The sequence below is a fragment of the Manduca sexta genome, chromosome 28, assembly GCF_014839805.1.
Source record: "Manduca sexta isolate Smith_Timp_Sample1 chromosome 28, JHU_Msex_v1.0, whole genome shotgun sequence".
NCBI lineage: Eukaryota > Metazoa > Arthropoda > Insecta > Lepidoptera > Sphingidae > Manduca > Manduca sexta.
In genome coordinates, this window is record NC_051142.1 from 15,422,789 (window position 1) to 15,483,736 (window position 60,948).

Here is a 60,948-nt window from a genome sequence, read left to right on the forward strand (position 1 = left end):
GGTGATATTTTTGGCAAGCTATGTATTCAGGTCTCTCATAAACAGACTTTAAAACACAATAAATTTTATAGATATAACATATTTTGCTACGCAGTGGGTGCGTTCGTGCCTCGTTAAAATATATTTTATATGATCCTATTATGATTGCATAAATTATAAATTTGGACCTATGTTCGATACCATCAGCTTGGTGGAAATCAGACATTGCTGCGGTATCTATAGAAGTATTATCGCATAATATATTATATTTTGTTAAAGAATATGTGAATCCAATTAGCTGGTTGATATTACATCTGTCATAGTGGTTTCCATATCGATGGAAAATAGCAAAAACAATAAAAATTGTGTTACTGTTATATATTTTATGTAGTGTAACCTCTACTGATAGTAAGTAAGTTGTCCAGTTTCTAAAATCTAAAGGCATTATTTACTCTACTACATATGCAATTAAAAATATTTCGATATACATAACAGTAAACATCATTACATTCTTTAACTCTTTAAAAACCAGAAAATTGATTCTCGACATTATCGCTTAAAATATAATTGATCAAAATATTTTTAGGTCAAATTTATTTAAATATTATTCTAACGCATGTAACAGCTTTTTAATTAGTTAATTGTGTGATTAATATTTATGATTACAGCTGTGGACAGCACCCACCAGAGGAAAACACAAATTTATTTTAAGAAGACTCACATATCCTCAGTTGATTTATATTCATTGTATTTTTTCAATCGCAACTAACTGTCTCGGTGTCGTAGTTGTACTGCTTACGTGGTACAGCAGTGCTCTGAGGTCCTGGGTTCGACTCTCGGGTCGGGCAAAATGATATTGGGGTTTTTGCCCAATATCGGCCCGGAGTGGAATTGGTGCCCGATATGGTAATAGGCACCCTAACGCATAATTCGTAAAAATTTACGTTTCGCTGCTGCTATCATTTATTATATCGTTTAACCAGTCAGCAGCTCAAAGTAAAACCTCCTAGATTGACTATTCCCTCACATTCTTACTATCAGCTGCAATAGGTTCACTATACTGTGTCTGTATTAGAACTACGAGGGCCTGTCAGTGTCACAAAACCCAGACCAAAAATTATATTTGCGGATTACCTTAACATAGTCTGTGTGTAGATATCGTATAGCCTCCCCATTTAAATTTACGTAGACTGATAACGGATACTAAATTCTATTGCCATACTTATATTAAAATGTAGTTCAAAACCGATGGAATAGATGGCGCTATATTTAAGTTAGCAATTGGATTTGATTTGGATTTTCTCAATGCCCCTCACAAAGAAGAAACTATAAATATGTAGTTAAAAAATGGTGTCATAAAGGCAGGATGAGATTGTGTAAATATTTGCTGTGTTATGCAATAAATTCAGGTTATACTTATGCAATTAAAATCATTGCTTTGTTCATAAAACACTATTTCCAAAAATTCAGGAGTTTTATTCTAATACATTACAATTAGATACTATTCCTTATTTATAATATCTATACATATCCTCATAACTCAAAGCCCAAATACTTGAGTAGGTCGATATAAAAATGCAACACGTCACATAGTTTCCCACACCGCTAACACTCGTAAGTATGCCGCGTCGACCGAGAGCGAACTCGAGTACTGTTACTGACGCGGACGCCATGACTTTTACTTTTCTGCCGCCCCTCCCCCCTGCACGGGGAGGGGGCCCCCGCCGCCGCACGTGCGCTGCCTCACGGCTATGATGTCCTGGTAGTGATGTTTTGCGAAAATTCAAAAGTTACGGTATTACTTTGAGAGGAAATGTGCTTATTGTTATTTGGCATATGGAATTTTCCCTTACGAGTAAATATAATTTGCGTGTGGGTTAAAATGAACCTCAATAAGACTGGAGTTATCGCTGTCACATAATAGGATGGCAGTAGGCAATAAAACCAACGACACAACATATTGTGGCATTTATACTTGTGCCTCTACCTACCCCTGCAGAAATAAATAACACTATATGATGTTTCTCATTTCTTTATTTTCATTTATATTGCCGGCAAACGAAAAAGCTTGTCTGCCGATGGTGAAAGATAACTACCCGAGTGCTGGAGGCGGATGAGGTCCTGACCTTTACGTATAAAGCTTTTTACTTTTAGGTCCTCCGACAATCTGACTAACCATGCGATAATGTAGTATGTACACTAACTAGCTGAAGCCAGTGATTTTTTTCCGGCAGTAATGACTTAGTGACTTTTTTCCCCGTACTAAATCCATGATATGGATGCCATTCTTGAACCTGAGAAACAGAAGAAAAGTCATGTCGGACTTACCGACCTCCAACCCAGATGTTATCTAAATCTCTGGGTCGGGTCTCTACCAATTTTATGCCTTCCTACCGACTAACACCTGCGGTGGCCTGCTTCTGCGCACGTGAGACGGTTCTGAGGGGTCGAGAGTGCTTCTGAATTCGCCAGACCTACTTACTGACTTAGTCTTAGCTTCGACTATATTGGTTGATTGTAACAGTGGCTCTCTAGTTGAGACTTGGCTCTATGGTTCATAAAACGTTGTTTTAGATTAGCATTGTATGCTTATGCTTATTTTAGTAACGTTAAAAAACTAAATAGATCGCCATAAATTGAGATATAAGCTTTATAATATGTTTCTTGGTTCAGTGTGTAAAGCGTTAAATTTATAAATGAAATGATAGGTCTTTGTGATTGGATATTTGCATACTATGAGCTTCACATAAAATAAATTTACACTTGTTTGTAACTTATCAAAAAATCTTATGGACTTTAACTGTTGAACAGCTGCCGTCAGTGAAAGCTCGTGTAGAAAAATCATAATGTTATTATTTTCAATCAAATATTTAATGTCAATCTCGGGCAGGTGACGGGAAAAAACATAAAACCTTATTTAAAAACAAAGCAAAACAAATACAGTCGTAAAAATTGTTGGCCGAGAAAACTTAACAAAACGACATCTATCTTTAACTGGTTGAACTACTTTTCTTGAATCTGGTTCAATTACATTCTAGATTTCAGAACACGGTATAAAAATACTTAAAAAACAGTTAAGTAAATAAATAAATTTAAGCTTTATTTGTAACCTTATCTTTATTCATGATTAACTACGACGTAGCCCTGTTTGCTACAAGTCTACGAAAGCGCACTGACTTAATTGATTTTTTCTTAACTTTATTAGTGTGCTGTAGCTCTTGCTCCATAATTCAATGTTCAAAGATTTTAAGCTGTTTAAATAGTCTACAAGTTTATAACATAGAGAATGTCTAGTATTATAGTATTTTCATGATTATACAGTGTAATAAAGTAAAAACTTCATTTCACTATAAACATCTATATATAAAAATTTACATGTTAAGGAAATTGAAAATGGCAAACGTTTTCATACAAATAGTATATATTTTCATACGCTTACTGTAACTACGGAAGGAGACAAAAAAAGCGTGTTAATAACGGTAAATTAAATACAAAGCTAATAACTTTTAATAGGGAAAACATCATTCACATTATGTGACGAAACGCACACGTAAAAAGTGAGTACCCTAGTTGCACCATTACCTACCCCAGAGAGCATCCTTCACATCAAGGTACTGGTGCTCTGGTTGCACCCCTGTCCACCCCTTCGAGATAAAGGCGTGATGTGTTTTGTCGTTATGATAATATGAAAAAATGCCACTGGGTTATCTAACTTCTAAATTACCCGATACGATTACATTTGAATCCTATAGGACGATGCATATGACTACATCCTAACGGTGTTTAACAAGCAAACAAAAGGACGTCATTTCCCAGCCGGAGCAAAACCTGTGTTTACGGATGTGGCGCGCACTCGGTAACTGTGCCGCGACACACTTTCTGTCTCCGCTCTCGCTCGCACGCAAGCGTAGCGCATCTCCCCTCCCGCTCGCACGCGTCGCGCGTCCCCTCTCTTTCGGCGCACTCGCAGCTTCCAACGGAAACGTCGCCATGGTCAAGGTTAGCGATTTTTAAACAACTCTATTTGGTGTTACACTTTTACTGATGCCAGCTAATTAGCGATAGAGAACTAAATCGGAAACTTTTTGATTTGTAAAACTTTTGGTAAAATGTTTTACTTTAACTAAGACCTAATTGTGGTAAGAGTACATGATTATAATTATTGAATACATTCTTAAAATAATTGTAGATATGTTGCCGACCTTTCAGGAGTGTTAAATGAAAAGCAAAAGAAAAAACATTTATTTAGCTTCCGGTAAATACACTAATCACATTAAAGTACAACCTCACGCCAAATTCTGAAACAGTAATCACTGGTTGTGTGGTTTCGGTCATAAAAATGATACCATGTACCGTGGCCCTAACAAATACAATGGTTAAAGGTTGACACTTTTCTATGTGCTTGACATTATCTTCAAATTGTCTAAAGTTCAACATTAGGTGTACAGGCAGCTATAAAAGTAGTTGAACAATTTCAAGACTTCAAGGTGTGTCGCGTTCCGGGATCAGCCTGTGTGCAACAGGCTGGCATAATTGGATCGACTGTCAAGGAGTAATCATCTCTCGTCAGTCGACATTATATTGGACCCCTCTCTACTTACCATCAGGTGCAGTGGAGCCACTTTTTAGAGCCCACATAAAAAAGAAACAATAAGTTATTTTGTGTAGAGCGATTAACACTATCAAGTACATATATAGCTTTAATTTTCCTAGTAGGTGTAGTTCGTGGCTTCACTTTTCTGCTACTAAAGTCCCTAAAATTTTATAGCGATTAGCTGTACGATACCAGCGCAATCTATTTAAAACTCAGACTTAAAAAGTCTAATATTTCCTGTGGAAGCAAATTATTGAGATAAAAACTATATGTTAATCCAGAAAGTGGTCTATCCGTATGCCGAATTTCAGCCAAATTAGTTCAGCTGTGTCCGTGTTTACTTCTAACAAACATTCAAACATTTCCACAATCTCTTATAGTTTTAATATAAGATTTTAATACTCCTATAACGGATACATGAGATATATTATACAGAACGAAAAAACATTTTATTTAAATCGCAAGAATTCATGCAATCCAAAAACACTTTCTCTTTTTTAACAACACACTTTTTCACAAACTTGGCAACCCTACTCAAAAGTTAATAGTGAAAAATTGGGGGGAATTAGTGCAAAGCCATCTATACCGTACGTCGCGACCTGGTGACCTGGTTAAATAATTAAAAAACGCTTTGGCGATGTTGTGCGGGGAACGGCCCGCCTCGCAACAGCACACGATACACAAATCTGGGTAATTAATCATCTTAACCTCAAATCTCGCTCGTTAGCGGTGTCTGGTACAAGTTGAAGTTGTTAGCGGATTACAAAAATGCTTGATCACGTAATTACATTATAATTATAGGTTAGAAGAGTCCAGTATACCACATATTAGAATTAAATAATTGATGAAGTACGACTTTGTAGCACGTTGTGCCTGTCAATCGCTCCTATGTGAAGTTTGATTGGGACTATCAAAAAGTACAAAACTACAAAAGAGGCATGTCCTTTTAACCGTACATAGAACTGCCTAAATTTTAATTAATAGATATGGAAGAGCAGTGTCTTCTAATACAAGTATTGCTATATTTAAAAGGAGACGCCAAAACCTGTAACTGTATTTACGTGGTGCCAAATAAAAATATTTAAATTTAATTTTTTAACTATCATTTCATACCGATACTTATATATTAGATGTAATATTTTTTGTCGACTAATATAGGCACCTCGTAGGCAAAAGTCTGTCCGCCTAGGTATTTACTGTCCATTTATGCTGCTAATTCGTAATATAGGGAGTCAAGCACTGTTTGGCTCCGGTTTCAAGGACACGGAAGCCAGTATAATTACTAATATTGTGGGACTTCATATTTCGTTAAATATAATGTCTTATAGATAAGAGCGCTGTGTATTATTCTACCGGATACCTTTCATAACACTTAAATAGCTTATAAATGAAAAATAATACCAACAGTCGCTTTAGCCCATACTGTGGACCCTAAACCTCCACCTCTTATACCGTGCGGCACACAAAGGTCAGCCAGGAGTTCAAGTATGAAGGGCAAAGCGGGGCGCGTGCGCAGCGACTCCTTATATTTGACTGCCTGCATTTCACTTGATCTTTGCGCCGAATTGCAAGTGTGACCTTTAACCTGTCGGGTTGTTGACGTAAAGCCATTTTATTTTGTCCAGTTTTAATAAATGTATTCAAATGCTATTATCTTGTGTATACAATAAAATGTTACGTATCTAATCTTTACCGAGATGTTTGTTTAAGGTTTTTCGATACAAGATTTTTGAAGGCTCAGACTCCTTACCTTTCCTGTATTGTCGGCATCTATCTTTATAAACAATCGTAGATACTCGCATATTTTCTTTATATGCCGATATCTACGATTCGGACAGGGTATAATATTGTGGCATTTAAGGGTGGTAGATTCTTATTATATGGTATATCTTTTAGTCTTAAGCCAGTCTATAGTCTAATTTATTATACCACCTAAAAAAATCATTTAAAAAAGCCTCCTCCAGAGTATATCTGTCGATAGCGAATTCTTGTAGACTTTGCCGCTTACATCTGTCGCTATCGCATTCTAGTAGACTTTGCCGGTTACATGTGGAAGTCGATGTAGGTCTTCAGCATGCTAACGCCTTCTCAGTCTCTGGTGAAACAGTAGTAGGCCATGTGGTGGTAAGTGGTCACCATCGCCCATGGCTATTAGCAATACCAGGGAAGCGCATAGACGTTATGCTGGTAAGATTTATTTTATATCCGCTCGGATAGCGACCACCGTGCACAAGGTATTAAAACTTGCCGGAATCAGCCTGTTATCCGGTTTCAACAGGCCGGCATAATTGAGTCGACTGCCACGGGGTAATCATCTCTCGTCAGTCGACATACTATTAGACCGCACTCCACTTACCATCAGGTGCAGTGGGGCTGGGCCGGGCACATATAATAAAAAAATACAGCTAGCTACCGCGACAAACTTTCTTTTGTCAAAAAACGGACTATTATTAAGTTATTGCATTTCACTGCAACACAGACAAAATTAAACCCTAAACACGCACCATAAACATTATGCAATAGTTTCCAAGATGTATCTCCAATACTAGGATATGCCCAGATATTTCCACGAAGTCGTCCTACTTAGATGTCTGTCGGTGCCTCAAAAGTATGTCCATTCAGCGCGCGTTCACAGTACGTGCGCCCCAAAATGTGCATCGGAATGAATATCCGTGATAGTTTAATCTGTTTTAGTTTAAAAAAAAACACACACACACACACACACATCATGCATTTATCCCCGAAGGGGTCTGGACAGGCGCAACCAGGGCACCCAATTTTCGCCAAGTATTATGTGATAGAGGGCGAGCCTATCGCCATATCGGGCACAAATTCCAGACCCCGGACTGATACTGAGCAGAAACACCCAAATATCACTTTGCTTGACCCGGGATTCGAACCCAGGACCTCAGAATACCGCCGTACCACGCATGTAGTACAACTCCGACACCATAGTAATCTGAGTGTTACTTCATCTGGAATAGTATACTATCAAGAACAGAAGGTCGAATATCATGTGACCCAGCACAATATTGCGTTTGAAAATGGTCCACAGAATATATGTTCGTATGTATTTTGGTTGCGTGGCCATATATCCACTGAGCCTGGGTCGAGCGACCAATTTGCCATGAATAAACATTTCAAGACAATATAGGTAGAGTTTGTAGTTTATCGTCCTCCAGGTTCTGCCATGAATCAGATTTTAAGATATTTTTTGTAGTTTCTTGTCTTCTAGTTTCTAGTGACATCACACAGACTGTGAGCTGAAGAGTCTTTGTTTAGAGTTGAGTTGAAGTTTCATCACTGAGATTTTTCGAGAATTTAGATTAAGGGCAGAAGGCTGGTCGTATATACTAAGCCGATTGTCTGCTTGCAGAGATGTGTTGCGCCTTAAGTATATTTGACAAAAAGACGATGATGTGGCGATAACATTATGTTAGATCAATATTTATTGATAACACATTGCATAGATACCATACTTACCTCGGCTTTCTCGTATGACATTATTTGGTTCAAAATTACATTTAAGTTGCCCCACCAACGACATTGAATTAAAGACTTAATGTATCCAAGAATCCTATGCAAATAAATTATGAAAATTTCCTCTACAGTCTAAACTGCGTAAATATTTTTAACACAATATGATATTTAAGTATCAAAAAAATCGCTCACTAACCTTTCGGTATCCAGCATGTTTGAAGTGCAATGTGTCAAGCCAGTGCGTAGTGGCGGGGCGCGGCGGGGCGCGGGCGGAGCGGGGAGGGTAGAGGAGAAATCATACCTCACTATGTAAGTGGGTTGGTGAAAGAATCTCTCCGGCGCGACTTGCGCGCTCAGCCGCACCGTCGGCAAAAACAACCGGCGTTTTTTATGATTAGAATAGTTTAGGGCTGTGTCAGCAATGAGGATTCGTGTAATGTTTTTTATTACGGTTCACAAAATAATTCAAGTACAATATGGTTATGTAGGTTTTCAGGACATATTATATTAGGATTGTAATTTGTATAATCTCTCACGTAATTTTGTGTTGTAATTTTCAGTTATAACGTAACCGTTCCTAGGCTAAAGGCTTGTCACATCTCACCATCAAAATATTATAAAGTACTGGCCCCAATACCGTCAACCTAAATTATCGTAACGAAATTAAACTTATTGAAGCGCTGATTTAAAGGGTGTAATCAATTAACATCATCCTACTTTGAAAGTATCAATAGAAAATAGTCGTAATTTTAATTTTTACCTGATATTTTGTCTCGATATAAGCCTAATCTCCATCACTACCATATACTAAAAACATATAAAATACTACGTTAGCATTTTTATTCCAACTGTACCGTTAGCATGTGTATGACAGTGAGTTGACATTTAGCTTGTGTGTGTGTTCGATTTATTATTGTGTGCGTTGATCACAGGGTTGCCGCTACTTCCGATGCATTTCCTAATAGACGGTGTTCCTGAAAGAGATTGTTTGGTACTGGGTCGCACACATTTTTGTATGACACCATTCATGTGAGCATTGACATAGTTTAAATTTAAATGACTCGTAACGTGTTTTCTAAACATTTTTTCTCCAATTTATACAAGTATAATTTTATGTTTTCTACATTTTAAATGAAATTAAAAATGATACAGAAAACAATGCGTAACCCTATTTAAGTAGACGTAAAAAGCCAATTTGTCGCGCGGCATTATGACAATTTTCACATGAAACTTTCTTCTGCGGCATGGTAGGGGTTCCAACCTTGGCGGATCTTTCACTCAGCATTTCACACCTTTGTTTGTGGTTGACCCGCTTGTCTATTATATAGAGATCTCTATTTGTTTTGTTAATGACGGGTTAACAATGAGGAAATTAAGAGAGTTGTATATAGTAGTATTGGATGGATACGCTTTAGAAGTAATTATTGTATGGACTTTAGAATTTGATCTGGTATTTGGAACAATAGTTAAAGACGTTCGTTGTTTGTATATAAATACTTACCAATTAAATTAAATATTACTGAAGGTCTGTCGTAAAATCACTAAAAACAACGAACAGGCGAATAACAAATACATTCAAATACAAATAATGGAAAAAACAAAACAACAGAATATCATTAACAAAAAAAATCTCCGTTTATTTTACATTAATTTACAAAAATTCATATCATAGAAAAAAAACCTTTTGAAATATATTCTTTACCGTCCTATAACTACACTATACACTACATAAGTTGGAAGGCTTTTTAAATACAAAAATAATTACAAAATAATATTTCTTACTGTAATCATATTTTACCAATAAATACTTATTATCTAAACGCTTAACTAGCAAAAGGTACTTTTATTAAGATCCATTCATACACGCTTAAAAACGCTGCGTTTGAAACGTCTAAATCTAAATGGATTCATCCTTTACAAGTCTTAACATGTATTTTTATTCTTAATTCGTTTTTATAAGTGCTTTTGGAAAGTTAACTCTATTGGCCTCTTAACATGGTTTGCAATCATTTTGTGGCTTAGATTTACGACCAATTTCACATTTCAATCGATTCGTAATATTTATCAAAACCGTATTGTACCACTAACCTTTGCCAATTTTAAGAGAAAGTAAATAAAACAATTTTGCATTAGTAATTTACCAGATATAAGCAAAAGTAACCTAAAATATTAATTAATATACAAGTGGTTGTTATATATGGAATTATAAGAACGTATACGATCGCTAAATTCATATTTCCTATGTGTTTTTAATGAACATAACATTTTACCTGTAACCTTGTCAAACCCAGGCTACCTTTTATTTTTGGAAAAATATACTCAATGTTATATTTGTTATATTAATATTGAATTAAATATATTAGCGAATTTCATTCACAAAATGTATTTGTATTTTTCATGCAATAATGACTTCGTGGAATATGTTTACGGTATTTTTACGAAAAATATCCTCAAAAACGCGTTTCAAACGCGCGTTTATCGAGCGTGTAACGCGGTCGGTACAAACCGCCCGCTGTACAATCGCTATCGAAAGCGTTTGAACGATGCACGTTTTTAACTTAAAATGTTAACTTAATGGAATGTTTAAGTCGAGTTTAGAAATACTTTTATGAGTTTAGTCATGGTATCAATGCGTCAAATGTGACCATGGGCGCCGCCAAGACTACTTTTAGGGAGCTGCATCTGTTTAAGTAGGTACAACATAATTATTTTTTTTTTAAATAAAAATCGCACGCGTTTTTGTGTATGCAATACCATAATAAAACCTCTATTGCCGATAGTTTCCATTGGCTATCAGTTTTATTGTGATTTGTTTCGGACAGGGGGTTATGCGTGCACCCCTTGCACCCCCTCTCGGCGCCCATGAATGACACTAAAGATTTATTTACTCAGTTGGTAATATTATTTTATAATTACGGGCCTTAATTTGTGATATAGTTTATATTTGTTCAATATTTTGTATCTGATAACAAAATGTTATAAAAATAATTGTGATGAATTGATAAATAAAATAAAATGAGCGAATGAATAAGTGCGATAATACTTAGTAATGAAGACGAGTGAAATGAGGTATGTGATGAAAATACTAGAATAGGATGAAAATAGTGACAATTAGCCACGTGGAAAACAAAGTTATCGTCTCGTTTTTATTTTGTTATAAGATTAAATCAAATATTGTGGATAAAATATTCTATATAGTCCCATGTATGTTTTGATTACGCATAGTCGTAGTGACATATTTTCATCTTCCAAGTTGCGAAGTTCACAAATCAAATAAATTTCAAACTCACGATAGCCCTTCAAATGTCGATAAGGTTCAATTTTATTTTCATAAAAGTACCAACAGTAACATAGTCTACAATGTAATTTCTTTAATTACCAAATCAAATCATTAGCTATCCTTGGATACTAGAAACAGCTCACAGAGTCCTTAACCCGAGATCAACGACCTAAATTTCGGTGCGGTAACATTAATTAAGCCGATTCGCGATGTTGCACAACTCCGGATCGATATTATTAGTGGTGTGTGGATTTTTTAAAGTTTTTTTGTCCGTCCGCTTCCCGGACGTGGTCGGTTCCGCCGGTTCGCGTGCGCGTGCGGCTGGGCACGGTGCGTACTTTGTTAGTTCGTTTTTATGACGGTAGATGGCGTTGATAGTTTATAATGCTCTAAAATTTGTTTGATACGAGTTTAGTGGTTGAAATGGTTTGTTAATTCTAATTTATTTTATCTGAACAGCACATACGTTTTCATACAAGATATATTGTATGAAACAAGAACATCGATGTCTTGGTATGTGCTATTAAAAAAACAACAAAGATATCTGAAACGGACCATCATATTTTAAATTCTACGTATTGGATTTAAAGTTTTGTATTCCCTATATTTTAAGATCAGCCGGTTATATTTTTGCCCTAATGATAGTATAGTAACATTTTAATTAAATAAATAATTTGATGAATTTGAAATTCAAATGATTCCTGATTATGTTATGCAGAAACATGTGAATTTGTGTATGATTGATGACGATGAAATAAAATGCTCTCAAATGTTAGTAAAATGATTGCGATTAATGCAATTAAAAATAATTTTGATATCATCTAATTAAAATCAAACACAAGTAAGTCCTTACACAAGAAAGGATACGAAATAAATATTCAGTTCTTCGTGCAATGTTTTTGTTTGCACTATTATGTTTACTTATTGTCAGTACCAGTCAAAAAGTGACTATTTACATGGTGGGATTTACCTGGGTTTAATTTGGAAGTATCTAAATTTAGTATAAGGCTTAAGGTACCTTATGAAACCTAATTTGATATATACCAATTGTCTTGTGCGTTAAATTGAGCACATAAGAATGAAAGATAATTAAGTAGCTATATATACATAATATAATTTAATTATATAAATTCTTGAGATTCTTTGATAAATGTGTTTAAGTTACTAAAAAGTAATGGAAAATACTTTATTATTAGCATCTGTAACATATTAAGGTATTGAGTATGGGCATCAAAATTTATGAAGTTATTTTTGACACTGGCCATGTAAAAGAATGCTTTCCTTTTTAATTTTAAATTTCTTTATTTGTGACATTTTTGTTAATTAATTTCGGGCTGTATTGCATCGCAGTACACATTTTGCCCACCTTTTTCACATGTTACAGATGCTAATTCCTCTAACATTTTAAATTAAGAAAAGATATTTGTTAGCCTCGTGAGCTTTGTCATTTCTTTGTTACTTACAATAATTAAGTACCCTAATATTATACAATTAAAACTAAGCAATAATTTGACTAAAAGTATAGGTAATCGGAGTAATCATTCACATAAAAGAATCATAAAATATATCGTGATAAATATATACGTATATTCGAGAGGAGCGCACGACAATTGAGCGAACGCTGTGTCGCGTGTCCAAGCAACAGTGAACTAACGAAGGCATCGACACCGAAAATGGAATGAAATTGTCCTAACAATAATATATAACAAGATATCTACATAAAAATCTGAAGGATCGCTTAAAACTAGTTAACATTGCACTTTTCCTTAGGAATGTTAGACTAACGTTATTATAATACGCGTATATAAATCTACCTTGTTAGTAAGTAACAAAAGGGAATGTACATCAGGCTAAAACGAGGCACTCTACCACGCACACAACCATGCACACACTAAATGCTTTATGTTGAGCCACAACGTCTGTCAGTCCCTGCCGATCCTCTTGTGTATCTGTTGGTGCTTGATGAGGTGCGCCTTCTGCCGGAACGCCTTGGCGCACACGTCGCAGCGGAATGGCTTCTCTCCCGTGTGTGTGCGGAGATGCACCTTTATGTTGGACTTGTTTAGGAAGCCCCGGTTGCAGATGCCGCACCGGTGCACCGGCTTCTCCTTCCCGAGCAGCCCGCTCAGCTCGGCCGCCGCTGCCGAAGGGAATGCCAGCGACGTGCCGTGGAGATTGGCCCCGTTGCCACCTTGTTTCGCCTTCGCGCGACTCCTTTTGTTCTTGCTGACTGGTGTGGAAGTCGTTGTGTGCGCATGCGGGTATCCTAGCAGCCTCTCAGGACTGCAAAGTCCATCTGGCTTCAAACCCAGCGCGTAGTGTGACGCGTACCTGCCGTTGAGAAGGCTGCCGACGCCATCCGTCGTTGACACCGCATTGCCAGGCGGGGAAGACGTCGATATTACGTCCATGCCATAACTAGTGGAGCTCGGCGTCTCTTGCTTCACGGGCGGCCCGTTTTGTAACCGATTGTGCAGCAATGGCATGTACCCATGCGTCAGAAGCGACTGTAACGCTGAACCAGTCTGCGACAAATTTTTTTGCAGGAACTCTGTGCTTTTGGAGTAGTCCTGATTCTTGCACGGGAAGTCTATGCTATGGTTTTGCGGCGGAGGAGGGGTGCTTGGTAACCCAAACTCTGTGAGGTCTTGTTGAACTATCTTTTCTCTATGCTGGCCGCATTCCCCGCTGATCCATGCATCAATATCCATCCAGCTGTCTCTCGAGTCGTTCCGCTCGGGGTCCTCAGGCTGGGATGGCGTCGTCGTAGTGTCCGCGATGGCCGAGCCGATGATCGCGGCGATGTCCTCTATGGAACTAATGTTGATGTCGTACATGTCTTGCTTGTGGTTATCGTCGAACAACTTAGCTGGCGGCGAACACGAGGTTGCGCACGAGTCTGCCGCTCCAGGACCCGATGTCTCCGCAAAAGGCTTAGTTTCTGGCGGTTCTAAAAACGGCTTTACATCCTCCAGGTCGGGAGGCTCCGCGTCAGCAGCGCACGTCGACGACGACACAACGTCGTGGTCAGCTCCGTAGCCACTCTGCGTGGGGTAGTTGTTGTTCTCCTCGGGAAGACGCTGTGCGATCGCGTGGTAGTGATGGCCGGAGATGCCGTTGATGGAGAGATGTCCGGTGTAGCCGGTGAAAGGGGGGAGTGGTTTGAGCTCCGCGAGAGGTGGGGGGGCAAGTAGAGAGTCGATGAGCTCGTGACAGGTAGAGGGCGAGGAGGCAGGGTCGAGCTTGTTGTCTAGCCAGCAGGCGCCAAGCAGGAGCTCGTCGGGAGCGCCGCCGCCCCCCACGCCTGCGACGCCTGCACACTTCATGCCGCGCCTCACCGCGACACCAGAGCCGAGGGACACCCCGCCACCACCATACTTGGATGCCGCCACCCTGCCGTACTATCTGTAACAAACGAAACGTAGATCGTTAAAAATATGATCTGAAATTGTACATTAAAGCGATTTTTTTATATTTTGTGGAAAGGTTTGCCTACTTATGTCAATTTCCTTAAAGAATGACAACGTCGCACTAGGATTATGGATTAAATCACAGCCCCAATATCGACAAACCTGAAATACTAATGATATCTCATATTGTTATACATGCAAGTTTTTCTTACCAAAAATTATTTTTTGCGAACATATTAGTATTAACTCTACTCCTAATATTTATGATAAATTTGAGAAAATAATTTGACCGACCGGCATAATAACTGCGACTATTGAACCACGTCTTACACACTCGGAATGCCAAGTGCAGTATTATTTTACCGGGATAAAACTTAATCGCATGTAAATAAGTGCACGTCATATACAAAGCGGTATGAAACTGCGGTACGTCGGGGCGCGTTTTCCGTCACGCCTCAGCGGCTATCCGTGTTGCAGCCGCGCCGCATTTTACGTTCAGTTGCCAACTTCAGTTGTACTGAAAATATTTGCAAAATATTATGCAAAGTTTATTTCCAATCAGGTTTGATTGTACTGTACAATCACTAGAATTACTTGTGACAATTCTTCCATAAGAACCAGTAGATACTTAAGACCTGACCTGATTCGTAGCCTAGTCAGCGTACAGTTTTAATATCTATTTTTGCCCGCAAGCAGCATTATAGATTTGATTTTTTTTCTAGCTAGTACCAGTATTAATATCAGAGGAATGTGCGCAGAACAATGTCACGCAGCGTGTTCTAGAAAATTCTGGATCTTGTTGCTATTATTAATGGTAGTCTAGACGTAACGTTTATGTTGAAGAGAGCTGCTTGCTCGTCTTGACATAAAAAAACAAGCTGCGAAGTGCTTGTTAAGCTGTAATGCAAACGAAATTGTCATTACGGTAATTACCGTTTCTTAAGTCACTAGTTCATTTCTTATCATTACTAGTGAATTGTGCTTCCTGATTTAGCGGAAGAGTATATTAGAGAAGGCAAATGGATACGGCAAATTGACCCCACTGTACTGGAGGTATGTGGAGAGAGGTCCAATAGAATGTCGCCTGATTACACCTCAGCAGTGGGCACAATCATGCTGGCCTATTGGAACCGGATATACATGTACTAATCACGGAATATATATTTCCAAATCGATAAAAAACAGACTATAATTTGATTTTATGATCTTTTATTTTCTGTTGTGATCCTTAACCTAGTAGAATATGACGATATCGCGGTATAGCGTTCTTGTGCTGCCCTGTTTACTAACAATTAGCCGAGTTAACCAGACCGCCTGACCGCCTCGCAACTGTATTGTAAATGTTCAAACTTTGTTACGATACTGTCTATAGTCGAATTTCTGAGGGCGATGAGTTCTGTTTTGCATATTGTATGAGTTTTATGATTTATTATTTATACATATAACACTATAACAGTTAGAATACTAATGTGATGTTATACAGACAAAGAAGTTAATTATTAATCTGATAAAATAGCAGTTGGTTGCAATACATCTTTGAGTCATTTCTGTGAATTCCCGCAGGTTGCATATAAATATATCCAAGCTCTAAGATATAATATTGAGCAATCGTATGGCCCGTGACAAGGGTGCAAACAGTTAATGATGAGAAATGATAAGAAGAAATAAGTCTTCATTGTGATAATATGAAAAAAGTCAAAATCGGTTCATCCGTTTAGACGCTACAATGGGGCATACAGATAAACAAAGACGTGAAACTAAAGATAGACATGTCATTTCGTCAACGGTTCAAAATGTAGGAAGATATAATTGAAACATAACGCACAGTGAAATTCGTACAGCATGAATGAAATGAATGACCAGGATCGCAGAATGCTGGAGGGAGCCGAGTTTGTTGATTCTAAGATTGCCGGTGGCCATAAATTCCTATAAATTTATTTCGTTAAATATGGTAAAGCATCACACTCTCACGGTCACGATGATTACTGACCTAATAGGTTATTTGCCTTTCATAAATTTGTAAGAAGTTATTTTGTCCCACACCGCCTTAATTATTCCAATAAAATGTGAACTTATCAAAGTGAAAATAAGTTCAACGTCCACGTTACAGTTTTCATAACCAGGCCGGGAGATATTTGGCAAAAAACTGATATCCTAAGTGCCCGTGACTGCACGCACTCCGTTGGCCAATGACACGCAACACCTAACAAAAAGTAGCATGCTATTAAAATATAGATTTGTCTCGGCTGCCAAGAGCGTGGCCTTGGTGGTTTTCGCAAATGCAGTGGAAGGTTGATTGCGCGGGTCGACGGCCCGCGGCGCTCAGGGTTTAGCGGTTACCGGAAAAGATCCGCATTTTTTCATCTGTGTGCGGGTCTGTATAATAGTGGGTGCTTTTTTTTTTAATTTTGTAATGTTATTGACCTGTTAATATTTTGTAAACAATTGAATTACTAGTGACGTGATTAGACAATTAGATTGTGTGATTAATAATCGTATGTAATAACGATGGTGTTATACGCGATTTTTTTACACTATATTACCGGACAAGTAGGTTTTAAAGATTTATTATCCAAACCCCTAATCTAAGTCGAAGAAGTTCATTGCCCAACATTGAGCAAAATAATTACTATAAATTCTTCGAGAATTCCACAACACAACTGTCAAGTGACAACCCTGAAAATATGACGCAACATCGGTCAGTCGTACAGAAAAAATAAATTTCAACCAAGATTGCAAAGTAAACGTGACAACGGAGTGAGACAGATCCGAAAAAAATACATAATGGTATACAATACCGATGCATTAACCAACAATTAACAAGAAATGTGCAATGGAAATTAGTTTTCACAATATTACGATATTATAAATGCTTTGTTGTTATATATTTTCGTTATTTAGTCATGTGGCGTAAATGTCATGTTGAATAGCGAAACATTGTCCTTCGGTAAGAGTCAGTGTTTTGTTGAACCATTGAAACCTCGGAACGCGACTAAAGTGTATTTCAACAGCTAGTGCCTTAAATATAAACAATAATAATACATAATAATATCAGCCCTGTATTATAATGCTGTCCTACTGTTGGGCACGAGGCCTTAGTCCACCACGCTGGCCTAGTGCAGATTGGTAGACTTCACACACCCTCGAAATTCCTATATAGAACTACTCATGTATGCAGGCTTCCTCATGATGTTTTCCTTCACCGTTAGAGAAAGCGATAATTCACGAAGAATACACACATATTTTTTTAATAAAGTCAGAGGTGTGTGCCCTTGGGATTTGAACCTGCGGACATTCGTCTCGGCACTCCGTTCCACACCCAACTTGGCTATCGCCGCTTTAATAGAATATAAACAAATCCATGCTTAAATAGATCTTTTTTTGCCTTGTCACCTAAGAAATATGTACTGCTAACCATAAAATTTGTTAAACAAATTCAAACTTCAAATCGCTTATATATGTCAAAAGGAAATAATTTCCGGGTTTAAATTATTAAGAGATTTGTACAAAGAAAATTAATTTAAATTATGTGCACGTTGAGTTTTCCTAACTTGAGCTTACATTATAGCTATAAGTTATAATATTTTAATTATTGTAATCGTAGTGCTAAGTCTGCTGGAAAACCAAATAAATAAATAAATAAATAAAGATTGCCAGACGTTCGAAGCCGCGAGCAATATCTTGTCTTCATAGGGCTATTATATACTTTGTTTTTTATTATCCTGCTACAGCAACACAATCACTTAACGATAGCTGTCTGCTTTTCTTACCTACAATGGCTTAACGCTTCCATTCGTAGAAACCTAATATTATAGTTGCCTATACTAAGCAATTCGTTACACTAATGCTAGGCAATAATAAATGTAATACCAAAATATCGATATAATTCTAATCGATACCACATTATCGATATCAAACTATACTCTAACCAAGCCTTTGTTTGAGGAAAATATGCAGATCCGTATCCCATTTTAAGATATCCAAGATCGTTATTTCCGCTCTGCTGGTTTAACAGTGAAAGTCTTTGAAGTGTGCCATCTCAAAAACTGTTGGTGGAACTTTACATTTATCGCACTAAGTAATTCTAACAATCATTTGAATGAATCATTTTTACTCTTCAAGAAGTGTTAGTTAAAATTTGTACCAGATTAGGAAACACTTCCTATCATAGAACGTAAATAAATATGACGGACTACGGAAAGATATATTGTTAATTTTTATATTTACCTACACACCTTATGGCTTGTACAATTATAATTTATTTAATTTCATTCATGCTGGCTACTCAATAACTCATTATCGAATAATGAAAAAACGAGAATAAATTTTCGTTATAAATTCATCATGTGACAATTTATTCTTATTGGAACAAAATAAACAGATGTTACATGTCGATTGTCGTAAATATAAAGACACAACTGTTTCGCATGACACGTGTTTTTAAATATTTGACTTAGTTCTGTCTGTTTTTCTTACAGACTAGTTATAACTAGCGGATCCTTATACTTTGATCAATTACTGGGATAAAAAGCCCTTGAAGTTAATGTTCTTTTTGAAATCAGATTAGTCGAAAGATCAGCGCGAAACAAAGAAGCAATCTGTTCAGTTTTATATATTAGATCGCTGGTGTCTGAACTCAAGTGCATTAGCCTTAACTCATGGGAGATTCTGGCAAATTTTTTTAATCTTTGAAGGACGATACGAGTTTGTTGTTCACCTGATGGTAAGCGATACGACCGCCCATAAACAGTAGGGACACCATCCAACAACTTGAATTACAAAGTATTGTTTGGTATTTTACAGCGCCCGCAACCTGAGACATGAGATGTTAAGCCATGAGAAGTCACTTTGATGCTTGGCAGCAGAAATAGATATTGCGGTGGGCATTCTTAGACTGACTCTCTTATATGAGAGATCTACCTCCAGATCTTTGCGAAGCCTTCATACCCGATTTCCAAAGGAGGGTAATTTCTTTATTTGTACCCTTTGCAAGCGTGAGGGCCTGAGCAGTTGTCTTATTAGATTAAGTTGCCCAATTCTCACTTTAACGCATATCGTAGAAAGAATTAGGTTTAAATTTAACAACTCTCCTGGACTTTACCACTTGAGTCAACCAAATGTGTTCAATTAAAATTAAACATGATTAATAAGACATTTGTCTTTTGTTTACTTAATATTCATCATCATCAGCCATACAAAGACCACTGCTGAACACAGGCCTTAAAGATTTCCAGACGGACCTGTTAAATGATTCCGTAAGATTGTTGTTCTAATATATTCTCTTATTTTTTTTAAGTACTGCAGTTTTTGCTTGCCATTTCTAATAGAAGTCGTTTCGATTAATAATTATCATGCTCATCGCGACATTGAATATATTTTAAACACCTATTAGGTACTAACTCGAAAGTCAAATTGGTGTACGTTTAAGTTGAAAGTTAATGAGGTCTAATATTCTAATTTTAAGTATATAAAACTGCAGAAGATAAGTCGTGATGATAAACTTCCAACTTTCGCATCCGACCATCCTTGAGGTAGGTTTAAATCGAACTCCGTATACTGATCAAACATCAGGCATCGTTCTATTGTGAATCAGCACCGTGAAAATCGAAAACCGGTCCCACTTCCGACCGTAACTCGGCGGGTCAAGGTTGGAATTTGATTACAAAGAGGCCGGCGCTTGCGACCTAACGTTTCCGAGAGTCGGTTTACGCCACTGACACACTTCCGTGTGGGTACCGTTAGCCGGCCCTGTTTCGCTCGCATACTGTCTCTTTCACTCTCGTTCGGTTTCCTATCTCGGTCTCGCTCGGCCCGCGACAAATTTTCAATGCGGGCGCTGCGTGTGGGTTGACCCAAAAATTTATTTCGTGATACCATTTTTATACACATATTTTTTTACGAATCCGCCTCTGTCGTGGCGCGGGGTTGCGTTTTGTTGGTCAGTGTGCCGCGTGGTTTACGTTCGGCAAGTTTTGACAAGCATTTTCATATAAACGTGGTTTGTGACTCGCGATAAAAACTTAACCGTAACTTTGTTGTTTCGGTTTGGTTCATTCTACCGGTTTTTGCATTGTGCTCTAAATTGGTTTGTTATAACAATGAGATGTCGGCGATAATTTGTCTCGATTTGATTGTGTTGGATTTGAGGTCAATTTTAAGTTTTTTGGTAATACTCTTTACAGATATTTTAAATGTATTTTGTAATTATGATTTTATCATAATACCTATCATGTTGTTAGGTCAGTTTAATTTACTGAAGCAAAAATAAATTGGTCGTTTTTCAGTTCTTATCTTAAATAAAGATGGAAATTAAGTCTGTATAATAAGATCCAATTCAAATGGTTTATTGTCAACTTATTCGATCGTTTGAGTTGATGGCCATTATTGAATAGATAGGTAGGAGAAATATGTTGCCCATAGACCCATGAATGAAGAAGTTACCGATGTAACACTGAGGAAAATTGAATTAAACAGAGTATTTTATACATACAAAGTAGATAAATCAAATTACACCTTTACCTCTAAATAAAATTTTTTTTTCGTAGCCCATAGTTTTACATACATATGGATGTTCTGAAGTATCGATTTGAAAGAAAATCGTACGTGTTTGTAATATTGTCATGAAAGGGAACGCGAACCGATTGCATGCCCGCATGTCGATAAATGTGTCTAATTGGGTGACACAAAGCGCTTTCTACTATACAATATATTCATATGATTTTTTACTAGTTGGAAAAATGTGACAGTCCGTCCATATTCCGATTTTTATTTATTCCCCAAATGTCCAACATCAACTTAGACAATTTTGTAATAATGTGGCCCTTCACTGCATACTTTACCCTACGTCTTAAGGTAAAGAACGCAGTGATTATGTCTTAGGGCCTAAGACATCAGAGACTGTGGTCAAGATGCCTTGCATCATAAAAAACATAAAATGCATGCTATCCCTAGGATATGTTATTTCCATACATAATGTTAGCTTTAAATATTGTAGAAAGATTTCTTGGCTATGGGGATAGATAAGAGGCATAATTGCAAGTGGTTATTTGATTTAATTTCATTCAAACACGACAGTGACTATAATTCGATGCTTGGAGGTAAAATATACAATACCTACTGAGACAGATTTGTTCTAGAGTTTCCCGTCCGTTCTTCTCTGGTACTGCTTTCCGAACTAGTGGTAGAGTTGATATTAACGGAGCCTAAATAATGTTTAACATTTTATGGGTTCGAATATTTCAATTTTGTTCGCGAGAAACTTAGTTATATTATACCGAAATAGAATTACAGGGGTTGCTAAGCCGTTTCCAAAACACAATTGTATGCTACAATAAATTTCTTTAAATCATTAACACCCAGTAACGTATTTTTAAAGTTTTATAGGCCATCATAAAAGTAACTAAACACCGTTAAACTCAAACCTTGCAATTTTTTACTAATAACTTAATGACTAACTGTTAACATTGTTTCCCAGGCGGCGCGTTTCATCCTCTAATAGCCCAATATGTTTGTCCGTCCGTCTGTTTGTAAAGGCGCGGGTACCGTTACGAGTAACGACAGGTTTTTGGTTACAAGCGGGCTGAGGCTCATTTTTGAGGTCTTTATGAGAACTTGTTTGAAATAGGTACATTCGTATAACTTAACCTCTGAATAATTAATTAATATGATGGTAACATTGAATTATATCTTGTTTCAAATTATAGAACGTTAATAATGCGATTCTTTTTTCGAATATCGATGTCATTTTATTTTTAAATTTCGAATTGAGAAAGAAATAGGTTTGTGAATTGTTTTTTGATTCGGAATTAGACAATAAAAGTTAACTTAATACAATACAATTATTATGAGGATACAATAATTCTACTATTTACAATTAGTCAAGACACTTCTATTTGTATTTACCAACCTATTCCAGAGAATCAAATATAATATAAATATTGGAATTATCAATTCCATATTTCCCTTATAAACAAACTGGTACAAAGAAATGGTTAAAGGATATTGCAATGAAATATTTTTAAAATAAAAGAAAAAAATTTACAACCCATTTCTTAACGAGTATCGCTGATGCAATAAAATGCAAACTACTTTAAAATACGAACATAAAGGTGACACCAGTTGCTGTCATACAAATTATATTTTCTATATTAGCATTAAAATGGATGTTTTCATTGAAAGGTTGTTTACTTAAACTTTGTTTTGCATTAAAGGGTTAAGACAACTAATTTTTTTTGCTTCAATACTTTATGGTTATGTAAATATTGTTCATATAATATGTCCAAATTCAACAAAAGATTGGTTCAAGAAAGAGACAATTATTGTTTTGTTATTTAAATATATTCTGAACAATATGGCAAGATGAGTTTGCTGGCTCAGTAGTCAATGAATTGCCTTATTGCTGCTGGACATTGCTGCGTTAATAATTGAGATTTATGCGTTAGAATAATCAATACATAATATTATGAGAATTTGAATATCTGCGACGGACAAATAGCGGTCACCGTACACAAGGTGTTAAAACCCGCCGTAGTTTCCCGAGTAATTATGTCGCGTTCCGGGATCAGCCTGCGTATATCTGGTTGCAACAGGCCGGCATAATTGTGCCGACTGCCGAGGGGTAAGCATCTCTTGTCAGTTAACATTCTATTGGACGCAAATCCACGTACAATCAGGTGTGACTGCCACGCCCATATATAAAAAAACGTGCGTTCAATTTTAATTCATAACTCTGCGCTTTACAATTTATAAATAATTACGAACAGCACTTTCCTCAAGACGAGCGAACATTACAATACTTTTCACGTGTATAAACAAATATTTTCATTCAATTTCGCCATTCACCTTGTATCGAATACGTTTTCTATTTAACAGCGTCCAACAATTAAACATAAGTATTAATGTTGGATTAATGTCGGATATTTCCTTATAGCGCTGTTGTCATGAAAATTACCAAAATTACATAATAAGTAAAGGTAGGATTACTACCTATTTCTTGTTTAACCCGTTAGTGGGTTGCCCTGAACATGGTCGCTTAATTTTCAAGGGTTGAGAGCGTCTAAAACGCTCATCCAAAAGTATAGTGTATTAGCTTAAGCCGACACTTGCCAGTCTAACAAACATATTGTCAGCATAAAAAAAATCTTGTAACCTTACATGGCACGATATGGGTGCGTTACATCACTGACCTAAACAGGGAAAAAGGCGTGATACATATGCATGTATTGTAGGATATTTATATTTCCAAAACAAGACCAGTAGATATACGACAAAGCGTCATTGTTACATGGTCGAAGTTCCAAAGGCTTGCTAAGCGCTTTGCTTCCACTTTTATTGTGCGGAGAGCCAAATTGTAGAATTTGTGATCGTCGTGTCTATTTCCGTATAGATACACTTTGGTTCTCTTCAAAGTTCCAAGGTTTGCGAGCGCCTAAACCCCTTACCCAAGTCCGGTGTGTTTTTATGAGCCGGCTCTTACCAGGCTAATAAACAAATTGTCAGTTTAAAAAAAACATGTCGCGAATGAATCGGGTTCTTCTGGGAAAGCGTGCTTGGCCTTAGACCGCATCATCCCTTAACCTCAAGCGGATAGCAGTCAAACGTGAGCCCATTTGGTATACAAAAATATATAAACTCTCTAGATTTGGAGAGCTTTGGTTAGGTCGTTAGTTGCATAGTCACAAATCTACAACATTCTAGAAATATATCCACAGATATGTTTCACCTAGTTCGATTGTAAGACTAGTTTTTCTTCTCTTTTCTGAAAGTAAAGTATGGTAAACCGGTCTAGATAGAGATGGTCGATATCAAACTACCTTACTTAGCTAAGTATATGCGTAGGTATGTTTAATATGCTTTCAAATGATGTTATACTCCCGAATGTCGACATTGGGCCGTAAGACCAGTGAAACCAAGAAAACCGTTCCACTCTGGTATATCTCTTATATTGTATAACGGCGGGTGGTTGTGAATTTTTTAATAAATAGTTAGTCTCGTATTGCGCCTTTCATTGCTAACACGTCGCACAAAACACTACAATATATACTACACTCAAACTCCAAGTGATGGTAGCGGTAACGCGTTTTTGCCCGCGAAAGAAATGTAAGGTGCTATTATCTCATCTAATAATATTTTCATTCATTTTTATTACTCAGTTATTTTTATTACTAAAAAAATTATGTGTGTATTCTTTGTGAATTATCGCTTGCTTCAACGGTGAAGGAAAACATTGTGAGGAAACCTGCATACCTGAGAAGTTCTCTATAGGAATTTCGAAGGTGTGTGAAGTCTACCAATCCGCACTAGGCCAGCGTGGTGGACTAAGGCCTAATCCCTCTCAGTAGTAGAGGAGGCCCGTGCTCAGCAGTGGGCAAGTATATAATACAGGGCTGATATTATTATTATATTATTATTATTACTCAGTTAAGGTCCCATTGCAAGGTACAGGTATCCTGGCATATAGAACTGATTACCTGTCCAATAGAATGAGTGCCAGATTATTATTATATCCCCAAGACACAAGTATCCTGGCATATAGAACTGATTACCTGTCCAATAGAATCAGTGCCAGATTATTATTAAATCCCCAAGAAACAAGTATCCTGGCATATAGAACTGATAACCTGTCCAATAGAATCAGTGCCAGATTATTAAGACAGGTGCTGTTGACTTTAATTTGTTTGTTGAAAAAGACCTGTCTGCTATATGCTTCAATATAATTGAACGTCACAATAATTGGAACACGAAATCGATTTTATATAAAAATATAAAATTATTAAATAATTTCACATCCATAACCATCTACTATTGTTTGAAAATAAATATATACAACTCTATATTTGATACAATCGAACTCTATGTTTGAACCATCTTAAAGACCTTTTTAAAAAATCTAAACAAAGACAATTTAAAACCCCACAAAAAAGTAAATCCCACATCAATCATTCCCGAGTCCCGTGCCCGGGGGTCACCGACCCGGTCGTCCTTCGGGCCGCGGGATAGCCCGAGATCCGAGTGGGTCCTACCAAATTTACAGTTATGCGTAGGGCTGGCCCTTTTTATATTATTATAAAATAGTAAAAATACGTATTGTTTGTAATGTTTGAACATATACAGTCTTACTTATAAACTTGCTTTACGTTAAGAGATGGCTAAGAATTGATTAAATAGCTGTCAAAAATATCACTGGTTTCCTAGTTTATCTTCTATCTATATCTATCTATACTTATAATAAATCTGTAGAGAGGTCAATTCTGTACATGAAATATATTTCCAAAATAACTATCAGGGGGTGATTAGGGATCGATACTGATGCCAAAAATGCAATTAGTAAAATTTTTGTCTGTCTGTCTGTCTGTATAACCGTTATAGAAACAAAAACTACTTGACGGATTTTAACGAAACTTGGTACAATTATTTGTCATACTCCTGTGCTGGTTATAGTATACTTTTCATCACGCTACAATTAATAGGAGCAGAGCAGTGAAGGGAAATGTTGGGAAAACGGGAGAAGTTACTCCATTTTTAAGCTTCCGTCGCGTGTGCAACCTTAATGGTTAAAGCTACACAGAAATCATGTATGACGGAAATGTTCTCCTTAAAATTATGTAAAAAATATCCCACGACAGCATATGTCTATCTTTTATGGTTGACTCACAATAACACGTGTAACTCCCGATAGCTTAGCAGTTCGAAGCTTTCTCATTATATTTGTCTACTCTTACGTTTATAACACTCTCAGTCATCCCTAATTTAAAAAGTTAACATTATTAATTAAATATTCCATAAAAAAGAATCATAGAAATCGGTATAGAAACACCAAAGTTAAACATGAAATACGCTAATAATAAGCCATCATGCGTGAATACTGAATCATGCTATAAGGATTATTTTTGTATATATATAAGGTCGCGAACGCACAGGCAGGCGGCTTGCTTGGCACCTAGAGGCTAGCGAATCACCTAGCGAGTAGCTTCGTAAAACGAACATTCTCGAGCGTTCGCGACCGGCTCCATTTTTGAAGTCCGAAATCCACGCGGGCGAAGCTGCGAGCGGAAGCTAGTCCTTATTAAGAGGCAAGATGACGGGTTTTGACTTACAGCTGGCCGAGTAAATTTGGGTTTTAACTAAGCATAGCGATGCAATTTTTTTTATAAGTTAGTGTCAAGGACTTGTTTAATTATATTCTATGTAGTTGTCTGATCGTCCAGAAAAAAATATTCGTCGGATGTTCTATAGACGGGCTTACAATTAAATTGTTCTTTGTATAGAAATGAATCATTAGAAGAACAATCACTTTTCTGTTCTAACCTTGTTCTGCCTACAAATAGTAAAAGATAAAAAAAATTGAATTGCAAAGGATTTCATAGGCCTGCACTAATTTATCATCAAGTTAATTTCAATTCTCAAATCTCCTCATAAATTGAACAGAGATGTTACTTATTAGGAAAACTCTCTCATACGATATACTTATCTCTCATCTCATACTTAGCTGTATATTCAATTTTAAAGTCAAGAATATATACATTTAGATTCACGTGATGATATCTTGATATATCAATTACAGGTGTCTTTAATCATAAATATTTGTTAAGTCTGTTTCGATTTCTAAAAACACTGTTTGTTCTAATTATAATGTCATATGTGTTGAACAATACAACGGCCTTGACAAATTCAAATATAAGAATTAGTTTAAAATCCACGAGTATAATTCACACTTAATTAAACCATCGCAGTATCATTAGGCCGCGTGACATAGCGGTCAAACAGTAATTAACGAAAAAAGACGCTGGTACGACATTTTTTGATCCATAAAATATGTTTAGGTGGTATAAATTCAATAGGTTTGGATGCCGATAATGTAATTCTTGCATCTTAATGTGGAATCAGGATTAATATGTGTGTGATTATTGAATTCCATTCGGAATGTCCGCTTCCGTTACCCGATCCTCGTCTCATGTCGCCATAAATACAAAGGCACAGGTGGTAAGCAAAAATACATAATATTATAAAACAAATTAATATCTTTAACTTCAGTTTTCGCACCTGGTCTTGTCTAAATAATGTTCATGTTGTTTGTAGAGTTGAAGAACGACATATCAACCTAAAAGAGCAGTTTAAAACCATTATTGTGATTAAAAAAAAATTGTAGACAATATTACAATTACTATTATGATTTAAAATATTTTAGCGACGAGCAGAAACACATTTCAAATCTAAAAACCAACGATTTTTATTTTATGCCTAGATAAATTAATAGATACGAATATGGTGTAGACAACCCTGTGCGGGGTCGTCGTCCGAGGCGCCACGTGGCTCGGAGGCTCGACCGGCGACACGCGTGGCCTTGGGGAGCGACCGCTGAATATGAATAGCTTATGTAACACCCGCTTTATCTGCCCGGCCGCCATCTTACTTTATCATTCTTTTTTTGAAATTGCGAATTGCAAATGGTTTATTTTTAGAACATGTTTTTGTTATATCTTATTGTAATAAAAAAAAACGATATTTTTAATCAGAAGTTAATTTAGGGTTGTGGAATTTATTTTTCATCGTGAGTGTCCATTAGAATAGATAGTCTGTTATGTTTATGTAAAATATTATTGACAAATGTATTGTTAGAGCCATAAATGTTGTATGATAAAGTAAGCAATATTTATTGAGTTATTATACTTTTTATACTATATCGTTTCAGAAAACAAGAAGTATAATATGAATTTAATGTTAATGTTCTGACATGATCGTTTATTCTGTTTTTCATAGTAAGTATAATTTAATATGTTTAAAGTTCAATTGAAAGACATTTTGATTTCAATAAACTTGATCCCAATACAAATAACAAATCATTGTACAAAAATGTGTTCTTTTGAAATGCTAATAATTGAAATATGAAGAACAAAAACCAGACTTATTTAAAACCCAATACTTTGCTAGCGTCGATACCATTCTACAAACATTTAAATTCCCGCCACTCAAAACAAGTCTAGCGTTTACAATTAAACTCATAATAAAATACCGTAAAATACGTTGGAATTTTTACATTTAATAATTATAAAAAAAAAAACGGAATTTAAAAGCAGTTATTTTAGCTGTTCAGTGTCAGTCGGAAGCAACGACAGGTTTTATTAAATCACGCACACACACACATTGTGGTGCTTGAGTGACGTACGCGCATCGTCTCTAGACCAGTTGTGACGTAGGGACACTCCTGTTGATCTACAGGGTGTTCCTTAAATGGCGTAAACGGACTTTTATTATGAAAATATATTTTTGATTACATTATTTGACACAATTATTAAATTAGGTTGCTGACGGAAGAAATATATACATATTTTAATTTTATCATGACCTAATTCCTTATTCTAGTTCATCGTTTATAGGCATCGCAATATAGAGCATTATTACTCCTTAATAAGTAACTCAAAATAATAGTTTTCGAAAACATAAGTAACTGTAAAAATATATACCAATATTGTACCTCTCCTTCCCAAACTTTCCAGCATCACCAAATACAAAGATACTCAAGCAAATGTACCAAAATAAACTAATAATGTGGTCAATTGTGTTTTATTATAATAGTTGTTCGTTAGTTCACGATTGCGGTTAGTTGTGTTCCACTAACCAAGTTTTTAGCTTGTAAAATGATTGGCTAACGCTTACGGTTTACAATTATTTTGCATTTTTTATCACCTTAATTAAACAAGGTATTTAGTGTTGCAAATGTTTCGTTATTTCGTATTTTAATTTTCTTTCTTTGACAATAGGTAAAAAAATTATTAAATATTAGTGTAGTCGTCGAGGTTGCGCTACTGTCTCCTTTATTTTCAATTTAATTACAACTAAAAATATCGGCTGAGTAACCACTACTGTCTGACAGGAATGTGAAATGGCTGTATTGCCTTTGGTAAGTAGTAAAATTTAATTAATGACAAACAAATTCTATCATATTTCCAAATCTACCTTTTTTACTTAAACATCGACAAAATTGAAGGTAATTTAGATTAAGACCAGGAGACCTATTTCCCCTTCCTTGAACGTGTTGCTATAAAAAAAAATATGGTTAATTAAAGATTTTTAGCGCACCCTGTAGTTGCGTACAGGGCCGGCGTCGTGTACTATCCAGCGGTACAGTTATCCATTGTTTACGCAGCCAGTCCGTCCGTCCGCACGTCTCCATGCTAATCCTACGCTTTTGTTTATATAACACGTTTACTTCATTACTATATCTCACGTATATTATAAATACATAAATTTGTGATATACAGGGTGTTGGGAGTTTCCTTTTATGACAGTTATTTCGTTTTGTGTGACGACGTATCAGTGGCGAAGGGTAAAATTGTCCAAAAGGGAACTCGACACAACAGATACATAGGTTCTAATATGCATGAATCCAGGTCGCGTATCGTTCTAATAATAATTGGATTTTTAACATAATTACGAAAGCGAAGTCGGCAGGAATCGGGTTATATGGACTCTTCGCTACTTGTACCTATTTCGGATTAAAAGCTTCAGTACTTTCTTGTTTAAGACATATTCATCAAATTTACTTTAATAGTACATCCGTAAAGTAGTTTTGTATCTACAGATAAGTATTTCATTAAATAAATAGAATGAAGTAATGAAAATATGAATATCTTCAAACTCTACATAATCACAATTCAACTTTAAAATGGTGACTTGATTTCATCTATAAAGAACTTTTTCATTTTAGTACGGAGTTTTAAGAGGCATTACATTTTTATTACTGTCTTCCTTCCTAGCAAAGGAAATATTTCGTTCCACCCATTTTCCATGCTGTAGCGTGTTATAATGCAGTAATATCTTTTAAAGATTCAAGAGACTTTTTATAGTAGGGGTCAGTAAGTCAATGAGTCACCAGGTGGTTGTCGTTTAACATAACAGCCAATGGAAAATTTGGTTTGATACCGTTGGTAAATGGCGAATGGAGTTCCAGTAATCTCACTGATCCAAGCAAAATTACGTTAATAAATGGTGAATTATGGAGTTCCAGAAATCCCATTGACCCAAGCAAACCAGACACTAGTTGCGGTGAAGGCTTCACAATAACCAGCTTTGTTTTGTAAACTTGTCGATTCTCATGAATTTCTATATTAAAAATGTACATTACTTGAAAATACGCTTTCGCTATTGTATTTTATGTTTTCCATATATGACACGAATCAGGTTAGTAAGTCCGCGCTGAGGTTTTACTGTAGATATCTCAAGTGCAGTTCACTTTGCCGTTCCCTATAAAAAACACTTAATTTGCATTTGCATATATTCAACTACATTTTTTGCACATTAATTTTAAATCTGATCAAAGTTTAGTCTATTTACAACACGTTTAAGTAATTAGTCTCATAAATCTTGTACATTGTAATAATTACCCAAATTATCATACTAACGGTAGTTTTTAATCAGTACGGACAGACAAGTAGAGCAGACAACGAAACAGATTAAACTAAATTAGATGTCTATAAATTATTTTTGGTTACTGAAAAACTTGAGAATAAATAACAGTGTGAAATTAAACTAATTTTCGGATTCTATCGCGGTTTTTTATATTTTAGTTTTCTTCCGACGTTTCGAAGACTTTGCAGCCTTCATGGTCATGGGGGGGCGGGTTACATTCAATGTCTAAAATTCGCGTAAACATAAGAAATCATTAAATAACAGTGTGTTCAGACTACTTTTTCTTCTATTTTCTGAAAGTAAAGTGTGGTAAACCGCTCTAGGTAGAGGTGATCGATATGTAAGTACCTTACTTAGATAATTATATGGGTAGGTAGGTGTAAGGGGTTTTCGGATGATGCTATACTTCCGAGTGTCGACATTGGGCCTTAAGACTAGTGAAACCAACATGACCGTTCCACTCACCCTTCAAGTGCCGTAGTATGTATCTATTTTAATAGTTAATCATATAGTTCCAACCAACCAAACCTATCAATAGATTTAGCGTCCAGTAATAAACTAGACATGCGAGTTCGTTGACCCCCTGTATAAAGTATTATGTTTTTTAACTACGTTAGCGCACACGCATCGACGCAGGTGTAGTCCACTGGCAGCGAGCCGTGGTACAAGTGTAAGCGATTAGCGAGTTGTTTCTCATTGTAGTTTATACCAAGTATTAATTCAAGTTTAAATTTTTAAGTACGTAACGTTAAATTTATTGAAACCTGTAAAATATTATACATTATTTAGATTCCGTCAATAATAACTCTACTATCAGTTCGGAAAGCTGTTTTCATCAGAAAACAAGAGAAAAGTACCTCCGATGTTGCTTTTTGAAAATCAGTCTAAAGTATAAACTACGGTACATGAGACTATTTTTTTTTTGTTTTACCACGAAGTATCTTCTGATCACATTATATTCGAACACCCAAGCTAAACTATGAACGGTATTGTCTTCTAACAATATTCGCATGTATCGTGCCGGCTAGATTTACTGATCTGATTGACCCCAGAAAGGGGTAATATATAGAGATTTTTCAGAGATTGATTTATCCAGTTGGTTACGAAATCTAGCCAATCACATAGCACAATTGCTGTCTACATATTACAGTATCGATAATCCTCACGAGTCGAGTTTCTCGCTTGCTTATTTATCGAATCGTAGTCGCTTAAACTTCGCACCATACACCACTAACCGCCTCGGCCAGACAAATGAGTAGTATCTTCATACAAAATATTCATTTTTTTATAATTGTATTTACATTATCGGCGAATCTTGTACTTTCATATCCTTTATTTAATAAACATTAATAATTTTCACTTGGTTTATATTAATGTTTTTAATATGCACTGAACATAACAACTATAGAGAAAATTAAGTACTTTAAAGGTTACGATGAAATTGGTACATCCTTGTCCGTAATTTTGCGATTAAAAATATGCACTCTAGTACACAATTATTACGAACTACTAGGTTTTGCTTGGGGCTCCTTGAAACACCTTTTCAGCTATCTCCGCCGTGAACATTTTAGAGATGTATATATATTATATTTATTTAATATTTATACTATTCGTGGATATTTACTATCAGACGAGCACCCTATTCGTCACATACCGTACTATAAAGATTAATATTATTCACTCTCTCATTGAAATAAAAATATTTTACGGATTTTATCGCGGTTTTCTATGTTACAATTTTCTCCAACATTAGATATAGTAACTTTAACGTGGTATTTAGAAGTAGGTAGATATTGTATCTGACTTTTCGGACGACCAACACCTCAGTTCCCCCGTCCCAAGGCTGCAGTCTTCGAAACGTCTAACATCCTCTCACACCATCAAAGTGTAACAAAACTTTTACTGTACAAATAGAAACCTCGCATGCACTTAACGTTCATACCGTGGACAAGTTTGTCCAAGTCATCGTCACAAGATTTTGACAATGACTTTTACATTTTACACTATGCTAATGTTGGACACTTTCTTCGCGCTTGCGGTAGGGAGGGAGTTTAATAGGCTATGGTGAGGGTGGGAGGCCGTTCCGCTCATAGAGATCTAGAATCCCTATAGTTATAGGCAGTCTTCTTGCGTTATCTTTCTAGCATAGTAATCCAATGTAATTAATTAAAAATAATATTTCGTATAAATTTAGAATGTGAAATATTTAAGAAAGCATACATACGTATTTTAGAGTAATTAATAAACAATTTATACAAAACCTAACACATTATAGCAGGAGTAATTAATTCAAGACACATTTAGTCCCCTTCCTTCCTTAAAATACGAAAGCCCTAAATAACTTACTAGAGTTAAAACAATTTTGCAAACATAATGTTATCATTCCGATGCACAAGCATTTATACTTAATTACTACACAATTATTCAAAGTATATTCAGCTTATCTACGCGGTTACTTCGAGTGGACCGGGCGGGGGGAGAGGGGCGGGCCGAAGTGGGGGGAGCGCGGCCCGTACTAGAAAGAAAGTTGTTCGCACACACCGGCAAAATAATGTGAAATGTTAACGTATTTGCGCGGGATTAGACATTTTGCAAATATTACGTTTACTTATATTGACTTGTCATAGATATTTTTTCGTCACATCATGGCTATGCCAGACTATCTTTGGGATAGAATAGAACAATATCCAAAAATTGTACAAATAAAAAAAATGGTTTGTTCTTGTTTTGCGGTAACTAATGTTTTTCCTTTAGCTTTGATTGCACCAGGATATTGGTAAATATATTTTTCCGGTCCGAATGTATAGTATGTTTAAGATGGTTTTGATCAAATCATTTAATTCTTTATATAACACCTAACTACAATTGCATTTAAACTACCTTTTCTTATTACGCGATAAACCTATCTAATTAAATAAAAATTTCCCTAATTGTCCGATGCAAACACTGCAACAGTGTCAAGAGGACGTATCAAGAATGAAATTTATTTTTTCCCCGACACTGACCTTTATTAAGCGATAAAACGCGGCGATAATCGCGCTGCGTGTGTTTCGGCCCTACGCATATCGGAACACCTTACCTCTTTAATAATGTTTATTATTATTGACGTCACTTAATTAATGTACCTTTGATAAAATTGTTTTGAGTTGGTGTGGGGTAGGTCTCTACGTAAAGGAAAAGATATGAAGATTATTTCGACAAAGTAATGTAAAGTCGTAATTAATGTAGAGCATGTAGAGCTCTAAAGCTTATTATTAGCGAAACGAATGAACTAAATGGTAGTCTGAAATGTTCTTTATTAATTCGTTTGATTGTATCTTAAAACAGACTTTATAATTAACTATTGTTTAATACAAAAACAATGCCCTGTCCCTATATTGCGTGACAGTGTTACCAACCTCAAAAACGCAATTTATCATTGCCAACCTAACCACCCTTATTGGTAAGACAATAAACATTTAAAAAATTAATACTTAAAATTCCTTTTTGCGTCGACTATTACTACATTGTAATTTTAAATTCCTCATAAAATAGCGTTAAATTATTTCTAAGTTAATTTTGTAAGAATTTTATCGGCATGTTAACTAAGCTATAAATATTAGATCGAAATATCAAAGACGTTATCGTCTTGCGTCTAATCAAACATCTCTTCGCACTTTCACTGATAATCGTTTAGTCATACTTATTTTTTCAACTTATTACTGCTTTGTTCAATTACAACTCTATCACACACACATAAGTCTAACATCTCATTAGCACACGACTCCGCATCGCACCTGTTTACGCCTACATAGAGCCAGTGGGTCAGTGTACCACGCGTTGATGTCTTTTCTATGGGTGTTAGTTGGCGAACTAAATGTAAGGTATTTTACATGTTTTTAGCATTTATAAAGATTTAGATATGTTATTATGATTACTGAGTATTATTATGCTGATTCATGAGTTATATTGACGTTTTCATTACGGTTTGTGGTAAAAATCATATGTTTTTTACACCTATTATAATCTAGTGACGATTAGATTAAAGATAGTCAATATTTTATACGATTATAGAAGTTTTACACGCGTTGTCAATCGTGTGCGATTATCCTTCTTTAAGAGTTTAAAGAATTATGTGGCCAGTGTTACAACTTTCCATTGTAGAACTCTACTATAAACCTCACATGCCGAAACTGCAGTGCAATACTATACAATTCTTGCTAATTCAACTACCTAGGTAACAGTCTCGAAGGCTGCAAATTATTCTAATGATAATTAGACTTTACTTTAATTACGAAAGGGAAGCCGGCAGGAATAGGTTTATATGGACCCCTCACTGCTAGGTAATATTATTATTAACAGACAGTTAAGACACTTAGCAGCTTACTCATCTCGCAGTGGTGCAGCGTAGGTAGAGCGCCAGGGGCGGTCAGCCCCGGACGGCAATTTTAGGCGGCAGAAAAATGCCAAACATAAAAGCTCTTTAAAAATTTTACCTAATTTATCAGTTTTAACTATATCATTTTTTTGCTCTCGGTACCTATAGTTCGCAAATTTTGCGTCCGCCCCGAGTGATAAAATCCTGCTCTATCCCAATGCCATATCAACATTAGAATGAACATAAAAAAGCAACAACAACCAGGACACAGGCAGACAGCACAGTTATGTTACAATAAGCAATGCTTGAATGCAAACATTATCTACATCGATTCTATCTGATTATGTCTGTGCGGATTGAGAGCAACCCGGCCTGGTATTAGTGTTTGTAGAGACTTTTCCGCCCACACATCCACCATTACCGTTCCTGTATGCCAGGATCAGTGGCACGCGTTTAATGACACCGAGCAGTGAAGCTCGGCGAGTCTCAGGAAACACTAATCTGTCTTTAGTATCTGCAGATAGATATAGTCAGTGAAAATTACTGACTTTAATATTGGTATATATACAGTAACTGAGCAGGATATGTATATTTTATGTGTATTTTAATAAGTGACGCCCTTGATGTAATCATCTCTCGTTAGTCGACATTCTATTAGATCTCAGTCTACTAACCATTAGGTGCAATGGGGTCACTATGTCGTGCAAGTATAAAAAAATTACAAGATACATTGACCATAAACAGTATCAACACCATAGAGGATTTTTTATTTAAATTTTATGCGACGCTGGACTTTTTTGTTGGGAATAAAAGTTATGTAATATTTCACAATGAACAGTAATAACACTACTAATATGCCTCTAATCCAAGAATGATAGCAGCTGACTATTACTGCTAAGCTCCATAAATAAACAATCAATAAGAAACTCATACAAAACCTGCCAACAAGATATATTAATGATTTGCGCTTTTAATTTGTAGTTTGATTTCCTTTAATTATTTATTACTTAATAAGCAATAATTACCTATAATAAATCCACGAATAAAACGACGAGAGTTGTATCCATGTAACTGTAAACAAATCTAGTTTCCAAAAATATAACGAACAAAAATGACTAGCGAGCGAACACTTGGTCCCGTTAAATTGTATTCTATGATTCATACTTAATTATATGTTGAAATTAAATGTTTGACAAGTACTGGAGTTGATTTTTTATGTAACAACCAGTTGATAACTGCAATAATCTTTAGTGCTTGAATTAGTTTCGTTTTTTCTCGTATCATTGGCTTAGGCTCTCTTTCAATTAGTGATATTATTAAATAGAATAGAGAGTAATACCTTTCTCAGTAGTAACAAGAATTTAATTAAATATAATAAAATAAAAAGCAACACGACTCACTCTAGATGTCAATTTATAATAATTTATAAATTGCAAAAACATAAAATACTCGGATTAAATATTCAACATCAATAACGAATGACATAAATTACAAAAATTACACGCTACAACTATAAATTAAGCTTAAAAAATGCCGGCATTGATGAACGTTGCCTACACGGTGAGTTTTTGCATAAAATACTTGACGGATACTCATCTTCCATTATTTCAGCTCTGGTTAATATAACTGTTGTAATAACAGCACCATTTGGCCATTCATTAAAATGTTTGCAAGTTGGACGTAGTTCCATTTGGCCAACAACAGACAAATTACCGAACTCCTAATTTATTATATGTAGATACTTTCTAATTAGAATTATAGACTAGCTGTCCCGGTGACTCCGTCTGCGTGGAAGATATTTTGCGTCATTTACCTTCTCTAATTTAATTTTATTTACATCCATTTTATTTACATTCTACTTTCAGCAGTGGATGGAGCCGATTAAAACCTCCTTTTATTTAAACACACACTCAACCCTTTTATCCGCGACAGAGGCGTAATTTGTGCACCTACTTTGCGTCGTGTGTATTCCGTCTAATGATATGACAGGGGGCGAGCCTATCGCCATATCGGGTATAAATTCTAGACTCCGAGCTGGTACTGAGTAAACAATCCCTATATACTGCCCGGCACGGGGATCGAACCCGAGATCTCAGCACTGCATTCGTACTGTAATACAACCACGCCATCGAAGCAAATATTTAATTTATATTATTTATAGTATTACTTCATTGAAATCCGTTTAGCACGTCACATAGGCGAACAAACTCATACTGTAGTATATATCAAATTTTACTTTATATAAAACGTAAGAAACAATAAAAAATAATTGAACTCATCTAGCCAGAGCGTTGTTTACGAGCTACCGAATTTCCCGTTTCGTATGACCCCAGGCTGTACGAGATAACTGCCTCTACCATTATGCCAAATGAGTCGATGACCATATACATTACCATATTTATTTTATAAAAAAATGTGACTCACAGCTATTCTCCTGCATGACCATGCTGTACGGTTATGAATGTGAAGTCCGTTGATCAATTACTATGGGAATATAGTCTCTGGCATCATGAGCGGTTAGATAATTTTGGGAGTGTAGTCTTTGAAATGATGAGCAGTAAGATAACTATGGGAGTGTAGTCTTTGGCATGATGAGCAGTTAGATAACTTTGGGAGTGTATTCTTTGGCATGATGAGCTGTTAGATAATTTTGAGAGTCTAGTCTTTAGCATGATGATCAGTTAGATAACTTTAGGAGTATAGTCATGGATGATGTTAGCAGCTTCTATAGGCTACTTTTATCCCGGCATAACTATTTCACGTGGGTGGAGCCGCGGCCAACAGCTAGTATTAGTATAAAAATCTAGTATTAAGAACTAAGTCAATTGTTTATTGCGTAAAACAATCGCAACTGCAATACTTAATCGCTCGTTGTTTTCTTTGCTAATTTTTACTTATTTCGTATTCTTTTTTAGTCATATCAATTTTGCACACACCGGCCAGGCCATGGACTTACACATACACGTCACATCTGAAACCCCTAGAGGGATAGAGGTGCAACCAGGGCACCTATTTTTCGCCATATCTATTCCGTACAATAAAGTAATGGGGGCGAGTCCGCCTTATCGCGCACAAAATCCAGATAATAATGAGCAGAAAACCGCATTATCACTTTGCCAGAACCAAGATGCGAACCCGAAACCTCAGGGTAGTAATAAACATATTATACAAGTTAATTTGTGAACCCATAAGAACATAGTGATTTGTATTCTGAAATGGGATTTAAACAATCTGAGCCGCAAACAAAATGTTCTTAATAAAAACCAAAATCCACTCCACATTTCGCTGCTTTTGGAAGTAAGTCAGCCATTATGTTGTGCGGACACGAGCGGTCTTTTAATGTGCACAGACGGACAGATATCCGTTCGCTATATACATACAGAATAATAATAGTGTAACGGAGTTCAGTTTAAATCTCATGTAATTGGGTGTCCGCAACGTTAGGCTTACGGCTGTAATTAGAAGGCTGGACAAGTCATAAGCGGTAGCGGGTTTGAGATTAAATACAATAAATATGGCTTATTTAAAATAAAGAGAAATTTGAGGTTTATGACCCAATAATAACAATAGCTATAATATTCTCAAATTAATTAAATGCTTTAACACACCACGATAAATAAGACAATGTGGCGGTACATATTTAAATTGAATAACACATACTAGAGACCAGTGGCGAAGGGAAATTTCCGAAAGGAAACCTACGCAACTTATAGGCACTTATAATATGCATAAATGAAGTCTGCAAATCGTTTTAATGGTAATTACATGTTGCATCAATTCCGATAGGGATGCCGGTAGGAATCAGTTATATGCACCCTTCGCGACTGCAGTAGACACTTCAAATAAGCTATGAGTGATCAGACCAACACAAGAATAAAACTTTATACCCGAGATCAAACGTTCCGCTACCAATTAATTAAATTAGTGAAAATCGATTTAGTATCATTTCGAAAATTACAGTTCCAAGTAAAAGTATGTATTCGAAACCACTTTTACTTTAAGTGTCAAATCTTTTATTACTTAGAGCGTAAGTAAAATATGTCGAACTTATGAATAACTAGAGATGAGCACGTGTGCTTCTGAGAATTTAGGCGTGGCTACTTGTCTGCCTCATTTCATATTAGAGAGTAGATTTTGTGAGTCATGTTAGACTAGTGACAACGCGCAATAAGATTTAGGTTCGATTAAGAACTGGTGACAGTGTAGGTGAATACTTCGATTAAAAAAGCAATAGTTGCCTGTCTTTGAGCTTCCAATATATTTTCTGCATTTTTTGTATATATTTTTAAATTGACACAAAAATGCATATCATTAGTAGGATTAACACAGTATATAAACTGATAAATGAGTTAGTGTTATAAAAAATAGATTATTTGAATAAAAATATACAGTTACATCATTAAAATCTGATCTATTTACACATTCATTGTAATTTTAAATTTGGAATTAAAATTTACATACAACGAGCTTATTCGCATACACCTGTCCCTCTCTCACATCCCGAAAAGACGTTAGAGCGAGAAGATAAAAAGTGTTTGACAAAAATGCGGTCTCGGTAAGTAGGTTTACGATCGGTGCGTGACACTCGCCGCGTATGTACGGTACCCGGGTTTGTGACCTAGGCATTGTGATTGACCTACGATGTAAACATCAGCTGTGTAACCTAGATTGTAGATTTGACTTAGGTCTTGTTTAAGAATCTAGGTACCATATATTTCGGTCGTACATATACATTATATTTGTAGAGTATAGGCAAACAGCTAGTTATTGCGAATATCTAATCGGTGAATCTCCCCTGCCTCCTCTTTTAGGACACAAGCGTGAGCATAAGTTTCGCGATACTTATAATGCGTAAAAAATACAAAAGTAACGCAACAGCCCGAGGTGTTGTCATGCGACTGTGGCGTGAGCTAACGCAGTTTGAAAATAACCCCAAATTGATAGTACGCAATGTGATTGCAAAAGCATTTGGAATGGAGTTCTACAGTTAATGTGAAATTAGAATTGCACAAAACGTGATAAATAATAATATCAACCCCGTGTAAAATTGTTCCAATGCTGGCGCGCGCCGTTGCGGTTGAGTGGTTAGGCCTTTCGTCTACCTTAGTACAGGTCGGTAGACCTTCAAAATTCTTGTTAAAACTCTGAGCCGGTTATTTGTGTTTTTTTAATCCGTTAAAACTGGCCATAATTTAAAAAAAGTTATATTTTTTTAATTTATGAAGTAGTTTTAACCGATAGCGTTCTTTTTTTAAATAATAGAAAAAGTATAAATTTCGAAAAAGGAACGCGTGAGCACGAAGTTTATTTTACTTTAATTTAGGAATCTAAGTTATATGTCGATATAAACGCAAACGACACGTAGCATCTCAAACTTCATTTACTTCTTAATATTCAATACTTCAATATTTTTGTTAAAAATTATCATGGCAGGTCGAGCGGCGATTGGTGCTCCCTGCCGGGACAGGTTCCCGGGATAACGGGACTCGCCTGCCGTGACCCCAATACCAGGATTTCCGAAAACGAATACTCGAATCTTACCGCGCGGCGGGACATTTTGAGACGATGTTATATTTATAGAATGTGTATTGAACTTTAAGGGTTTTTATTTTGTAAGTAATATTGAAATCTATTATATTGGCTGCATTAGTTTAAGTTTATCGACAGTATTTTGACTATTGTTATCAGTAACTTGCATTAAGAAATTAAAATATTTTATTTATTGATTTAGTTCAATATCTTCAGGTATATTATTCCATAAATTATTTCTAATATACAATTCCTCAATCCTATATTAATGATAGATAATATTCAATACAGTTTAAATATTTTAACGTTATTATTTAATGTCTACTCTTAATGAGTTTTCAGCAAAAAATACAAGCAGTAATAAGGTCTCACGAACTTCAAAGGCGTCCCATATTTTCGGCAGCACATCCTGTTAGCCTACTACTTCAAATGATGTCATAAGGAAAAAATCGCAAGAACCCCGACAAGGATGCTATTACAACTTTCTTTGCGAACATTTGCTTTATTCTGAAATAATGTCATCAGATTATTTTCTATCACTATTTTGTAATCTTAAAGAGATCAAAGTAAAGCAAGAACTTCCAGACACGTTTATTCTAGCGGATATATTTTAATAAGTTTATGCAAATGCAATTTGCCGCAAGCTTTGCAAACTCCGAAATTTCCAGGAAACGGCCTGCTATTACTGTTAACATGGTAAACATCACTTGCAGTAGATAACTTTTGCAAGATTTCTTTTTAATCTAAACCCACCACAAAAAAGTTAAAGTGGCCGCCATATTGGATTTTTTGAATTGAGACTAATTAATATCAAAATCGGACGTGGCTTTGGATACAAACTATAGATTTAAATTTAGAATTTAAAAAAAGAAACACCATTTTAAATTATCTTGTTTTATCGCCCATTGGCTTCCAAATCGATATTTGGACGTATGCTTTGTCATAAAATCTTTGATATTGTAGCTTATTTTCCTTAGAAGAATATGATGCACCAAGAAACCGTCGGGTTAATAGAACTTTAGATACCACGTACAAAGCGACCAGAGCAAAACCATAGCTGACTTAACAATTCAGAAATCCTTGCAACCAAGAAACAGGGAGCAGCCGTCTCTTTATACAATGCTAGTCTAAGTATAAAAGGCTAAACATCTGTTAAACAGTAGTCCATTCTATATACAGCGAAAACTCTACGAGCACTAACTCTAGTATTCAAAATCCATTACCGCAACAATAAATTGCATTACATTGTAGGTTTAATTAATTTTCAATATTATATCAATGAAGACAATGTCGATAATAGATTGACATTAAAAAAATCTCTGTTCTCTCCGCCGTATATTCGCCGACTCTAAGGTACATTTTTTTTGCCGGATGTGCGAAAAGCATCCGCCCGAATATCGATTATGACAACCATATTACCGGATGGTCACAAAGTTTGATTGACTCACTCAATATTAAGAGTAATATTATAAGACATGTAATAGAAGATAAATATGGCGCAACTTTCTCCGTCTGACCAACATAACGGTATTAGAACTGTCATATTTCAACAAATGATTCCGATAAAAACTATAATAACTTAATACATTTTTATTTTAACGTTGCAAATATACACAAAATCTTATAGATCCTAAAAGTAACCAAAAATATTTGAATAGTCGATGCCTGTGGTATTCGTCTCTAATATAAAAACTGAAATAATAGGTATTGAATAAGAGAAAGGTATTTCTTGTCAGAAATTTGTTGGATAAATAAGTTATATTTTACAGATCTAGTTCATTGGTTAACTCAACTAAGGTACAATTTTGAACTCAATATATTGCAATAAGATTTTGTATAGCAGGAAGCTATCGCCATTCCATACACCAGTAGAAATTCAGTACAGGGCGGCATAAGTCTGTCGATGTCTCTCATTGATCGACATATTTGGACTACCAAGTCAATTCTCCAAAATGATTATGGAATTTATCTGCTCAGTATCAACCCATAGTATAGAATCTTGTTTAGTAAATATGATGCTTGACCCCTATTACGTTGGACCTAACATAGTTGGCTAGTGAAAACACCTCTGCCTATTTATGAAAAGTGAAAAAGGCGTATGTTCCTAAGACCAGTGTACTTCCCGTACATTTTTTGTCTACACGTGAAAAGGAAAAAGACGTGATAACTACACTAGGTATAAGTGTAGCTACACTAATATAAAGACATACCCCCCCCCCCCCTAAACGTGGTTTGTTCAAGTTGTTTGTCTCATGCTGTCTCGGCTTACTTTGCCAAGTAAATTTAACTTCAGTGCAAAACCTCCGATCACAAAGCGATCTCACAGATCTCTGAATCACGTTTACTGTTAGATGCGTTTCACTTTTTGAGACGTCCGCCCCACTCCGCCTCCCGCGCCTTTCCTTTGACCGCGTCCCCTCCCTGACCGTGAAACCTAGATACCGCATGATGCGACGCTTCTGTTTAGTTACCAATTGTTTTGGGCATCGCTGAGGCTTTGGAGGAAAAATTAGAGCTATTAAATGTTTTTGGTAACCTCATTTGATGGAAATGTAGAGCAATAATATACTCTATATATGCTACGTTAGAGTTACTTTTAATAGGGTATAAACCTAGTCACACGATTAAAAGAAAAACAATCGTTAACACCAATTAAGAAATTAGTGTTAACAACATACAATTTAGAAATTTATTACAAATCAATTAAAGTCTCTTTTACCTTTCTATAGGTACAATTTACATCCATTCAGATTTAAAAAGTGATCTATTAACACTAGAACGTTGTTTGTAACGATCTTAGTTTCCTTGCATCCACATTTTGATAGGATAATTCTTAAACACCTATCAATATTCATCTTATAATTTATTCTATAGACCTATCCTATCCGAATATCTATTATTTACCCCACTTTATCTATTCCATCTAAAGATAAGATGCTGAGATCGACAATGTTCTTTGTCCTTACTCAATGCGTGAGAGAGAGGCAGCTATACATCAGAGCGGGACAAGTGACGGGCAATGTCCTGATTTGTCAATAAACTTGACCTACATTTCATTCAGAGCGATTCTAAAGGAATCTTTGATAGAGTAGCGTTCACACGTAAAATCTATTTGTATGCTTGTAGGTAAACAGATGTTTATAAACACGGCATTTTGAAAGGGTTCGTGAAAGGGTTTGGATATATTATAAATAATTGCATTATCGATGTATTATATATTATTATATAGAAGCAATTTCATAGGATTATGGTCTTAATTCCATTAAAAATATATACAATATTACTATGAATGTGTAGAGTTAATAGAAATTCTCGTTGCAGAACTGTATAGCATGTGTTGAACATATTATTTAACACTTAAAACGGTATTTATATTCAAACAATTTAATTTAAATATATATAAAAAAATCGGGAAAATGGTTTACAGATTATAAGTCAATATATATACCTATCTTATGTAAATTTACTTTGTAAATAATTAACAGTTTTTAATAAAAATATGAATGTATAATAAATATTTAATTATCATTCCAGTGGAAATAAAAAATGAGCTGAATGATAAATTAAATTGTATTTTATAATTATGCATCAGAAACATTAATCATATTTGTTTAGTAATATGTTAACATTGCTCGAAGCCTCTTTTAATTCATCGATTATAAATTTATAAGTATTTTTACTTATAAAACTTTTAAATGCGTATTCGATTCCAATTAGTACAGTTAATATTTATGTTCTTTTTTTAAATAATACAATGCTTATAATACCAATTAATGTTAGAAAAGTCTCTGTAGAGGCTGTAGAAATCTCATTCTTAAATCAAACTTTAAACTAACAAATAGTAGAGTCCAAAACTACTACACAATGTAAAGCAGCCTTAACCCGAAGTTCCCAAAAGGCATAAAATCCGAATGGAATCCACTGCGGTCAGCGCCGGTTTAGTTAGGGTCCTTGTCCGGCGATATAACGGTGTATATTTTGGGCCTCTACCGCACCGCTCTACGGGCTGATTGTGAACTCTATACTGAATTCTATGTCGTAATAAGTTTGTGTTTAAATGCAAACTGTGGAGATTGCTTTGATAAAGAATTATTTAGAAATTGCATTTTTATTTAAATAATGTAGAAAAAAGAGTGAATAAAATATATAATATTTTTTTGTTTTTGTCGATTAGTCTATCTAGTCTTATATAAAAATGTTTAATCTAGAGTGAACGTTTTGTTTTAATTTGTGAAGAGGTTGTTTAAGAATATTTTATTTCAAACAAATAAAAAACAATCTCCTTAACTATTTACTATTTTAATACATTTTGGAAACACAAAAAAATCTCTATAATTATTATACGCTGTTGATTTTATTATCGATTTTGTACTAGCATTTACTACACTTATCCATGGCAATAGTCTAGACTCGCAACAGGCTGCACTAACGAAACGTCATAACCAACGAATCTCTAACATTTAACATTTCAGTGTTCAACGATTTTGAACCGGAATCCTACTAAATTTTGCCATAGCAACAGCCCAGTCTGCAACGGGCCGGTCTAGTTAAACGTGCGTCACAACTCACAGCGTAACTGTTCCTAAAACCATCAAGTACCAAATTATCGCAATTTGAATATGATACTGTTAGCTGTTGTCTATGTAGTAGGTCGAGTGAGGATGGACTGCGTAGAGGAAAATATTGCGGAGTGAATGAGACGATGACTGGCCGAAAAGAATGAACGAAGACAGCTTATATATTGCCTTAAAGAAATTTATTAAAATATGAACGAATGAGATTGAATGAGATGTGGACCGGTCAGAAAGAACGAAAGAATGTTTAAACCAAATATGGTAAGAAAATGATATAGTAAGTAAATTGATATTATCTATTGTATGAGTATACTAGAGCGTTGCCAGACCATGCAAAGCAAAGATCGATTAGGTGATAAGAGTGTCTGGGTCAAGGATGCAGTAATAATATAAAAGCACAATCAAAAGCTCAGGTGATACTGCTGCTGATTACAGACTGTAGTGTTCCTTATCAGGCAAGCAGTTTTCTAATTTAATCTGCCTGTTTAAAAAAATTGTAAAAACATAGACTCTTAAGTCTCTACTCAGTTACCAAAGACTTTAAACTCTATCTTCTACTTACTCTATCATTTCCTACCAATAAGTCGTCTCGTTTGCGCGGGTTCGTCTTGATAAGTATCAATATTCTGTCCATAGGCTAATAGCTACAATATTCAAGCGTGAAGCACGTTACTGCTAGTATATAAATATTGCGCATTTTGAGACTAAAATTCCTAATATTTGAGTAATGCGATGGACGGTGTCATCATGAAATCCATATTTAAAAGCTGGTTAATGTTTCTGCTAATGAACAGCTCATTCCTATTTTATCATGATCTTCATAATTACAAGTTTTGGATAGTGTTAATATTTTCATAGATAGAGCGTTGTTTGAGCACAACCTTTTCATAAGTCTAAACCGAATTACACGTCAGCTCGACACTGCGTGCGAGTGAGACAGCGCACCCCCATCTCTCTCTACAGGTCGGTGGCTCCGCGGCCTTGTCTGCGCGCGTCGGAGCGTGCACGCAGTTATACTACGTCACAGCCCGTACTAACAGTACCGCACGTGGCCACGCGAGTTGTGAATTGCAAACCACTGTTCACAGTGTTACAACGCATTGTATATTAATGGGCTTTCTTCTGCCAATGGTGCAGTGTTGGCCAAAAGTTGACTATTTTTGAGATACTACACTGAAGTTGAAAGTATTGGCCAAATACATTGGCCTATCTAATATTAAGTTGGTCATCTGATTTATTCCAGTTGATATTACTGGATGGATGTCCCCGAAAGACTCAAAGTATGCCCCCTGTCATAAGTAGGTACAGTTGGTTAACCAGTCAAATACAAAATAAATTTGGTATTCTACTATCAGCTATGATGTTGATATATATACCACTAGATCTAATTGATACTTTACAGCTGAAGCGGGTTGATACCATTGTCACAGGCTCTGAGTAAACCTTTTTTTTTGATACCACTGTCACAGGCATCTGAGTTAAAACTTTATTTTCGCTTGCCGATATATGGAAATTGTCTTCCAGAACCTTTCTACTCCCCAAATGTGATAAAGCATCAACAATTCTATTGGTATTGTCAATATTTGTGAGCACCGCTGATCACCAACCAGATCCTTTACTCTTTTGCCTCTTAAAAATCACCATATAAAAAAAAAATCTACCTTACAAAATCTATAAATAAAGGTATTTTTATAAGCACCCATCAATACACGACCCACTTACGTGTGGGAGTCAAATTACATGTTGTGACGTCACATCCGCACAAAACCTATATCCGGCTGGTTCCGGATCTTAAGGGCGATGTAAACAACTCTTTAGAATTAGTTAAGGGTTGTAATGATGGGTTTAGGCGTATTCATTTTTTACTGACGGCTTTTTATTATAAGGTATAATTATTTTTTTATATTTATGGGTAAGTTGGGGAGTTTTGGGCGCTGTCTTATATTCAGATTAAGGACGATTCATAAGTTAACAATGACTTATATAGTGACGTGAAAATACGGCTGAATATTTTTTATAACTTTAAACCTATGTAATTTAAAATCGATAGAGATGCGATTAATGGGGGTTTAACATGGACATAAATAAGAGATGATCCAAAAAGCAAGGCAAATAAATAAAAAAAAAGTTGTTTATTTCATTGAACCAGCCATGAATTCTTTAAGTAACTCGAAACATCAAACTGATAAATTTTTCCTCGTTTCATTATGTTGACGAAGTTTCTTGTCAGCCGCGAAATCAAATGTCAACGTATAAGGCAGAATAATATACTGCCTTTAACACTTTCTCCGTATTCAATCACTACGTTATCGATAATCGATATCAGTACACAATCGATGGTCCAGGTACAGCGCATCTTACATTCCCACACCGACTGCGCACATGTTCGTTTTTTCATAGCCGGTGTTCCAATTTTGAATTCAAATATTGACTGATTGAAGGGTTCGCGGGACATCTGTCGTGGACCCTTTATATAGGAGAAAGCCACACGCGATGGGAAAGCCTTTGGCGTCTCATATTTTCGGCAACATGTGCACTAAAAGAACCTTATTGTTACTGGCTGCATGTAATTTGAATGGTTGAAAAAAGTATAATTTGTATGTTACGTAAAGAAAGGCGTAAGATTGTCTTTTGTGTTTTTTTTAACGACGCGACGACAGTCGAAATATTCAGCCAACATTTAGTTATAATAAGTAATACTTCTTAACAATGTAACTAAATAAACCGTTCATACTGTTTCTCTATCAATTCTAATACTGGTTAGCAATAGCAATAAGATGTAAAATAGTTGTAAAGTATTATAAAAATAAAGATAAAAAACAGACCTTATACTAGAAATAGGGGGACTAGAAAAAAAAAATACTGGTTAGCAATCTGGATAGCGTTGACGTATGTAGGTCATTGGGAGCCGAGGCCTAGACCACTATTAGAGCCTAGGGAGGGGAGACCCGCTCGACCGGTCGCAACCCATTAACGGCCAGATGAGTGGCTTTCACCGACCGCCGCCGCGCCGGTACCACCGTGCCCATCATTTACGCATTTTTTATGAAAATTTTCGCGAAATTGTGATGCAATGTATTCTGATAAGGTGTGTCTGGAGAAGGAAAAGATAAAATTATCCGATAAATATTTTGCCAGAATATCTATAAGTCGATTGCATTGTAATTAAGTTTTGTAAAATTCGTATACGCGATGAATTTGGAAAAATAAATAGAAACACGTAAAGTCTATAAATACCGATTTATCTTGAACTAAACATAGAATATTATTTGAAATATATAGATATTATAAATGCCACTTTAATATTGACAGGTGTGTATTATATAGTATGAATTTGGAATAGATGACTTCATACAGATTCTAATCCAAAGCGGCATAGGCAAATCCAATTTTCAAAGTTGCATTCTATTCTGTTTACTTCTAATTGTTTTTATTATTGTTACATGTGCTGCCTTCCAGTGTAAATAAATAAAATAAAACCTTCTACATATTGGCAAATGTAAAATATTTAAATTAGCGAATATGGAATGTTCTAAATTCAAATTTCAAAGACTATTGGGATATAACGTTTCTTTACATACCGCAAATCTAAGTGTCAAATTGACGTCTAGTAAAAATGGCGCCGGTGGTGAATCAGCTGATTGGTCGCCATGACGACGACGCTTTCACCGCTGGGCAATGTCCGCGCGTCGTCGCGTGAGCCTTCTACCAAGTAGTAGGATTCGCTGTGATTGACCACGCGTATTTATTCTTATCTTTAACAAAACAATCTAACCTTGAGTAGTTGATTACGCATGACAATAGTATAGTGCGTTTGGAGTTAAGCCATAAACACCATTTTAGAAGAATTAATTATATTATATAGTTGCTCTATTTTGAAAATGTTATTTAGTTTGGCTGTATTTTCGCGGTCTAACATATTTGAAAGATACAAAAAATAATGAATTAAAATCGTTTTGTAATATACAGCAGTTCTATTACATTTAAAATAAAAACCTATATTTGCACAAGTTGGTAAGATACGTTACGTGTTCTTAATTCAAAATAATATCTCACATGATAAAGAAAGATAACTGATTAGAAATGTCCTAAAAATAAATTAGAATTTTTATAGCGGAAGTTTTGTTCATTAAAATTTATTTTTTGATTTCTAAAATGTTTCACATTAACCTAAATGGTATGTGTAGGTATGCAAATTAATAGTCTATCGATACTGCAACAGATGTTTTGAGACTCGAGACAATCTGTGGATACGTACTTCAGTCTATTTTTAGTTCCTTATAATCAGCGCTTGTAATGATCAAGGGAAACTTCATAAAAACCTAAGAATTCTCCATAAAAAAATCTATCATATAAGTAGTTCAACCAAATTTAGATCAAATGCCTTAGAAAAGTGAGTTCAAATTCCAACAGCGATAAAAGCATTTGCCGATACTTCATTACAAACTAAACTTAGGTACAATGAATAAGAAAAAAACAGACTATTAGCAACCTTCAGACAGAAGTTACGAAAATGGGTTGAAAAAGTATGAAATGATTCAGTGTTCCGAGTAAACGTGTCGAAAGACGAGATTGCAAGAGCAATCGATTGGGAATACCAGTAGACTTGAGTTTTGTGAATTTTAGGAATCGCGTCATATTTTTGTTGAATTAGATGAGCAAGTCACTTGCCTGGTAGTAATCGCCACTAAGTCGCTGGCTTGATAGTTATTACCACAGTGAGCCAGAGTATTGTTGAAATATACTATTGAGCATCTTACTGTGCTTGTCACATTAAGATATTAGACTGGATAACTACATTTAAAGAATAATCTCCTTAATTCATATAGTAGGTAATGCCTATATTAAAATCACTCGCCCTTAAATCCAATTACAGTTCAAACATATACAAACCGCCTTACATAAAAACGTTAAAAGGTATACGTCAACAAAGTATTTTGACTTATAGTGGTATGATATTATAACCATCGTAAATTTGTACAATTGAACGCCATGAAGTGGCCATTAAAAGTTTTATTCATGAACAAATAAATCTAACGTAGATCAATACTAGCAAATACTTTCGAACCCAACTTATCACTCCACAGCCATGATAAATCATAAGGCTGATGGTAGACGTATCAGTCCCACCACAGTATGATGAATCTGTCATAGGATGGTAGAAGTATCCATCAGTCCCCAGCCGTATCCGCCTAAAGTTTCTCCACGTTGCACTTGACATTACGGCCTGATCGCATGGTCATTGCCGCTGCGCATGATTCCGCGGCGCGCAAGTGAAAGTTGCGAGCCTCCCACCCCGCGCCGCGTATGTGTGTCACTAACACTAGGTTTATAGTGCTTAGATGCGTGTGAGTTTGGACTGTTTGTTTTGTATAGTTTTTAGGAGCGAAGGATGATATTTTTCGAAAGGGAACACGTTACAACATATAGGTTTTACTAATATGCATAAATACGGTTTGCAAATCGTTCAAAGGAAAGGAAAGCTGATAGTCTGATCGCCACTGATAGATTTGTTAGTATAGCTGTCGGTGATATGGGCTTACACATTTTAGTTTTTTTTTATGTGATTTCAAGAGATCGTCAAACAAGACCGTAAAAGTCTAGACATGTGAGACATATAGGCGTATTTCCAACTGGTAAAATATTTTTTCTCATTTAGCTAAGCGGGAGAAACACATTTATTATATATTAGGAATTCTTAATGCATTTTGTATCAAACACAAATGCTAAAATAAATAAACAGAATCAATTTTCCAAATATATTATGACCATGTCCCTTATTACTGCATACACGTATTCCGTAGACTTGTAAATTTGAACTTTAAGAATGATTAATTTAAAGTAGAAATCGTCTACATCGTATGGTAGAATACATAACCCGTCTCTGGCAGTCAAACAATATTCATAGCACACGTCAGGACATGAACCCCAGACAAGATCAGAGCAATCCTGACCCACATATCGCAGTTCCACACGCCCACAGAGCTTGCCTCATGCGCGCCTAGTCCGTGACTCATCCGGCTCGAAGGATCGCGCATCATAACCTTACATTGAGAATTGAGATCATATAAACCAACGCTTATATTCTAATTTGTGATGCATAGGCATAAGTCGAAGGTTCCGCGTAAAAAAACTTTCCCGGGATAAAAGTTTTATTGTATATTTTACCGGGATATAAAGCATGTGTATATTATGTTTTATACCTCAGTGTTCTTTAAGTAGCATAGACTGCATGGTAGATATCGAATTCCAAATACATTTTTTATTTGGTCTACTTAATTGGATAGAATCAATTTAATATGTCAACTGTTCACAAGGAATCATTGCTCTATGTTTATTTTACATGAAGGCACAGCATGCTTCATTATACTGCAGTAAAATCTAATTCTGGTTCTATGGCTATTTCTAACAAATATCAATACATCCAAACATCTTTACAAACATACTCGTCAACTAGATACATCTGACTGTACATCAAAAAATCTTCGTAGTATCAAAGATTTCAACGACACTCAGACTTAAAAGAAATATTATTATAGTTTGTATTATATAATAGACACTATAGACATAAATGTAGCGAGTAAGATATATGATTTAGTATTATATAGTAACACAGTGACTGAGAGCATAGACATAGTATTTTATATATGGTCTAGCACTCTATGCGAATGAAAATACCGTAATTAGCCTAACATCCAGTTACTCTAACTCTTAAGTTCTCAATACTTGCGATACAAATCTTGTGTCATGAGCCTTATAATTCACACATTCAGTACAAATAAAAATCCCAATATTTATTTGTATATTACAAAAACACAAGGTATTGTTCGACGGCCTCTTGCTATTATTAGTTTATGGCTCTACCACGTTACTGACAAATATAAATTTGAATATAAATAGACTAATCACATTTATCTAGAGACCCATCATGTTATAAAGCTAATATGATAGGAAGAGCTAGTTAGATTTCAACTCGTTTTTATAAAACAATGTAGAGTTCGGCTTCAGTGAAAAACGACGTATACCTTTTTTTTATCCCGAAAAGTATACGGAAATTATACAAATTTTAAACACATTCTACTTCAAATATCGATCGAAGACGATACTCGACAGTCGCTTGAATTAAGCCGGCGTGTTGTATTTGCTAACAGACCAGTTGTAAATTTACTGTTATATACTTTTAATAGTATTCCGAAATTATGCATTAATGTTAATAGAAGTTGGAACTTATGAACACTACTTTAAGGTTTAATTTTTTTTATTGTAAATTTCACGAAGTAACTCGGTGCAGTTTTAGAAAAAAAATATTAGTCTATTAAAAAAAACATATCAAACACTCAACGTCTCAAAGAATATAAATTTATTAATTAGAAGATGCAATAATTACACACTCATACAACTCATTCAAAAGAATAAATGAAAGCAAATTAATTTACCAATTAACACCGAAATGAAAACATGTTGAACGTCGTAAAGTCATACCGTAATCAATTTCAAAACATGAATGAATGAACATATTAAATGAAAACTCTCGCATGAAGCTTCTTACTCAGTACATTTAAAAAAAAAGTAAAGGTATTTCTATACCCAAGCCTTCAAAGTTAGATTAATATTATGCTATTATAAAATCTGTCTTTCTACAATATATAACACCTCTCACGCCTTAATCCGAAGTGGTAGGTAGAGGTCAATAAAGGCACTTTTCACCAAGCCTTTATATACCTAGTTAGGGCTATACATATTCCTTTATAAATGCATGACGAACTGAGAGATGATGCTGTAAATTCTGAAATGAATCCCTAATTACTGGTAGCTAAAGTCTAAACTCGTGTATCCGTGGCGTATTGTCATTCCTGTAGGCACAACCTGTTAGATTGAGGTAGGTTCAATATACACCTAACAACCTCACCATTACATTTTTAGTAGTTTCTCCATTCATATAATTTTATTACGAGACCATTTATTTCATTGTAAATTAACAGGCAATGTTTTTTAACTTAATTAAATGAGAAAATGTGTAGATTAAAATAAACAATAGATAGTGATACTTGTAAATATGTCCGTTTGTCTTCTGCACTAATTTATAAAATTGTCATGCCAGCATTCCGAAGGGCTATTTGGGTCCCAAAAATAGACTTATAATACATAAATACTATGAAGTTGTCATTATTGAATTTATTAAAAAAAATACATAAACATAAAATGTTTTCTAAATTATGGGTAATTTTTTAAAACCTGCAGATGATTTTATTAGCTTTTATTAGACAATGTGCATCTATAAAACACTGCTTTATACAAAAATATATTTTTGCCTAAATGTCATATTTTTTTACCGATTCCACCCAGTCTCACGAATTTCACATCATCCTTTATTCAGCATACCTATTACAAAAACCTTTCGAAAGCAGATACAACAACTCACCTGAAAATGATGTGAAGATGGGCAGCGTTGATGTCTTCGTCAAATCCAACACATTATTCCACCGATATTCAGTCCTCACTCGACGGTCCCTTGAACGCACCAGGGGAACAATCCAGGGTCTCAGAGCGGGAAGAGTGGGGGGGCAGGGGACTAGAACAAAAGCCAACTCTATAGAAGAAACCTAATTAACGTACTCACATATTTCTCGAAATAAAATATTAGTACGGGATTAAGCGTACAATGACCTCGTTAAATTAATTACCGATTTAATTTAGTTGCGTTAACAATCGCAATTGCACAATGTATCTCTATTAGTTAGTTTTATTATTAATTAATTGTAATCAATTTTGTTGTTAAAGAGGTAAGTTAATAAGTTTCTTAAATTATGTCTTCTAATTATAATGGTTAAAAATAAAAACAAATGGAAATATGTAAAGTGTGTCGCCTCAAACAGGCCACGCGCTCCGTTAGAACTGTAAAAAAACTCGTCGGACGACCTTCGCGATAAGCGTCCAAAATCGAACCGCCAACACCGCGACCCGGAAAATTACATTTCCATATCACTGAACGAATGAAAACACGTACGATTTTCTTTAGAATTTTCAATTTTGATTATTTGAAAAATCTAGGCTCTACCAACATGCAGTTAGTAAACAGTGTGGTTGTTAGTCATTAAACTAAAATAGGAAAAAAAGAAAAAACAGGAAAAGATGTGATTGGCATGAATAGATATGACGAAAACGAAAAAAATATGAAAAAAAAAAACAAAACAAAAATATTCTTTCGAATATTTACAAAGGAGGTAGAATTATAGAATATATAAATAGTAGAGTAGTAATAAAAAACTGTTCTCCAAGTGCTCATCCACTGTAGATCCACAATCCGCGGCACTGTCACGTCACTATGATGCCAATTACAAACATTTCCCAAAAACAACATTGCCCCATTTTGAAAATGGAACAATTTTTTTTCTTTTTTTTTTGTAATTTTTGTAACGTACACTGTTTTTTTTTTCCGGTGGAGCGTCACTGTGTGTATGTTTTTGGTGTTATTTTACGCACTGCACTGCACTCACTGGGCGACAGGCGCCGGCCGCGCGACTCTGCGACTGACTGCGGCGCGCGCGCACCCCACTCGTTTCCCACCAAAAATTTTCTACCACCACAGCGCTGGGCGGACGAACCGCGGGCCGCTTCTACGCGCTACGATGTAGACTCAAATGCGTCGATATTGAAGTATTATAAGTGCAATCAGCGTTTAATGCAATAGATTGACTGCTACATGATTTTACAGCGTAGTATAATCTATCAATATCAGACGAATTTCTATGAATAATTGCTAGTATAATACTAGTCTACTTTATTACGACTCGCCCTTTTTGTACCTAAAACATTGGTAGCTAAAATTATAACGATAAAATTGGCAATAATTTTTATATATTGAACACCATATTAATTTATGAATTAAAATTACACAGCTTGTGACATTGTTTGAACAGGTGATAATGATTGTTTTGTATATGTGCTACAACATGCCATGTTAAGATATGTTACAAAACTTGTATCATTGGTAGAATATACAAAACCAATAACATATAACCATATCTAAAATAATTTAGCAACGATGGAAAAAAAATAAAAGAAGGGAAAAAGGGTTTGACGGGTAAATATTTCAAAATTAAACACAGTCGTACACAGTATCCGTATTAAATTTATATAATCGAATATATAAATTTATGAAAATAAAAGTACCGATCCAGACGGGTCTGTTTTGTATATAAACATAAGTAATGCACAAAGCAAATATCGTAATTGTTTGCTCGATCAAACTACCTCGATAACTATAAATGTTTGCTCACGTTTAAAAGTAAAGGTTGCTAACAGTTTTCACCTGGTAAAATAGGTTAATACTGCCAAAACATGATATGTTTGTTAAAATTGGTCTGAAACTCGGTTTTAGACCAATTGTCACACCGGTTTTAATATTTCCTTTCTTGATCATCAGAATTTTTTGGCAAAGATTTGTAATTAACATAGGACTATATTTTGTGTTTAATCTTTACTGATGTTATTTGTTTGTTAAAAACAAATGTGGGCACACTTTTTCGCGCTGCATCCATCAACTAACATGGCTTCCTTGATGGCTTTTTAGATGACCTATAATAACTACATTTTACCTGCTTATCAGAATTTAAGTGGTAAGTTGGGCCAATACATAAACATATTATATAACACAGGTACTACAATTCATTTGTAAAATTTCAGCCTATACGCAAAGTTGATGCCAAGTTCTCAAAGGAATACACAGAGGTATAATAAATATGTCTACTATTCGCCAAGTTTATTTCCGAACGCACTCTCACTCAAAATCAAGTCATCCTCCACACAGCTGGCTTTTAAAAATAGAATTCGGCAATTATTTTTAGGTAAAGTAGAAGGCTTTCCTCGTTTGCTTACTAGTGTATTTATTTATGTATATAACTATATATTATATAAGTATTATATACTTATTTTTATTTTAACGTTTATTATCGGTTTTTTATTATACACCTGCTTATGTTTATTATATCAATTTCCTTTTTGTAATCATTGTATGATAAGTTGTTCAATAGTTTTTATTTTGGAAATTTCACACAAAAATCATCTTTTTTGGGAATTGAACCTAGGATGACAGTTCTGAAATGTAGAAACTCGATTAATAAGACGATGCCATTGAAACGATTTCGAAGCCTTAATTTCCTTAAATTCAAAGTCAATACATAATATATCCTCGCAATTTAAATATAAGCTGCATAAATAGCAAACCATCTGTTTTATTTTTCATATTTGTATTGCATTATATTGTTCGGCAATATTCGCCAAGATACTTCCGTGTGACGCTATATTGTGTTAATAAAAACTATTATAAAATTCATCTATTTTGTTATAGAAGATAACGGGCAAGGGTGCCAACTTTTTTTTCCATAGAAAAAAAGCAAAAATATACGATAATTAAATTACTTCATAAACCAAGGGCCCATAATACAAAATAATGTATTACAAAAAATCTTACACCTAAAAAAATCCAAAGCGGCGCATTTCACTTATAGTTGGTAGCCCCAGCGGCATGCTATCTCCATTGCGTACACACACACAAACACGGGACTCACGCGCACACTCGCACCAGGCCTACAGACCTACAAACACACCATCGACGCTTCTTCACTCCTATCTCTATGCTAATAAGGTCTAATTTGAGTTACCGCGGTGGCCCACTACGCTTACCTAAGGCGGTAAGTAGACCACCGCTGCTTTTCACGGGCCCTAGCAAGATCCTCTTCTGGGTTACTGATCTTAAGGTCATGCTTAAATCATATAATCGTAAGGGCCGTTTTTGACATTCTGGTGACATAATGGTCTTCGCTCGAATGACCTAGAGCTATAACTCAAAGTAGGCCGGCATAGTTCAGTCGACTGGTAAGAAAGCAGTCTCTTGTTGGTCGACTTATACTTGCTAGAATGTATGTATGTTAAAGATTTAAGGAGTTAAAATCGGAATTATTAATATTGCCTAGGTGGCGTAGTTGTATTGCGTGCGCGGAATGATACCGCTCTGTCTTGGATTCGAAACCTGGAGCGAGCAAAGTGATATTGGGTTTTCTGTTCAGGAGTTCTGAATTCTGAAATCAGCCAGGAGTTAGAAATTTGTGCCCGATACAGCGAAAGGCTTATCTATCACATCATTGGAAGAAGCACACAGGCGAAAATAGGGTGCCCTGATTACACCTCTACCTACCCCTTTGGTGATAAAGGTGATGTGTATTTGTTTATTTTCATTACCAGATAGATTAAGGTTGACTAGTAACCATAGCTTGAGATTGTTTTGAAACCAATTATAAATAACGGATAATTTTTAACTTCCTTCATCCGAAACTCAAACCCAAGTCACAATCTATTTACAACAAGCACCGCATATCATTAGTAAAAGTACACGTCATCGGAATTAATTTTTATTTCGCGCAATGACTGTTCATAACGAAGTATGTCAAAGAATATCTAATTCAATTATTGTTATTCCCGTTCGCTATATATGTCTAGTAACAGTGCTGAGTCTCGAAATCTGCTTAGCAACAGTAAAAGAACTGTGATTCCGTCAGTTCAGTATGACTTGTCCTTTAAATGAGGGTTAAAAGGAGTGCTCAGCTCTCGGTAGTCAACGGCTTTCCTGTGCCTTTGGCATTGCAAAGTCTATGGGCGGCAGATGCTGCTTACCATCAGGTTCAGTAAGACTTGTCCTTCTTTAAATGAGGTTTGAAAGGAATGCACAGGTCTCGGTAGGCAACGGCTTGGCTGTGGCTTTGGCATTGCAAAGTCTATGGGCGGCAGATGCTGCTTACCATCAGGTTCAGTGTGACTTGTCCTTCTTTAAATGAGACTTAAGAGGAGTGCTCAGCTCTCGGTAGACAACGGCTTGGCTGTGCCTTTGGCATTGCAAAGTCTATGGGCGGCAGATGCTGCTTACCATCAGGTTCAGTGTGACTTGTCCTTCTTTAAATGAGACTTAAGAGGAGTGCTCAGCTCTCGGTAGACAACGGCTTGGCTGTGGCTTTGGCATTGCAAAGTCTATGGGCGGCAGATGCTGCTTACCATCAGGTTCAGTGTGACTTGTCCTTCTTTAAATGAGACTTAAGAGGAGTGCTCAGCTCTCGGTAGACAACGGCTTGGCTGTGCCTTTGGCATTGCAAAGTCTATGGGCGACAGATGCTACTTACCTTCGGGTTCAGAATGATTTGTCCTTTAAATGAGACTTAAAAGGAGTGCTCAGCTCTCGATAGGCAACGGCTTGGCTGTGCCTTTGGCATTGCAGAGTCTATGGGCGGCGGATGTTGCTTACCCTCAAGCGGACCGGTTACTCGTTTGCCTACTAAGGCACTAAAAAAGTCAGTGCAATCACTGGTCTTTGTAAGACATCTTAGAGTGACAAACACAGTGCTATCTACTGGATTGTCACCCTACCGTGTCACTATTGTTTCGGGCTATTGCGTCGTTTACTGCCAGCCTTGCCTGTTTTATTCAGCTATCTACAAAAATCTTTGACGGCTAAAAATTACCATCGTTTTAAAGAATGCATTTTAGAATTCATCTAACAAGCGTTCATAAAAGTATTCTCAGTCGAACTAAAAATCATGTTATGGTAATTTCGGCCCCAATTATCGCCATCTGGACGAAAATGCGCAAAATCTTCCGTCTGCGCTTGTGAGGATTTGACCTAGTGTATAAATATATTTCGCCTAGTACTAGCGCTAAATATTTCCTCCCTATCTATTCCTCTAATAATAATATTAGACATTCCACAAATATTCTCATTTCCGAGACTCGCCGAGCTTCACTGCTTAGCGCTATAAAATGCGTGCTGCTAATGATCCTGGCTTGTAGGCGTTGTAGTGGTGGGTGTAAGGGCGGGAAAGTCTCTCTAATACGTACGCCTTCTAACAACCGATTTTAAAAAGCTATCGGACATATTTTTATTTTGGTCAACAAAGTTATTCCACTGCACCTGGTAAATGGATTGACTGACGAGAGATTACCCGTCACCAGTCTACACAATTATGCCAGGATATTTGGAATCAGGCGTACATAACAAATGCCGGCATTATTGTGTCAACTGACGATGGATTATCACCTCTCGACAAACTATTTCACCTAAAATTAGATGTAGTGACGGAATATTGCCGTACAAAACGATCTAAATCGGTACCATCAAATTGATACCAAAAATCGACCAATCAGAACACAACTTGAGGTGCTGCTAGATGTCTTACCATTGATCCGTAGTCAGGAATTGGCATTATAAAATCTGACCTACATCGCTGCATTAGGAAACCTACATACCAGTAGCGAAAGGTAAAAATTACCAAAAGAAAACCCTACCCTACCTAAAATCGTTTTAATGATAATAGCGATACCAGCAATTAACTTTTGATTTTTGGTTAATTTCTGTTATAATGCAAAATTCTCATGTTTTATAAGCTTAAAAAAATTCTTTTTTTCTTCTATAAAATTAAGAATTCCTAAATTACACAAAACGCTCATTAAGAAAGCTCTAGTATAATAAAATTTATCTCATTTTCCGCTTTAAATATGTCTCCTGTAAAGTTGCCATTTTCAGCTGTCTATAAGATTCAACATAAATTCTTCATAAAGGAAGCCGGCAGGAATCGGGTTATATGGACCCTTTGCCACTGTAGTACATACGTAAGTTTACTATAAGGCCAAAATATGAATACTGGCTTGAGGCCAAACCGTAAATTAAAGCCTATAGTCATTGATGTAAATTACTGTGACACGTTCTAATGGTTTCCAAATAGCTTCCCGGAGTCGAAGCCACGACCTTCCGCTCCTATATTACTCACCAAGCCTTTACTGTTAAATAATTATAATAATGATTGAATTATTGATGACATGAATAATTAGGGTGTGGAATTAAGTAATTGTTTTGTCAGAGGAGTCTGTCTGAGAATCAAACCGACGACATTTAACTTACAATTATACAGGGTAATTTTGACATTGCGTTACTAGATAAAACCACATACTTATCTACTTGGAAATAACACTTTACAATAAGTAACTTGAACCGTAAATGTAAAATAAAAACAGTAAGTTTCGAACAAAATAATTAAAAAGTAATTTAAATTTTACGCGCCCTGATGCCACTGCTACTGCTCTAAGAGAATTCGTCGCAGCGGAAACATCATACTTTCAGTCACAAATACACTAACACATACGCTATATTCGTATTAAACTACAAAATGATAAAAAAATCAGGCAGCTAAAACCAGGATTTTTGGTGAAAATATTCGTTATTAATGGTTGATTTTTGGCACAATGTCGGCAAAGGTGAAGACGAATATGTGATTTCATTTAGTAACGCAATGTCA

At 35.6% G+C, this 60,948-nt stretch overlaps 1 protein-coding gene across 2 annotated transcripts; it reads right to left on the minus strand.

The window, feature by feature from the left end:
* Nucleotides 1-11,279: 11,279 nt before the first annotated feature.
* On the minus strand, nt 11,280-55,133 carry LOC115455611 (ichor). 2 transcript variants are annotated; one of them, XM_030184239.2, is made up of 3 exons: nt 55,033-55,133; nt 54,033-54,182; nt 11,280-14,738 (listed from the first exon to the last, which is right to left on the minus strand). In XM_030184239.2, the coding sequence occupies exon 3, from the start codon at nt 14,657-14,659 to the stop codon at nt 13,256-13,258; it is 1,404 nt and encodes a 467-aa protein (XP_030040099.1). In that variant the 5' UTR covers nt 14,660-14,738; nt 54,033-54,182; nt 55,033-55,133; the 3' UTR covers nt 11,280-13,255. The 2 variants fall into 2 exon arrangements, with proteins under 2 accessions (XP_030040099.1, XP_030040100.1); XM_030184240.2 differs by lacking the exon at nt 55,033-55,133 and having other exon boundaries at nt 54,033-54,425.
* Between the last annotated feature and the right edge of the window lie 5,815 nt (nt 55,134-60,948).

What these genes read in the sequence shown, in the direction of transcription:
- LOC115455611 (XM_030184239.2), bottom strand. Translation starts at nt 14,659, where the DNA reads ATGAAGTGTGCAGGCGTCGCAGGCGTGGGGGGCGGCGGCGCTCCCGAC.